At 41.8% G+C, this 72,089-nt stretch overlaps 3 pseudogenes; all 3 read right to left on the bottom strand.

Annotated features, from left to right (window-relative positions):
* Positions 1–7,669: 7,669 nt before the first annotated feature.
* Positions 7,670–8,429, bottom strand: LOC123459436 (annotated as a pseudogene).
* A 32,136-nt stretch (positions 8,430–40,565) lies between these two features.
* On the bottom strand, positions 40,566–41,768 carry LOC101597667 (annotated as a pseudogene).
* Positions 41,769–48,793: 7,025 nt separating this feature from the next.
* LOC101606441 lies at positions 48,794–49,730 on the bottom strand (annotated as a pseudogene).
* Positions 49,731–72,089: the final 22,359 nt, after the last annotated feature.

Raw genomic sequence — 72,089 nt, 5'->3', positions numbered from 1 at the left:
ATTTTTTTGTTTATTTTTATCTATTTGAGAGCAACAGACAGAGAGAGAAAGAGGTAGACAGAGAGAGAGAATGGGTGCACCAGGGTCTCCAGCCACTACAGACGCAGCATGCGCCCCCTTGTGCATCTGGCTAACATGGATCCTGGGGAATCGAGCCTCAAACTGGGGTCCTTAGGCTTCATAGGCAAGCACTTAACCACTAAGCCATTTCTCCAGCCCTTGTATTACAATCTTAATTTCTGTTTATATTTATTTATTTATTTGAGAGTGACACAGAGAGAAAGAGACAGAGAGAGGGGAGAGAGAGAGAGAGAATGGGCGCCAATGTAAACGAACTCCACATGCGAGTGCCCCTTGTACATCTGGCTAACGTGGGTTCTGGGGAATTGAGCCTCGAACCAGGGTCCTTAGGCTTCATAGGCAAGCACTTAACTGCTAAGCCATCTCTCCAGCCCTACAATCTTAATTTCTAATTTTAAGTCTTACATCACACTTTGCACATCAAAGAGTAACGATCTATTTCTGTGAGGAGGTATAGATTATATAATGGCTACAAATAGGTTAAAAATGACACAGAAGAGTTCATGGAGTCCATAGAGGCCTTACTGGAGGCAGAGCCAGAGCAAGCTGATAACATATTATGGTTTGAGAGTTGGAGAGCTGTCTGGGTAGAGCATAGTCGAGCTGCAGAGTCCCAGGGTTGAGCCTGGCCTGGGGGTTGAGTACAGCTTCAGAATGAGTGCATGACCATGGAAGCCATAGATGTGATGCCCAGAACATTAAGACTACAGGACCATGGATGTGAGGTTGATATCAAGGCCCAGATGGATTAACAGGTGGACAGACAGAGGACAATCAGAATAGGCCATGTCAGCAGTGGAAACTGAGTTGAATTGAAGTCCTGGGACAGTCTAGAGTTCTCTGCATGATGGTTCCTTATGCACATACTGGGTGGTCAGATGGTAGGTCAATGGGTCCATTGCCACTAGAGTCCAGGTGAGGGTGTTAAACAATTTTGTCTTAATTTTTAATTTAATTTAATCTTTTTTTTGCTTAGGATTTTGTCCCTGGATGTGGTGTTCTCTTGTATGGTCTCTTGTTTGTTGATACCTGCTCACAAAGTCCTGGCCAAAGGCCTCTGTCAAGTCCATGTCTACAAAGAAGGATAATGGCTTTCTTCCAGGACCAGGATTGCTTGTTATGCATATCTGTTGACTTTCATCTAAACTTCATGTCTGTACCCTGAAGATACACTTTGGAGGTCACTGGACATTTTATTCATCTTCACAATGGGGGCCACCTGGAACAAATCTTATTTCTCTGCTTTTCACTATTATTTGTTGGTTTAATCAGCCTATTGAGGTCAAAGGACCGATCCTGACAGTTCTTGTAGCCTTGGTTTTGATTAGAACAAAAAACTCATTATGAGAAAACCAGTGCTTGCTGAGGGATCTCTGGCTGGTTCTCAAGAGCCTTCCAAGTGAACAAGCTCAGGGATCACAGGATGTGGACTCTAAGATGCCAGTCAGCACCTTTGGGAGCTGGTAGCTTGTCTTCATGCAAGATTAGGAGTCGTGAGGACAATAGGCAGAAAGCCTGCCTTAGTCATTTCAGGGTGGCTAATAGACCTTTCACGTTGGAGCCTGACTCCTAATCCACTGAGTCAATAACTCTTGTCACAAATATTTGTGGGCTACCTCTTGCCCTTCTTCCTCTCCAGGTGACCGGACCCTGTATGTCTTCCAGGGATGTTCTGATGCGCGAGATTTGCCCTGTCCTTCTTAGACCAATCTGTTGCTGTGATGAACGTTCAAACCAGACACAGTTTATGGAAGGAAGGGGTTTATTTCAAGTTTCCAGATTTGGAGGGAAGTTCCAAGAATGGTAGAAGAAGCTGCTTTCATACATGCCAGCAAAAAGAAACAACCAGCCAGCAAACGCCAAAAGCAGCGAGCACAAAAATCTGGCAGCAAGCAGGACTCCAGAGCTCAAACTGCTCCCTGACACCTCTGGGCTAGAATTTGGATCTGCCTCCAGGGACACCTCCTCCAGCCAAGTGGCTGGAAATCCGAGTTACAAGTTTAACTTTAATACCTGAGTCAGTACGGGACATACATTCAAACTACCACACCATCTTACCTTTCTGTTTTTTTTTTTTTAAACAAAACAAAAAACCAAAACTTTTTTTTTTTTTTTTTTTTTGAAGTAGGGTTTCATTCAAGCTCAGGCTCATCTAGAACTTACTCTAGTCCCAGGCTAACCTCAAATTCATGGTGCTCCTCTTACATCTGTCTCCTAAGTGCTAGGATTAAAGGCATGCACCGTCATATCAGACTTCATAAAATATTTTTATTTATTTGCATGGAGGGAAGGAGGGAGGGGGGAAGGAGAGAGAAGGAAGGAGGAAGAATGGGCCTCTTGTTGGTGCAAACGAATGCCAGAGGCATGTGCCACTTTGTGCATTAGTCTTTTTTTTCTACTCCCCCTCCTCCTCCTTTTGCAGCAGTCTTTATGTGGGTGCTAGAGAATTAAACCCTAGGCCAGCAGGTTTTGTAACCAAGTGCCTTTAACCACTGAGCAATCTTCCCAGCATCATTTTACCTTTCCAGTTCCTAGAAATTAGGGCATGTGTCAGGTCATTGCTTTGACCTGAAAAAAAAAATTAAGAGAAAAAGCATTTATTTCAGCACGTAGTTTCATAGGTTTTCTCTGCCATGGCAGGGAAGGCATGGCAGAACCAGAGCTGCTCAACTCACGGCAGTACAGCTAAATTGTACGAGGAGGACCCAGGGCAGGCTACAGCTCATAGGGACACATCCCCAGGAAACTAATTTCTCCAACTGGAACAGGGAAATTGGAGCTCTGGGTGCTTCCTGGAACTCCAAGTCCTGAGTTCATATCTTCAAACTAGCCAAGGAATTGGCAATTCCAAATTCAAGAGAATTATTTGTTTTTTGGGTTTTTGAGGTAGGGTTTCACTCTAGCTCAGGCTGACCTGGAATTTACTATGTAATCTCAGGGTGGCTTCAAACTCATAGCGATCCTCCTACCTCTGCCTCCCAAGTGCTGGGATTAAAGGCATGTGCCACCACGCCTGGCAAGAGAATGAGTTTTAAAATACCACATCTTATTCATATTTTACAAAGGAGTGAAGAAAGTAGAAGGCTGGGAGGTAAGGGGAAACAAAGTGGGGAGAAGTACACCACGTGGAGCCCAAAAGCCCATGTGGGCCATGTGTAGCTCAGGAGTCTATGTGACCACATATGGATCTGGGGAACAAAGCATGGAAGAAAAAGAGAAAAGAAAAAAAAAAGAGAGAGAGAAAAGAAAGTTCAAGAAGCTCCTGCCATGTGGGAGCTGGGGGAGATGAAGAACCCATGTGGAGAGTAAGGGCTAGGGGCCCCTCCAGGCTGGGCCTGCACTGGGCCAGCCCAGGCCCAGCACAGGGAAAAACTCACCCACAGCTAGATGTTCCCAAGTGATCAGAGAGCCTGCCTGCCCCCCCCCCCCAACCCCTTGCAAAGGCATTTATGACCTTAGGGAGGTGGGCTGTCTTTTGGCCCAGGTGAAGCCAGCTGGTTGGTTAGGGTTAGGGGCTATCTCAGGAAGAGATTAGTTCTGGCACCAAGTTCCAGGGGCGCACTTGACCAACTACAATGTTTAAGTCCTATGAAAGACCTCCCTCCCAGAAAGGGTCCTGACTGTGGAAAAACAGTTCTATGGAGCTAGGCAAAAGATAAGAAGTCAGATGATCTTGGATTTCTGGCAGGTGCAAACTTCCCTGCCCCTTTTCCCTTCAGGGGTCCAGTCACCCTAACTATAACCCCCCACAACCAGGCTTCATCTTCCATGATTCTACCATCTCTCACTGTCTATTTATTTTTGTTACTTTTTTGTTTTGTTTTTCAAAGTAGGATCTCACTCTAGCCCAGGCTGACCTAGAATTCACTATGTTGTTTCAGAGTGGCCTTGAATTCATGGCAATCCTCCTACCTCTGCCTCCCAAGTGCTGGGATTAAAGGCATGCGCCACCACTCCCAGCTGAAATTTTTATGTTTTATAGCAGTAGATAACATGCTCAACCTAGAAATTGTAGACAGTACTGGCAAGAGTAAACATTGCCAGTGAACTCATCCTACCCTGTGGAGACACAGCTTGTTTAAATTTTCAGGTGTCTCTTTCAAGTCTCCAGAAGCATGTGTGCCATGAGTTGTATGCATTTAGATATAAATATTTATATACTTACATATATTAAAATTACATCTTTTTTTGTAATGCTGGCAATTAAATTTAGGCCTTGGATCATGCAAGCACACATTTTATTACTGAACCACATCCTAGGCCCTATCACCTGCTTTTTCTTTTTTTCTCTTTTTGGGTTTTCAAGGTTGGGTCTTGCTCTATCCCAGGCTGACTTGGAATTGGCCTCGAACTCACAGTGATCCACCAATCTCTGCCTCTCGAGTGCTGGGATTAAAGGCGTGTGCCACCATGCCTGGCTTCTTTTTCTTTTCTTATCTTTTTTTTTTTTTTTTTTGGTTTTATGAGGTAGGGTCGCACTCTGGCCCAGGCTGACCTGGAATTCACTATGCAGTTTCAGGGTGGCCTTGAACTCACAGTGATCCACCAATCTCTGCCTCCCGAGTGCTGGGATTAAAGGTGTGTGCCACCACGCCTAGCTTCTTTTTGTTTTTTAAAAATTATTTTTATTTAGTTAATTAATTTATTTGAGGGAGAGAGAGAGAAAAGAGAATAGAAGTGGAAAAGAAGCAGATAGAGAGAGGGAGAGAATGGGTGGGGAATTGAACCTGGGTCCTTAGGCTGCTCAGGCAAGCACTTTAAGTGCTAAACCATCTCTCTAGCCCTCACCTGTTTTTCCATAATATGTCATAGTTATATTTTCATCTATACATATATATAACCTTGTTCTATTGGGTGCTTTGTAATGAACTCTATGCCCTATAAAATATTTTAAAATTTTCATGTGGTTTTAGATTTAGATTATTTTCAATTTTTAAAAATAATGTTTATTGGCTATTGACTTTAATACATTTCCTACATTAAAGGGAAGAAATAATTTTTCAAATTTGTTAGTAAGAGAAAGACCTCAAAAACTGAATGATGTGTAACAGCATTTCCAGTGTTTTGGACATGAAAATAACATAAGAGTGTGGAAGAAATATATTTATTTTTTTGTTGTTTGTTTTATCAAGGAAGGGTCTCACTCTAGCTCAGGCTGACCTGGAATTCACTATGTAGTCTCAGGGTGGCCTTGAACTCACAGCAATCCTCTTACCTCTGCTTCCTGAGTGCTGGGATTAAAGGAGTGCACCACCATGCCTAGATTTATTTCTTATCCTTGTAATTAGTGGGCATCTTTTGGATAAAGCCATTATTATTTTCATAAAAACTACATATACAAACCTATCTTCAGTTCTTATAGAAAGTAAAATATAAAAGCACAAAGAAAATAAACATGGCTTCTGGGGCTGGAGAGATGGTTTAGTGGTTAAGGTGCTGCCCTGCAAAGCCTAAGGATCTAGGTTCTATTCTGCAGTACCCATGTAAGCCAGATGCACAAGGTGACACATGTGTCTGGAGTTTGTTTGTAGTGGCCAGAGGCCCTGATGAACCTATTTTCTCTCTCTCTTTCTACCTATATCTCTTTTTCTTTCTTATAAATAAATATAATAAATAAATATTTTTTAGATGGCTTCCAATAGCATCAAAAAGAAGTATGGCAAAATCATAGTATCAGATAAGACCTAAGAAGCTGTCCCCTGTCCCCATCCAGTCCCCACCCAGCTTCTGGATCTGCAGATGCTGACTCACCAACCACTTCAAAAACCACAGGCTATGTTTTTTTAAAGCTCTCAAATTATCCCTTTAGTTGCCTGTCTCCTGATGCTCTTTCATTTTTTTTTTTTTTTTTTGCAAAATAGTTTTTATTGTAAAAACAGTCAAGAGAGGTTGACAAAGCAGTGTTCTGTGAGAACATTTTCCTTGGATCCTGAATTTACTAGGCGCCTGTGTACCAGCGAGTTTCCATTAGCACTTCTCTCACTTTACGGTCCTTTCAGCTATGTTGACTATACGTATAGATTGCCTATAAGCCAAAGAAAAAAAAAAGTGCACCTGATATAAAACCAAACAAAACAAAGAACAGAATGAGACAAAACTCCAAGCCCTAGTTTTGTTGTGCTTTTCTCTCACATTCCCTTCAGGGGGTCATAAATATTTCAGACACTTTCACACTTGAACAGTAATTCAACCAATATCTGATAAGAAAAATTCTCAGTCCACACATTATCAATAAACCTCTTAGGACATTTAGAATGTTATCCAGACTTAGAGTATTTTTAACTTTAGAACTCAAAACTTGTAGACTGGTGACTTAGTTACTGCAGCAGACAAGTAAGTGGTGAGACAGTGCAAACACATCCGGGTGTATGCAGTAAACATACCGTCAACCTCATGCCTGCCCCCAACAGCAGAGGAGAAACAACCACTTCTCAAAAACAATCTAGACTAGGCCAACTCAAACTTCACAATTTAGAAATACCAACGGCTACTCTATTTCCATACATTGTTAAATGATTTCAGAAACAGATTAAGCATACAATTGACTTACAAAAATAGAAATTGTTTGGGGCTTTACAAAACTTTATAAAATATAACACCTTTTGTAAATTCAAGGTCATTTCACAATGCAATAGACAATACTTCCACAGATATGCCATCAAGTAAAACTTAGGAGTGGCCTGCCTTACACACATTTCTTTTTCCAAATCTTCAAGCCTTAGGAGATATATGTTCCACTGTGGGATTTTTTTTAATAAAGACTCTTATTTCCAAAGGTTTTATAAGAAGACTTTTTCATTCTAAAATAATGTGAAAGCAGATGAATCTGCATCTAAAAAAAATGTCTTACTGAAAGTCAAAGCTAATGCAATATGCCATTTCTAAACTAGTGATAAATGTCAAACCAAACTCTTCAAAATGGCAACCTGTTAATTTAAACATGTATATGACCATTGTGATCTGGTACCTGTAAGATATAAAAATATAACCAGAACTATTTTAGGAAAAGTATGTATTCATACAGAATGAAGACACCTCTAAATTTAGTTCTTTGAATTACACTCATTAATAAAGATTCATTTTATCACCAAGAGCACCGATGTCTTTAAATCAACCAAAAACTGAGAGGGTCTGGGCTTGTTTCATATAACAGTGTCATTACAATAAGGCACCACTTGGTATTTCCAAACCATAGTCACTGGTGTCTTAACCATTACACAGAATGGCAGAAATATGCTACTATTAACTAGTTACATTATACTCTTGTTCCCATTCTGTGCTTATATTTTTTCCACGTAACAGGGAAAAAATGTACAAGATCTGTTAAATAAACATCTCTCCCCAATTTACAAGAAAATAATCTAGAAATAAACAAGAAACCAAAACATTATCCCAACAACAATGTATCTCTGTCGGAGCCCAGGAAGGAGCAGAAGGCCGGGGGCCTACTTTCTATCTGAGATAGAGGCACATAGGTTCAAAGTTTCTCAGGCAAATTCGCGGTTAGAGTAACTGAGAGCAAAGAGTTTGACATTTCCGCCACAGCTGATTTCTCAAATAGCCCAATTAAATATTTCAAAACGTGTTCTTAATCGCTGCTGTCGTCGTCGTCGTCGTCATCATCATCATCAGATACCTCGTTTAAAGGAGACTTCAGTGACTGACTATAAGAGTCTGATCTAGTGGGCTGGCACGTGGCCATGTCCCCGGTGGAAAGCAAGTCACATAGCAGAAGTCACAAATCCGCACGGGCTTAGAAGACTGGCTTGGAAGAAGAAATCTCTTTTCAGAGCAGGGCCCACAAACAACAAAACCACATTTTCGGCAATGGTGACGACGATTAACAGGTGTAAATTTTGCTTTCTGACAGCGCATACACACAGTGGCTTCAGAGTCAGGAACCCAGACAGCAGCATGCTCATTACTGGGTGTCTTCCCACTTTTGGAGAGTAAATCAGTAACACATTTATTTATGTGATTCATCCATTCTGACTTCTCGGTGGCGGTGGCAGTATACACTGCGAATGATTTAGTTGGCGTCTTGATAAGCCACCCATTCCTTAATTCTCCTTCATCTTTGATGGAATCAATGGTAACATTCTCTAAGGGGATTATATGTTGTTTGTTGTACTTTTTCTTTTGGATGACAATGTTGCCATATACAAGAATGTCATTAAATAAGAAAAACTGCCTTGCCTTAGGCTTCTTTATGCACAACTTAGTCAATACTCCTTCTCCAATTAGCACCCGCCCAGGTATAGTGAGGGGGTTGACCAGCTGCTCCAAAGCAATTTTCAACTATACTTATGCGTCTGGTATTTGCTTCACTGTGCCAAACGATCCACCATCTTTTGGTAATAGCCTTACCCGGCCGGGCGCAGGCGGCGGCGGCGGACGCGCCGAAGGTCCGACCCTTCCTGGGCGCGGGCTCGGGGCGCGGACTCTGCGCGCCCTCCTCCCCCCGCCCCGACACACACCCCGGCCCAGCCTCGCAGGGAGTGCGCGGTCCCACGCCGCCCGCACGATCCAGACGCGGCGGGAGGGCGGGAGGACGGCTCCGCTCGCAGGTGACTCCCCGCCCCTCCGGCAGAACCCCACAACGACCTCCAAAAACAGACCAATAATGATTCATAAATAAGTGTGACCAGTGCATCATGGACTATAAAACATTTTTCTGCACCAATTTTAAAGCAATGCTCCACGTTTGTCCCCTACTGGTTCATGAAGAAACAGGTATGGAAAGATTAGGTGATTTGCCTAGGCTCACAGCTGAATGGGGTGGAAGCTTCTTCTAATTGCCAGGCCAGGATTCAGTTCATGTGAACTCATGGCAAACAAATCTCTACAAGTGATAGGGCTACAGTCATTCTGTATGTGAGCCTGGGGCAGACCACACCAGATTTGTACAACCAGAGAAAAGCAGCTAGGCAAACCTTTGGATCCCAACAGGAAACTGTATTGGCTCTTGAAAGACAAGTCACAATACACCAAGTGGTCAAATGAAGGAATATGACCTGGGCTAACTGACCAGAGTATCACAGTTTGAACACCATCTTCCAAGGAGAAACAAGCATGGTTAAGTCTCAAAAGCTTCCTTAGTGACTACACTGCCAAAGTGGTATGGAAGACAGCTGTATTCCAAAGAGCTCTGAGAGCACGAGGATCAAAATGAAGAAAGAGATCTTTGGTCTAATCAGCAAGATTCTCCAGTCAACAGTGTGCATCCACAGAGGATTAGCTACTCCTGCAGGCATCTCCTTTCAGGCCACAGTCTATCTCAGTGGCCCCTAGCATCTGTCCACCTCCTTCACAGGTGTCTGTCTCTTCACATGTAAAACTTTACCTTTGTCTCGATGAATCTCTGTAAACTAATATATTTAGTCTTGAAATTTTAAAGGTCATGGTTTAACCCATTCTGGTAAGTCTGGTCCATGTAAATTTCTAGAAGACATCTCTTCCTCTTCAGTGTGCACTTTGGGAGAGATGAGCTTTATTCTGGCGGATTTTATTTCACTTTTTCTTGTAACAATGAAACAAGCTCCAAGAGTCAGATTTCTATTTGCTATCTCTCAATATGCATGTCTGCAGTGAGCTCTTCCCTCTGTACCAGACAGTGATGTTTTAGTACTTTCTGAATGGAGTAGAAAAATCCAAAGTCACACTCAACACTGTGCCTCATAAGCAGGACTCTGGCCAGTAGCCCATTGGTACAATGGCAGATGGTGGGTATTTGCAAGAGTGTGATATTTTTAAAATATTTTATTTATTTATTTATTTTATTTGAGAAAGAGGGGGGGGGGCGGGGAGAGAGAGAAAGAATGGGCACTCCAAGGCCTCTAGCCACTGCAAACGAACTCCAGACGCATGCGCCACCTTGTGCATCTGGCTTAGGTGGGTCCAAGGGAATTGAACCGAGGTCCTTTGGCTTTGCAGGGAAACGCCATAACCCCTAAGCCATCTCTCCAGCCCATGATTCTTTTAATTTAAATTTTATATTATTTGTGTGTATATGCATGTTCATGTGTGCATTCATGTATATGAATGTATGAGTTCAGGCACATGTGTGCCCTAGTGCCTGTGTGGAGGTCAGAGGACAATTTCAGATGGATCCTTGCCTGTTGTAGTTACCTTCTCATTGCTGGGACAAAACACCCAACCCAAAGCAGGTGATGGGAGGAACGAGTATTTTGGCTTACAGTCTTGAGGGGAAACTTCGTGATACCAGGGAAAAGATTTTAGAGGAAAGGCTAGACAAGACATCACTTCCTGCCATAGCAGTTGGGATATAGTGCAAGAGCAGGAGCTGGACTCTGGCAAGAGGAAAGCCGAGTTAGAACACCCCAAAGACTGCCCCCAGTAATATGTCTCCTCCAGCAAGGTTACCTCCCAAATTGTCACCAGTCGGGGACCAAATGTTCAAAGCACATGAATTTGTGGGGACATTTGACTCTACCACTATATCTGTATACCTCATTTAAGGCAGATTTTTTTTGCTCTGGATTCTCTCCTTGCTGTTCAGTGCTGTGCTTGCCACGAGCTTCCAAAACATTCTCCTGTTTCTGCCTCCCTTCTCATTGTAACAGTTGACACGTTGGCCTGGCTGGCCAGCCATGCAGCTTGCAGGATCCACTGCTGGTTAAGACATTGATGACTTTTTCCCCCCAGCAGGCTGCACAGCACTTTCAAGCACTATGCCAGTCATACTTTAAGCATTTTAGTGACATCTACCTGGATATTCACATTGATGACAGCATCAATGTCCTGGGATTACAGAAACCCAGCATGACTCACGGTTTTGGACGTGTGTTCTAGAGCAGTGAGCACTTTATCCATTGAGCCATCTCCCCAGCCCCAGGAGTGTGATTCTTAGAGCAATATCAGGAACTCTCTCTAGAGTAGGTCAAAATGTTCCTGAATTTTTTTTCTTTAGATTAACATTAAATTATGTCACATTTTAGTTGCAATTAGTTTCCAAAAACCTTATTTGACAACCTCCATACATATACAAAATGTACCCTGATCATGACACCCTCCTACCACCTGCCTTTTTCTCTCATTTTATATCCTTCTTCCACTGGACCCCTTCTTTTTTCCAACTAGTCCTACTTCTATTTTGATGTCATCTTTTTTTTTTTTTTAAATCATATCATGCATGCCTTGTGTAGGTAGTGGCAGCCACTGTGAATCATGAAGGCCATGTTGTGTTTGGAAGACAGCACTGCACAGCATCCTTTGGCTCTTTCATCCTTTTTGTCACCTCTTCTCTAATGCTCTCTGAGCCTTGAAAGATGTGGTAGAGATGTCTCACTTAGTGCTGAATACTCCACTTTCACTTTTTCTCAGCACACTGATGAATTTTGAGCCTCTCCAATAGTCACCATCATCTGCAAAGAGAAGCCTCTTTAACCAAAAGTGAGAGAAGCATTAAAATATGGTCATAAATATAAACATTTATAGGATAATTTGGTGGGCACAGTAAATCCATTTAGCAAAATAACAGTAATACCTTCCCACCAGGACTTATAACCTGCCCAGCTATAGGCTTTTTTTTTTTTTGTTGTTGTTGCTGGAATTTTGAGGTAGGGTTTCACTCTAGCCCAGGCTGACCTGGAATTCACTATGTAGTCTCAGGGTGGCCTTGAACTCATGGTGATCTTCCTACTTCTGCCTCCCAAGTGCTGGGATTAAAGGCGTGCACCCCCACGCCCTGCACCTTTGTTTTTATTCTTTAGCAAGTTATACATCCTGCACATACCTATCTGGCACTTGTGTATATCTCTATACATCCATAATTTTTAAGCTTCGTGTCAAACATAGCCTGGGGTCTCCAGTAGCTTACCTTGGGTAGGACAGATACTTGTTCGTTCACAGTGGATTTATTAGTCAGGGAGGATCCATTTCCCATTTTCTGTTTGCATAGCCCTACTTGTATCACTTTGTTTTCTTACTCTTGGGTGAACTGAAGTTTTAGGGTTGTTTGGAGGATAATAGGGATCAGGATGAGTCATTTCATCGTTTTGTCTCTAGAAGAGCTTCCTTTGCAGCTGTCAGCAAGCCTGTTCCCTATAGCAACTATGGAATTTCCTCTCTGCTAGCCATTTATATAAACTACTACTATTTGTGCTGAGAGCAGGAGTATTAATTTTCCATGTATTAAAATTTCCTCTTGTTGTTTATAAAACCCCTTTCTTTCCAAATCGTTCCAGCAGTATCCACAACTCCATATGCATATTTGGAGTCAGTGTGAATGGCACACTCATGTTTCCCTAGGAGTGGTAAGTTGTGGTTAAGGGCATATAGTTCACAAATTTGGAATTACCAGTTGTTAGCCAATTTACCCCTTGCATACGGATTGTCTGTTTTCATCAATTATGGCATAGCCATTATGTCTTTTCCACTCAATCACACAAGATGACAGGTCCACCAACAGCCTGATCCCATCATATATTAGGGCCTCTCATAGGTTTGCTCTGACCTTGCTCTGCTACTCTATTAAAGTTAGGCTATCATGTTCTAATGTCTCTTGGTTTTCTTCTCTACTCCATTAAAAATCTTACTGGATTTTGGTATACATCTGAAGTCAGGACCAAAAAATCCCTCTTTGTAATAGTATTGCTTTATATTTCAGGAGCACCCCACATCAAGCTTGAAATACCTTAAATCAGAAGGCTTAATATCATCAAGGCCAAAGATGAGAAACTGATATCCAATAAAAGTAATAGCTAATGCAACAGATACCCTGTTTCCCCAAACAATAGTTTGATGCTTGCCAGGTTCTGTCTTGTGGGGACTTGCATGTCCAGAGACAGTTATCTCAAGTCAACAAGCACCTCTTCCCTGAACCAAGTCTTTTTTTTTTTTTTTTTCGAGGTAGGGTCTCACTGTAGCCCAGGCTGACCTGGAATTCACTATGGAGTCTCAGGGTGGCCTTGAACTCATGGCAATCCTCCCACCTCTGCCTCCCCAGTGCTGGGATTAAAGGCATGAGCCACCATGCCCGGCTCTGAACCAAGTCTTAATGAAGTATCCCTAGCCCTGTGCAGTTGGGGGAAGTCTGGTGGGCCCATCCAATGTCATTGTTGGATGAACCCTATTTCTAGGAACAGTTGCCTCAGTTCCCTTAAAGACAAAATACAACTATCTAAGGGATCTACTATTCCCTACTTCCAAATCTTACACTGTAACCCTGTCATGATAAACATAAACAACCCTGTTTATAACTAAAGAGCCAAAATTCACACCTAGGGTATATGGTACAGAAGCTGATCAGATCTCCATGGAAAGGCCCTTCAAGGGCGATTGTCCCTAAGGTTGGTAATTAATTCTACTCTACCCTCCATTGAGATTACCCCAACCCCAAATTTAGAATGCCATCAGAAGGATCCAATAAACAACCCTAAGAAGGTAAAAATAATACATATAAAAGACATTACACAAACTTTAGAATTAAAAGCTACCCATGGAGAACTGAATGCTTGGGTATAATTGTTAAATTTATAGGACATATGCTTAAAAAAGAGTAGTTGTGATGAGTGGTTTTCAAGCGACATCATTCACCACTACATGGGATATTTGGAAGCATCTGGAAATGGTTTTGGTGTCTCTGGCTTGATGTGGTGGGAGTAGCAGCTATAAGGCATGGGTCATTTGGTGGAGAGTCATAAGAGCATAGTTGGGGAGTCAGTACTTAATTATGAGTAATGGTGAAGTATTTCAAGGAATACCTTTAAAAAATTGCCAAGGAATTATAAAAAGTCAACTTTAAGGGCATGAAAGTTGAATTGGAGCCAACAGAGTAAATAAATGTAGTAACATCTAAGAACATGGAGATCATAAAATGGATAACCAGAAATTGATAGGATATGCCTCAAAAGGTCAAGAGCACTAACTAATTAGTGTCTAAAACACTCCACTGTTAAAGCCCTTGCCATAGCATCACCCTCCAAACTCAGTAACATCTAGATAAGGACCCTTGCAGGGGTGGTCAGAAAGCACATGGGACACTTCAGAAGAATGCGCACAGTCAAAGGTCAGTCTGCACAGCCATGCATGTGTTCTTTCTCTTCTTCCTCCCCACCATGCCATGAGAATCTGGTAACCGATGTTGAGACACCAAACCCTGTAGGCATATCAGCAATGGGGAATGGAGTGGAGTGTTTTTGCTTGGTTCCTGATTCCCAGGAAGCAGTTGTACATGTGACTATTGATTCAATATATATTAGAATCCACTGAGATTTCTCTAATGGAATCACACAGTCTAGTCAAAGGCACCATGGTATGGAGCTTAAGTTCTGTCTGACCGACCGAATCTAGATACTAGTAGTATAGAAGTTGCGTTGTATCTTTGCCTTAGACAGCCACTCTCAGGAATAAGTGTCTTTATTCTGCCACTTTAATCAGATATAGAAGCTACTGGGCTGGGACCTAATGTTAAGCAGCTCATCACTTTTATTATGTGTACTTAAAATAAGAGGAGAAATAAACTTTTTGTTTTATATCAAACCTCAAGTAGCAAAAAATGTAAGAATGGGAGAAGTCTGCTTGGAACCAGCTGCTTATTCATAGAGAATTCCTCAAGCCTGGTTGCAGGGGACAAAGCTTTGCAACATTAGATGGTGACTGAAAACTGAGCTGAGGGCAGAATAGCGATCACCTGTGTGACCCAGCACAAAGTGAAAATGTAGGGCCTTTTTAAAAAAAGTTTTAAAGAAGTTTGGGCTGGAGAGATGGCTTAGTGGTTAAGATGCTTGTTGGCAAAGCCAAAGGATCCAGATTTGTTTCCCCAATACCCATGTAAAGCCAGATGCACAAGTTGGTGCGTGCATCTGGAGTTCATGAGTTCATTTGCAGTGGCTAAAGGCCCTGCATGCTCATTATTTCTCTCTCTCTTTTTTGTTTTCTTCAAGGTAGGCTCTTGCTCTAGCCTGGGCTAACCTGGAATTCACTATGTCGTCTCAGAGTGGCCTTGAACTCATGGCAATCCTCCTACCTCTGCCTCCCGAGTGCTGGGATTTAAGGTGTGCACCACCACACCGGACTAATCTCTTTCTTAAATAAATAAATGAATAAAAGATTTTTTAAAAATTTATTTATTTATTTATTTGAGAGCGACAGACACAGAGAGAAAGACAGATAGAGGGAGAGAGAGAGAATGGGTGCGCCAGGACTCCCAGCCTCTGCAAATGAACTCCAGACGCGTGTGCCCCCTTGTGCATCTGGCTAACGTGGGACCTGGGGAACCGAGCCTCGAACCGGGGTCCTTAGGCTTCACAGGCAAGCGCTTAACCGCTAAGCCATCTCTCCAGCCCAGAATAAAAGATTTTTAAAAATTTAAGAAATTCAAGATATTGACAATAAAGCAATAAATAAACCCCTTTTGTGAGTGGAGTTTGTGACTGCTTTGGGTTTGGTCATCTATTTTATTAGGTAACATTAGGCTTAAAACACACATCAAAATGAAGACTTTATCATCCTGAAGCCTTCTGAAATAAGACTTTTATCATGTATGCTTTGTAAGAAGGGATTTCTATCTCCTCCTCCAATTAAAAAATAATAAGTATTATTATTTTGAGGCAATGTCTCACTCTAGCCCAGGCTGACCTGAAATTCACTATGTAGTTTCAGGCTGGCGTTGAACTCACAACAATCCTCCTACCCTAGCCTCCCAAGTGATGAGATTATAGGTATGTGCCACCAGGCTGGGTGACTGAGAATTATTTCTCCATATTTATTAAAGAGAAAGAGACAAAGAGAGAGAAACACATATGGGTGCACAGGGGCCTCTTCCCCCTACAACTGAACTCTAGATCCATGCAGCACTTTGTGCATCTGGTTTTACATAGGTCCTAGGGAATTGAACAGGGGCCAGGAGGCTTTGCAAGCAAGTGTCTTTAACCACTGAGCAATCTCCCCAGACCCTAATTTTTTTTTGGATTTTGCATTCATTCATATATTTATTTATAAGAAGAGAGAAAGAAGAAAGACAGACAGAAAGGGAGAGAGAGAAAGAGAGATGGGCCACTGCAAACAAACTTCAGAGGCGTTGTCATTTTGTGAATCTGGCTTTACATGGGTACTGGGGAATCAAACCTAGGTTGTTAGGCTTTGTAGGCAAATGTATCAACTGCTGATCCATCTCCCCAGTGCAGATTCTGGATTTTTTTAAATTTAATTTTTATTAACATTTTCCATGATTATAAAAAAATCCCATGGTAATACCCTCCCTTCCCCCACACTTTCCCCTTTGACATTCCATTCTCCATCATATTACCTACCCATCTCAATCATTGTACTTACATATATACAACACCAGCCTATTAAGTACCCTCCTCCCTTCCTTTCTCTTCCCTTTATATCTCCTTTTAAACTTACTGGCCTCTGCTACTAAGTATTTTCCTTCTCACGCAGAAGCCCAATCATCTGTAGCTAGGATCCACATATGAGGGAGAACATGTGGCGCTTGGCTTTCTGGGCCTGGGTTACCTCACTTAGTATAATCCTTTCCAGATCCATCCATTTTTCTGCAAATTTCGTAACTTCATTTTTCTTTACTGCTGAGTAGAACTCTGTTGCCTAATTTTTTCAGTATGGAAAGTTTCCAACATACATGGAAGTAGAGGGTACATTAATGTGCCTTTCATAGAGCATCAGCAATCATGCATAACAGACCAAGCTTAGTTACTCTGTTCCTTCCCACTGCTCCAGCCTCCACTGTAAGTCATTCTGAAGCAAACTTGAGTGGTAGATTTGTTTTTGAAAGATTTTGTTTTAGTTGAAAACATCATGATTATAATCTTGTACGATATATGTATTTCCATTTTATTATGAGTTATCACAAACACACAGAGAGGAGGGTGGTGAGATTAGAGGGACAGAAACCATGTTGCAGAGTAGAGGACCAGTGCTTCTGTGGCATTCTAGGAAGCACGTCAGGATGCAGCTTGCTGAGCAGAGTAGTGTCCTTCTGCATGGAAGTTCATGGCACAGTGTGTAGCCCCTTTCCAGGATCATGAGCCACCTGAACTCACCATCCCTTTGAGACCCACTGCTATGCATCTCCCATTTCATTTTGTTTTATTGTTAGACAGAGAGAGAGAGAGATAGAGAGAGAGAGAAAGAGGAAGAAAGAATTAGCATGCCAGGGCCTCAGCCACTGAAATCAAACTCCACATGCTTGTGCCACCTAGTGAGCATGTGCAACCTTGCACTTGCCTCACCTTTGTGCAACTGGCTTACATGGGATCTGGGGAGTTGAACATGGGTCCGTAGGCTTCGCAGGCAAGTATCTTAACCGCTAAGCCATTTCTCCACTCTGCAATCTCCCATTTCAAACTTAGGAATGAAGCCAGAAAGTTCTTGGCCCTCTGGGTAGGAAAGTATAGGTGAGCAGAGCCTGTGAGGCAGGTAAGATCTGGGCTCCCCTAGGCTATCTGTTTAGTCACTGGCCTCTGCTCTCACGAGGCTGCCCTTTCTAGCCTGAGTGAATATATATATATATATATCACACTGTCGTGCTGGTATTTGGTCCTGGCTGCTGTGCCCTGCCCTTTGCTGGTCTCTGTTCCTGGCTTCCTACTACAATGGGAAAGCACTTCTCACTGTTCTTGCTGTGTCTCACCTTGCTGGTGGGCTTCCCCCAAGGTAAGCCCCTGGTAGATGGAACTGGCTGATCCGCTGGTGGCTCTGGATTGTTGGGCCTTGGGGAGGAGAGGAGCAGGGACGGAGCCTTTAGAGGTGCAGTTCATCTCAACATCCCCTTTCTCTGCTTGCTTCTGTTGCACTTCAGTCATCTCTTCTTCCACCTCTTCCTCCTGGTCCTGATCCTGTCCTCCTCCTCCCCTCCCCCATCTCCTCTCTTCCCCTTCCGTGTCCTCTGCCTCATGTCTAATCCCCAACATTCTCAATTCTCCCAGCTTTATGTGGACAGCTGTAAGTTTGGGTATGGAAGGTTCTTGATGAGTTGCAGATAATGTAAGGACAGAGGGGGGTTGTCCAGGTGGGCATGGTGTGCTCTGGCACTGTGCATCAGTGCCTTGGTCTTCATCCTCACAGCCCTGTCTATTCCCAGGGTTTGTGCCAATGGTGTTTCTCCTCTCCCCTCTTGAGGTTGCCATGTCCAAGGGGCACAGTTCTCCCTTCAGCAGTCAGCTCAGCATGTAGTCAGCCTCTTCCCTGGCCCTTGTTTCTTTTCCTTCATCAGGGTCACACTCCATTCTGATGCTTGAGGCTGGGCCACAGTGAGCCTCTTTCAATTGTTTTTGTCTTTCTAGCTTTGACAATGGACATGTATGTGTCCAATATGCTCCTGTCAACTGGAACAGGGTTTTTAAGAAAGAGGAACAGTCTTGTAAGGCTAAAAGTGGCCAGCAGTGTGTCTTGCGGATCCTCTCTGTGGGTAAGGACTAGGAGATCTCAGGGCGATCCTGCCTGGCTTTGAGGGATGCAGCCCTCCCTCTAGTCATGTGGTCAGAAGCAGAGAGTGTGGAAGGATTTTTTTTTCCTATAGGAAAAGTCTCCTCTGCTTTTGGCACTGTCTGTCACTGATTCCTGGCTAGACCATATAGCAATTTCATTCTCATTGCTAAGACCAAGTACCCAACCTAAAGCAGCTATGGCAAGAAAGGGTTTATTTCAGCCTTACATTTTCATCATGACAGAGGAAGCTGCCTCACTTTGTCATACATTCAAAGGGAAGAGAGGGAGAGAGGAGAGAGAGAGAATGTGTGCCAGGGCACGGTAGCTCTGAACACACAGTAGGCTAGACTCAAGATCCACCTCCAGGGACATGCATCATGCAGCATGGCTCACCTGCTGGGGAGTAAGTAGGAAGCTGAAACATAGACACTTGAAGTTATGGGGACAGTTACATTCAAGCCAATCACAAACCACTGGACCTATTATGAGAAGAAAAATAAAGCTTGCTGAGGGAATCTCAGGTGGTCTTCAAGGCCTTCTAGGTGAGCATATCAGAGATGACAGGACTCACACTCTGAAATTCTACTCAGCACTTCTGTGAACTGCAGGTTTGCCTTTGGTGAAGGTTAGGGTCTATGGGGACGATGGCCCAGGGAGGCCACCTTAGTCATGTGGGGGCCTGACTCCTCATTTACCTAGCTACTTCTTTCCACAGATTTATGATTTGCCTCTTGTCATTTTCCTCTCAGGTGGCAGGATAAAGTTTGGGTCCCAGAAGTGTGCAGACAAGTGCAAGCCCAGGTCTGTTATTCATTGAAAATGGAACTGGATTTTAAATACTGCAGTGACAAATCTTTCTGTAACAGGTTTCAGAAACTTGACCCTTTCTTACCCTGTTCTCTTTTATTTTTTTTTAAATTATTTATTTATTTATTTGAGAGCAACAGACACAGAGAGAAAGACAGGTAGAGGGAAAGAGAGAGAATGGGCGCGCCAGGGCTTCCAGCCTCTGCAAACGAACTCCAGACGCGTGCGCCCCCTTGTGCATCTGGCTAACGTGGGACCTGGGGAACTGAGCCTCGAACCGGGGTCCTTAGGCTTCACAGGCAAGCGCTTAACCGCTACGCCATCTCTCCAGCACCCCTGTTCTCTTTTAGATGAGCTCTTAGCCCTACCCTATGCTTTTGTAGCTTTAAAATGCTTTCCTCAGCAAGTGCTGCCTCAGCATCGGTTGTTGATACAAAGGATAATTGTATTTGAGAGATGCTGTTTGCCTGGACCACTTTAGGTGTTCCCCTTTTCTCAGATTCTGGTTTCTTTCCTTAATCCTTCCATCATTGATTGGTATATATCACATATCATATTCTCCCCACTCCTTTCTTATTTTTCCCTATAAATGATTCCTAACTGATAAACACAGCAATTATTACACACTCAATCCCCACCCATTTAGTGTAGTGGTGCCTTTTATGTGAAGCTGGCCAGCAAACAACAGCTCCACCATCTTGTCATCTTTCCTTTCTTTATTATTTATTTATTTGCAAGGAGAGAGAAAGAGAGAGAGAGAGAGGGAGGGAGGGAGGGAGGGGGGAAGGGAGAGAGGGAGGGAAAAAAGAGTGAGAGAATGGGCATTCCAGGCCCTCTTGCTACTGCAAAGAAACTCCAGACACATGTGCCACTTTGTGCATCTGGCTTTATATGAGTACTGGGGAATTGAACCCAGGCTGTCAGAATTTGCAGTCAGGTACCACCTCTGAGCCATCTCACCAGACCTTCTTTTTAATTCATAGTATCTAGGGCATATGTCATGTCATTGATGTAACTTCAGAAAAACAACTCAATGGATGAAGGATTTATTTAGTTCATGGTTTCATAGGTATCCTCTATCATGGCACAGAGGCCATGGTGGAACAGAGCTGTTCAGCTTGTGGCATCTGGGAAGCATAGCTGGGCTGTAATAAGAAGTGAGAAGACACTGGGTGTGGTAGCACATGCCTTTAATCCCAGCACTCAGGAAGTAGAGGTAGGAGGATCACCCTGTGTTTGAGGCCACCTGGAGATTACATTGTAAATTCCAGGTCAGCCTGGGCTAGAGTGAGACCCTACCTTGAAAAAAACCAAAGTGAAGAGAAGATGTAGCTTGCCAAGGACATATCCCCAGGCAGGCTCCTCCTACAGTTCTACCACCTCTCCTAGTCCATTCATAATTTGTGTCCATTATTGGGTAGGTCAGAGATTATCACATATTCTTTTTTTTCTAAAATATTTTACTTTTATTCATTTATTTGAGAGACAGATAGATGGAGAGAGAGAAAGAATGGGCACCAGGGCCTCCAGCCACTGCAAACAAATTCCAAATGCATGCACCATCTTGTGCATCTGGATTTATATGGGTCCTGGGGAATTGAACCAAGGTCCTTTGGCTTTGCAGGCAAGTGCCTTAACCACTAAGCCATCTCTCCAGCCCAGAGATTATCTCATATTCTACCAGTTTTTGGAAAGGCCCTCACAGACATACCCAGAAATGTGCCCGATGAATCTCTCTAGCATCTTTAACCAGGTCAAGTGAGCAATCAAGATTAATGAACCTAGGGATCAAGGCACTCCTTCACCACCCCCTCCATTTCTCTTTTGTATACATACCCACAGTCCTTTGTCAGTGGGTTGGAAACATTCTACTCTTTAGCTTTATTCCTAGAAAATCCTAGTTTATGAAGTTGGTGTTTGGAATTTTTATGTTTTTAAAAATAATTTTGTTTATTTATTTGTTTGAGAGTGACAGCCAGAGAGAGAGAGACAAAGAGGCAGAGAAAGAATGGGCACACCAGGGCCTCCAGCTACTACAGACAAACTCCAGATGCATGTGCCACCTTGTGCATCTGGCTTACGGGGGTCCTGGGAAATTGAACCTTGAACTGGATCCATAAGGCTTCATAGGCAAGCACTTAACCACTAAGCCATCTCTCCAGCCCTGGAATTTTTATGTTTGTAGCCACAGATTGCATGCTCAACCTAGAAATTGTATATAATACTGGCAAACATTGCAGTGGCTGAGGTAAACATTACCAGTGAATCTATTCTACCCTATAGAGACACAGCTTGTCTAAATATTCAAGTGTATCTTTCCAGCTTCTAAAAGCATAAGCAGGTCATGTTGTATTTTTTTTTTTGTTTGTTTGCTTTTCAAGGGGGGGTTTCACTCTAGTCCAGGCTGACCTGGAATTCACTATGTAATCTCAGGGTGGCCTCAAACTCATGGCAATCCTCTGTGACCTGGCGCTTGCCTCACCTTTGTGTGTCTGGCTTATGTGGGATCTGGAGAGTTGAACATGGGTCCTTAGGCTTCTCAGGCAAGTGCCTTAAGCACTGAACCATCTCTCCAACCCTATACTGGGTGTTTTATCATGCATTGTATGCCTTATAAAACTTAACTTTTTGTATGGTCATTTAGCTTATTGTTAAAATCAGCTTATTTTTAAAATCAGAGGATTACACTATGTTTAACATTTAGTAAAATTTGTGCATTTCTAGATTGAGTACTTCCTGGGCTTTGGCAAAGATAGACCATCTCCTAACCACAAAAATCAAGGTCTGACTTGGGCTTTGACATTATGCCTGAGCCCACTGCTCCCTTGGAGCACATCCACCTTCTCTGTTTCCTTTCCTCCCAAATAAAATCTTACATCATCAACTATTTGTGTATGGTTTTTCAATTCTTTCATAAACTCACCAAGAGCCTGGCATCCTATCTGCTTGTACAGCCCAATTAGTAACATAGTTGGCAAGTCAATGCAAGAGGATTCAAGAAACCCAAGTCCAAAAGGAATCACAACAAGGTTTCTGGAAACCGCCCCCCCCCACCACCAAAAGGGACCCAGAGATCTCAGTAACAGCACAGGACCAACCAGGGCAGCTGCCTGACCAGCTCAGTGAGAATGCCTCCTTGTAAGTAGTAGGAGAAACCACCTCCCTAATTTTTTGATGCTCCCATTCCAGCAGGAAGTAGTAACCAGAGATGACTCTATATCTCTGAGGGAATATATGATGAAGATTAGGCTTGGGACATTTGCAGCTACCAAGGCAACTCAGGTTGGAAGAATATATCTTCCTTTCCCATTATGGCATCTCCAGCTCCTCTCCACCTATGAATAATCTGTGGTTAGGTTCTTCTTGTAGAGAGAGAGACAAACAAGTCTAGCCTGAGTCATTATTTAGGACAATGTGAGGTCCAGTGTGTCTTTGCAGTGATCTGTGAGTGAAAACCCTGTTATTATCTCATGTGAGTAGTATGGATTGTACATATGCTTACAACAATGGGATGTATAATATGCACATGTGCACAGCATTCAAAATTGTCTATCAATCCAACTGTCAGTCAGGGTAAGGATGCAGGCAATTCCCACCCAAAGTATGCTTATAAGAAAGAACTCTCAAAAGAACCAGGGGCTCTGGATCCATCTTGCTTGAGCCTGCTGCTTGTATGCAGTATATTTGCCATTTCTGCTTCTTTCTCTTCCAAATAAAGCCTTTATATGTCAACAGCTAAAGAAACAACATAGAATTGGAATACTTGCATTATCACCAAAATTTCCAATGAGCCCTGTGAAATCATGCCTCTCACCTCATTGTCAGACCCTAGAGACCACTATGTTTTCCATACTATCGACAGCCTTTTGGTCTTTTAAATTTTATTTTTATTCTTTGGTGATTGAGATTAAACCCACAACTTTGCACTTGCTGGGCAAGCACTTTGCTACTGAGCCAAATCCCCAACTCCCTCAGATAGGATTTAATTTGTTTGTGGTATAAGGGATCCAATCCAGGGCCTTGTGAGGCAAGCACTCTTCCCCTGAGCTATATTCCAAGCCTTTGGGTCTTCTTTATTTCACTTAGGCCAATGCTATTTAGTTCTTATTGTTGTACATATTGTGTATTCTTTTTTGTTGCTAATGTATTCCATTGTGTGAGTAGCAGCTAGAAACAATTTATCCATTTGTTGTTTGATGGATATTTAGATTGTTTTCAAGTTTTCTGTGATTATAAAACAACTATTTATTTATTTACTTGAGAGATAGAGAGAGAATGGACATGCCAGGGTCTCTAGCCACTGCAAATGAACTTCAGCCACATGTGCCACTATATGCATCTGGCTTATGTGGGTTCTGGAGAATTGAACCTGGGTCCTTAGGCTTTGGAGGCAAGCTTCTTAACCACTAAACCATCTCCCTAGCCCCAGTCCATTTCTTCCAAATTCAACCCTGTTCAAATACTCAGGGCACAGGCAGAATGCAGCTAGCTTCTCACACAAGCTGACTCTAGCTTAGTCTTGGCAAACCTTTCTTTCTCACCATAAGCCAAGCCTCACAGTCCACAGTTCTTTCTGCTTTTATGTCTGAAAGAGAAATGAAAACTCTCACCAGAATGGTCCACCAAGCTCTGCTTAGAGCACTACAAGGTGGTTCTTAGGCCAAAGCTTCAAATCCTCCCATATTCTTCCCACAAATCAGTTTCAAAAGGTCAAAAGGCACACAGCCAGCCTTGTATCAGTAACAACCATACTCTACTGGTGCCAATTTTCTGTTGTACTTACCTTCTTGTTGTTGGAACAAAACATCCAACCATAAGCAGCTGATGGGAGGAAGGAGTTTATTTTGGCTTATGGTCTCATGAGGAAGCTCCATCATAGCAGAGAAAGGAGGATAGAGCAGAGGTTTAACATCACAGCTCAGGACATCAGGTGGACAACAGCACCAAGAGAGAGCTGAACTCTGGAAAGGAAGGAGCTGGACTATAACATCCCAAAGCCTACCCCAATACCTCTTCCAGCAAGTCTCCACCTCCCAGATTCCACCAGCTGGAGACCAAGCATTGAAAGCACACGAGTTTATGGGGGGCATCTGATTCAAATTGTCACATATCCTTTAACCAAACTGATTATTACTTTGGCCAAAAATAATTTTACACAGCTAGTTATTTTGATTCATAAGAAAGTGTCTATCAAATGATAGCATATGATACTATTTAACATAGTACACATCATCATATAACTAGCTAAAGATGTAAAACTTGTCTCTTATAAAATATATTACCACTGGGTGTGGTGGCACATGCCTTTAATCTGAGCACTAGGAGGGTAGAGGTAGGAGGATTGCCATGAGTTCAAGGCTAGCCTGAGACTACATAGTGAATTCCAGGTCAGGCTAGGCTGGGGTGTGACCCTATCTCAAAAAACAAAACAAAACAAAAGATATATGACAAACATTTTCAGAATGAGTATGTCACTTATATTGATTAAAACATAAAAAATAAAAAAAGTGACAGTGTGCCGGGTGTGGTGGCGCACGCCTTTAATCCCAGCACTAGGGAGGCAGAGGTAGGAGGATTGCCGTGAGTTTGAGGTCACCCTGAGACTCCATAGTGAATTCCAGGTCAGCCTGGGCCAGAGTGAGACCCTACCTCGGAAAACAAAACAAAACAAAACAAAACAAAACAAAACAAACAAAACAAAACAAAACAAAACAAAGCAAAGCAAAGCAAAACAAAACAAACAAAAAAAGGTGAGAGTGGGCCTTGTTAACCAAGTCAAACCTATGGCTTGTGTTTTATTTTATTTAATTTATATTTATTTATTTGACAGAGAGAGTGAGAGAATGGGTGTGCCAGGGCCTCCAGCCACTGAAAATGAACTCCAGATACATGTGTCCCCTTGTGCATCTGGCTAACATGGGTCCTGGGGAATAAAACCTGGATCCTTTGTCTTTGCAGGCACATATCTTAACTGCTAAGCCATCCCTCTGGCCCTGGTGTTTTGATTCAGGTGTCCCCCATAAACTTAGATATTCTGAATACTAGTCTCCCCGGCTGATGGCAATTAGAAATTAAAGCATCTTGGAGGCAGTGTATTGCTGGGGGCAGGCTTATGGGCATTATAGTCAGTTTCCCCTTGCCAGTGTTTGGCACACTCTCCTGTTCCTGTTGTCTACCTTTTGTTGGCCAAGGGATGATGTCCACCCTCTGCTTATGCCATCGTTTCCCATGCCATCCTGAAGCTTCCCCTAGAGTCTGTAAGGCAAAATAAACCTTTTTTTTTTTTTTCTCCTAAAGCTGCTCTTGGTTGGGTGATTTCTGCCAGCAATGTGAACCTGACTGCAACAGCTTGGAAAGTCTTAAACCCCAGAGGGAAGCTCCCACTGTTCTCTGGCTAAAAGGAGAGGTTATACTTGTCAAAAACATCTTCTGTTTATATTTATTCCCTTTGATTCCTGCTGCTCTCACTCTTGGTTATAGAATCTGCTTTTTACAAATGGCAATAAATCCTGGGGAGACCCAAGACATATAGAATAAGGAAAGTATAGCACAAGATGAGTCATTTCTATCACAGCTCTGAAGTCTAGTAAACATCACAAAGGAAGTGGCTGGTTAAATATGAGTGCTGGTCTCACTGATAACCTGAGAACCTCCTTCAGGGAGATGGTGATAGATACCAGTAAAACTCAAAACTCATGAAAGCAAACAATCAGAGGCTGCTCAGGGTTTGATACTAAAGAAGATTTGTAACATGACCTCCAAGGCTCAGGAAACATTGCAGAAGAGGCAGAAAGAATGTGACAGTCACAGGGTGGGGAGGAGTATTCTGAGTATTCTGACATTCCTTCCCCACAGACTGACTGGTGCATTCATGACCATATAGTGAATACTGATCACCCCACCCAGAAGGGCCCTCATTGGAATAGGGCTGGGGAAGAGGAAACAAAAAAGCATAACATGATGAGACTATGACCAATATACACTATGTTCATGCAATAAAATTCTCAATTAAAAACATCTACTTTACAAAAACTTCCCAGTTTGATTTTCCATTCAAAATATGACTCAATGGGCTGGAGAGATGGTTTATTGGTTAAGGTGATTATCTGAAAAACGTAATTCATGTGAGTTCAGTTCCCTAGTACCCATATAAAACCAGATGCGCAAGATGGTGCATGCATCTGGAGTTTGTTTGCAGTGGCTAGAGGCCCTGGCATGTCCCTTCTATCTTGATTTCTGTCTCTCTCTGCTTGCAAAGAAATAAAAAAAATATGGCCCATTTCCAAATTAAATGCTATGTCAACAGGCATACTTTATTTCTAAATTAAGATTACTTTAAAAAGAAAACCAAACCAAAAATGTGAAAAATAAAAGGGATAAAATCAGGCTAATCGAGATGTAATCTCAGATGTTATCTACAAGAGATGACTTACAGCTATAGGAAGTCAGCCAGGGGCTGGGCAGAGGGCTCAGCTGTTAAAGGTGCTTGCTTATAAGGACTGCCAGCCTGGGTTCAATACCCAAGCCATCTAAAAGTGGTGCAAGTGTCTTGTGTTTGTTTGGTGTTATTTTGTAGTGGCAAGAAGCCCTGATACACCCATGTGTGCAGACACCCACACACAAGTAAACTAAGAAAAAAACAACTTTAAAACCTCTTTAAAAAAAAAAAAAAGTCAAGCATAAAGCCAGGTGTGATGGCACAGGCCTTTAATCCCAGCACTTGGGAGGCAGAGGTAGGAGGATCACCCTGAGTTCGAGGCCAGCCTGAGACTACATAGTGAATTCCAGGTCAGCCTGGGCTAGAGTGAGACCCTACCTTGAAAACAAAACTAAACAAAACAAAACAAAAGTCAAGCATAGTCACCCACATGACATCCTTAGAGTTATCATGTCAGGAGCTCCAAGGATACCTGGTACAAGGTGGTTGTCAGGTGTTGATGAGGTATGTTTAGGCTGGTATTGCTCAGCTCTGGACTGTGCTCTCCCTGCTATTTTCTTCATCATTAGAAGACATCTCATATATGGTATGATGTTTCTTACAGGCTGGATGCAAATGCTCTGACCTCATTCATGTATTAACTTTTCTAACCACAGTTATATGAAACTTTCTGTTACCTATTAGTTTTTTTTTTTAACTTTGGGTGTCATTTTTTAAAGTATTATTTATTTATTTATTTATTTGACAGAGGAAGAGGGAGGGGGAGAGAAAGAATGGGCGTGCCAGGGCCTCTAACTACTGCAAAAGAACTCGAGACACTTATGACACCTTGTGCATCTGGCTAATGTGGGTCTTGGGGAATCAAATCTGGATCTTTTGGCTTTGCAGGCAAAAGCCTTAACTGCTAAACCATCCCTCCATCCCTATTAGTTTTATTTTTGTAGTCCGTCATTTACTCATTTAGGGGCAACCAAAGCCTTGACCTCTGGTGAAATATCTCTACGTATTTCTGACAGAAAGAGTGTCTCCTCAGGCCCTTCTGCTCTGGTTGGACCTCTCTGCCCCTTCTGTGGGTCCTAGTCTGTTCACTGGGCATCACAACCTCTTTCTGGGGATCACGATTCCCCTCAAGTTCCTGACCCCTTAAGAACCCAAGTTGTGGGCTGGAGAGATGGCTTAGTGGTTGAAAGTGCATGCCTGTGAAGCCTAAGGACCGGAGTTTGATTCTCCAGGTCCCATGTAAGCCAGATGCACATGGCGGCTCATGTTTCTGGAGTTCGTTTGCAGTGGCTGGAAGCCCTGGTACACCCATTCTCTGTCTCTCTCTCCCTCAAATAAATAAATAAATCTTAAAGAAAAAAAAAAAAAAAAGAACCCAAGTTGTATGTAGCTATCCAGGGCAAGGCTTGGAAGAATCTCCTTTTTTCCCCAGGTCTGTTTTGTCTCCATTAGAGAGTTCCCTGGTGGGTCTGGTGTGTCCCGCTATCTTACAGCCCCTGGTGAAACAGTGACCTCTGCTTTCTTAAGTAGACTTGGGTGTTTGTGCAGACAGGATTCAGACTCCTTCACATGGTAACTAAGGCCTACTTACTAGGTGAAGGTCTTGCACGTCAAGGCTGATTTTCCTTCTCTCAGTTCTGCAGTGAGACAGACTTCCAGCATATCTGCCTGCCAATCCGTTCGGGAACTCTGAGTGGTATTTATATCCCAGTGTCCAGTAGGCATTTGATGACTGTAAGCTAACATCTCATTTTCTTTGTCTTTCCTTTCCTTTTGCTTTTATGGTGCTGAGAAATTGACCTCAGCACCTTACACATCCTATAAAAGTTCCCTACCACCTAGCTAATTCTCCAGCCCATGGCAGTTTCTCTGTGAAAACTCAGTCCATCTTTCTGTTTCCTCCTCATTTCTTTTCCTACTTACCTTTAACTCTTCCTCTCTGTTATGTCTCTCTTCTTTTCTTTTCAGTTAAACTCTAAAGCTAGACACACACAATAATTCTCAGAGATAATTTTGTCAGTTAAAATATGCCTTTGATGTTTGATGCATGTGAATTTTATTGAGATCAGAAAAACAGGAAGCAGAATTGTGTAAGAGCAAGGGAATGAGACCATGTAGGTCCATCTGCTAGCAGAGAAGGGATTCACAAAAAGAACCGTGTCAATTCAAAGAATCCATGGCAGGAGAACAACCCAGGTCCCTGACGGTATTTACCTCACCACACACCTACTGCAAATCAGAACCCCATTCTGTTAGGGAGCTGAAGTCCATAGTCAAACTCAGTGCAGAAGTCTTCATTTTGTATCTGGTATTTGCAATGATGGGCATCTTGTGAAAGCCAAGGGGACCACAGCTTTTCTGATACTCCAAATAGCAACATCTTCATTTTCTAGTATTTCTAGAGATTGACAAAGCCAGTTTACATTCCGGTGTGTCATAGAATTTTATAAATCTTACCTTAAGTACCTCTTCCTGTCCTAAGAAAAAGGTCCTCCAAGGCTCATGTATTTGCTACTCTCCTTCCATGGGTCTGTTACCCTGAGTTTTGATACTATCCATAATTCTTGGTCAGTGGTTTAACCAGACACAGGCCTTAGCTTCTGGAAGAACTATAATGTCTACAGACACACTTTTGTTCTAGCAGACTCTCAGTTTCAGCCCACTGAGCAGGAGAGATGAAAGGATTTACATGGTACATGTATGTATTTAGCATGAACTGGAGACCCAGAGGGCCATAGCCTTTGTGTGACTGTGGCCCATGCTGAAGTGTACATTTAAAAAAATTGTTTTTATTTATTTTTAAAATATTCAGCTATGTGAGAGAGAGAAAGAGGAGAAAAAAGAAGATAGAGACAGAGAAAGAGGGAGACAGAGAGAAAGAATGGGCATGTCAGGGCCTCCAGCTGCTGCAGATGAATTCTAGATGCATGCACCACCTTGTGCATTGGGGTTTAGATGGGTACTGAGGGATTGAACCTGGATCCTCTGGTTTTGCAAGAAAGTGTCTTAACCACTAAATAATCTCTCCAGCCCCCTATATGGATTTTTTATTAGGGATAGACAAAGAGCAGGGGTCAGAGGAGAAAGTGGTCTAAGATCATTCTCTAAGGCCAGAAAAGGTATAGAGTACCAGCCAATAAACTTTGGCAGGGCAGAATGTTGTTTCACTGAGGTCAGTAAATATCCTCTATCTTTTCATTTCATTTCATTTTATTTACAAGAGAGAGAGAGAAAGAGAGAGAGAGAGAGAGATCGACAGGGAGAGAATGGGTGAACCAGGGCCTCTAACCACTGCAAATGAACTCCAGATGCATGCCTTGTGCATCTGGCTTGAGTGGGTCCTGGGGAATTAAACCTGGGTCCTTTGGCTTTGAAGGCAAACGCCTTACCTGCTAAGCAATCCCCCCTCTATCTTTTTTTCTATAATCTCAGACATCTGGATGGCAGGCTGGTTTTCCAGCACTGTGTGCTATGTTGAGAAGCTGCTTCCCAGCCTAGTGTCTGTTGTCACGTAGGCCATCTGCTTGGCTTCTCAGGAATCTCCTACAGCGACCACACCTCCTCCTTACCATGACTACCTTCATTCATGAACTCCAGTCTCACATATGACTTACTCCTTTTCATATGTCAGCAAGTATTGTGATAAAATCTGCATTCTGTGGCCCTGACTCTTGGGGAGGGACCAGGATAAGGTGATAAGGGTGATATTTGTCCCCAAGTCTCATGGCATTTCTCATGTCTAGATTCATGGCACTTATTTCTGGCCAGGATGCCCTAGGCCTGACGTGTCCTATCACAGAGTTGTTTTCAGAGGTGTAGGATGTCCATGTGCTCCCCTGATACAACCCCTGAGATCATGCAAGCACTTTCATCTCATCCAGTCTCACCTTACCTTTGTGATCTAAGAATGATTCTTTCTGAGTCCATCTTTGCTGTTATTTACCTAAAATTATGGGATTTCCCAACACCAGCATTACCTCTAATTTCAGAAATTGGTGTGAAGCATTACCATAAATGAGAACTGGTCTCTCCTCAATTGTATTCTGTTTGCCATCAACTTATTATCAGTGTAGACTCTGAATTCATATTTCTAAAGGTTTTATAATTCATTGTCAGCATTACATCTTTTGGTATCAATTTATCTCACACATGGCTTGTAGCAGCTCCTTCTAGTTACCCCTGGGGTACAGATGACATGCCTCCTGATTTTTTTTATGAGCCCTTCTTTACATTCTGGCATAAGAAGATATCCTAAGTTTACCTTGTGCCCCACATGTCCCAATTCCTTATTTTGGTTTGTATTAACTTTTTGTTGACAATCCCTGTACATATGGACAATATACTATGATCATAAACCCTTCCCACCACTATCCATTTTCTCCCTCCTGAATCTGAATCCCCCCTCCACAGAATCCCTTTTTCTTTCCAACTAGTCTCTCTTCTATTTTTGTTTTTTGATGTAGGGTCTTGCTCTAGCCCAGGTTGACCTGGAATTCACTGTGTAGTGTCAGGGTGGCCTCCAATTCAAAGTGATCCTCCTCCCTCTACCTCCCAAGTGCTGGGATTAAAGACATGTGCTACCACATCTGGCTGTTCTCTTTTCGATTTTTTTGGGTAATTTTTTAAGAGAGACAGACAGAGACAGAGAGAGAGAGAGAGAGAGAGAGAGAGAGAGAGAGAGAGAGAGAGAGGGAGAGAGAGAGAGAGAGAAAGAATTGGCACACCAGGGTTTCTAGCCAATGCAACTGAACTCCAAATGCATGTGCCACCTTGTGTGCATTTGCAACTTTGTGCGCTTGCATCACCTTGTGTGTCTGACTTACATGGGACCTGGAGAGTTGAACATGGGTCCTTAGGCTTCACAGGCAAGTACCTTAACCACTAAGCAATCTCTCCAGACTCTCTCTTCTATTTTGATGTTACCATTTTTTATCTTCTTAGTATGCAGCTCTTGTGTAGGTAGCATCAGCCACTGTGAGATCATGAATATCAAGGCTACTTTGTGTCTGAAAGACAGCATTATTTATTCATTTGAGAGAGAGAGAAAGAGAGAGAACAAGCATGCCAGGGCTTCTAGCCAGTACAAACAAACTGCAGACACATGTGCCACCTTGTGCATCTGGCTTACATGGGTCCTGGGGAATTGAACTTGGGTCTTTAGGATTCATAGGTAAGTTCATTAACTGTTAAGCTATCTGTCCAGCCCTGGAAGACAGCATTTTAAGCAGTAATTCCTTTCCTTTGATTCTTACATTCTTTCTGTCACCTTTTCCACAATGGATCTGAGTCTTGGAGGGTGTGATAGAGATGTTTCAGTTAATGCTGAACACTCCACTGTTACTTCTCAGCACATTGGTGAGTTTTGAGTCACCCCAGTGGTGTCTGCCATCTGAAAAGAGAAGCTTCTTTGACCAAACGTGAGAGTAGCATTAGTATATGGGCATAAGCATAAGTGTTCAGAGGGCAGGTTGGTGAGCATAAAATATCCATTTAGCCAGAAACAGTAATTATTACTTGCTTAGGGCTCATGACTTCCCCAGCCATAGGTTTTAGTATCAGGCATGTATTCCCTCCCATGGAATAGGCCTTCAGTCTAATCAGAGAATAGTTGGTTTTCCCATAACAGACATCCCACCATTGTAGCACTGGTTTATTTGGCTTGGCTGTCTAGCCATAAAGTTTGCAGGGTCTGCGGCTGGTTAAGACCATTGATGGCTTTTCTCCCCAACAGGCTGCATTGCATAGCTCTTTCAAGTGTCTTGAAATCTTGTCCATATGTGGTAGGCTTCCAGCTCAGCTCCAGCTCCATTTCTCCGTGTCTTTCAGCCCAAGCATGTGGTGTTTTCAGCAATCAGATTTTAACATCTAGGGTTTTTTTTTTTTTTTACAATTATTTTTTCATTTTATTTTTGTTTTACTTTTGTAGTATTTATTGACAACGTCCATAATTTTAACATCTAGTTTTGGTGAGCAACCAAGAGTCTTGGCAACAGCTTGTAATGCTTTAGGGGCATTGAGGGCCTCCCTAACCAACAACTTACTGGAAGGTGTCCTACTCATGGTACCAAAATTTTCTTATAATGCTCTCTGGCTTCTGGACACATCACTGTGTACTACCACAGATCTCTCTCTCTCTCTCTCATTCTTATGTATTTAAAACATATATATTATTACTTAGTGAAGAAGTAGATTTCAATATGACTTGCTTATAACATCTCTAAATTTGATTCACTCTCCTATCACACCCTCCTGTTATCCATCCTCTTCTCTGGTCCTACACAGACCATTTCACCCCAAGTATTCTGCACCTCTACTAACATATCTACTGGGTCTTCTCCTTAAATTCTCTCTTCTCTTACATCTTTCATGACCCCTTTTTTAAAAAAATATTTATATTTATTTATTTGAGAGAAAGAGGGAGGGAGGGAGGGACAGAGAGAGAAAGAGAGATTGAGAGAGAGAGAGAGAGAGAGAGAGAGAGAGAGAGAGAGAGAGAGAGAGGGAGAAAATGGGCATGCCAGAGCCTCCAGCCACTGCAAATGAACTCCAGACACATGTGCCACTTGTGCATCTGGCTTACATGGGTCCTGGAGAATCAAACCTGAATCCTTGGCTTTGCAGGCAAATGCCTTAACTGCTAAGCCATCCTGCTAGCCCTCATAATCCCTTTTTAACTTCATGACCTCTACTACTGGTTTACTCCAACTCACATACAAATTTAAACATTTGAGGCTAGGATCCATCTATGAGAGAGAACATAGGGCATTTGACTTTCTGAGCCTCAATTACTTCACATAGTATAATCTTTTCCAGATCCATTCATTTCCCTGCAAATTTCATAATTTAATTTTTCTTAACAGTTGAATAAAACTCAATTGTGTAAATATGCCATATCTTAATTATCAATTAATTCATTGGCTAATAGGCTCTACACTGATTCCACTTCCTAGCTATTATGAATAGATCCATAAACATAAATGAGGAAGTATCTCTATTGTGATATGTAGAGTCTTTAGGGCATATGCCAAGGATTGGTATGGCTGGATCATAAATCTATTTTTTAGCAGCCTCATGAAATCCATACTGATTTCCACAACTCCTGTACTAGTTTCCAATCCTACAATAATGGAGAAGGGTTCCTCTTTCCCCACACCCTCACAGGCATTTATTGTCTTTTGATTTCATGATAACAGTCACTCTGACAGGAGATGAAAACTCAAAGTAGTTTTAACTTGAATTTACAATATGGCTAAGGATATAGAGCATGTTTTTAGATGTTTATGGGACATTTGTATTTCTTCATTTAAAAATTATTTATTTATTTTTAAGCAGAGAGGAAGAAAGAGATAGAAATAGAAAGAAAGAAAGAGAATAAATATGGGTGTGTCAGGGCCTCTTACCACTCCAAATGAGCTCCAGATTCATATGCCACTTTATGCATCTGGTTTTATGTTGTCCTGGGAAATCAAACCTGGGCTTTCAGGATTTGAAAACAAGCACTTTTAACTGCTAAGCCATCTCTCCAGCCCTATATTTTGTCTTTTGAGAACTCTATTCAGTTGTATAGCCCATTTTGTGATTGAGTTGTTTGATTTCTTATTTAGATTTTTTAAAAAAATTATTTGTTTATTTGCAAGGAGAGAGAGAGAGAAGAGAGAGACATTCTCAGAGAGAATGGGCATGTCAGGGCCTCTAGCCACTGCAAATGAACTCCAGATGCATGTGCCCCTTGTGTATTTGGCTTATATAGGTCCTAGGGAATTGAACCTGAGTCCTTTGGCTTCACAGACAAATGCCTTAACTACTAAGTCATTTCTCTAGCCCTATTATTTAGTTTTTTGAGGATATTAATCCTCTGTCAGATGTATAGCTGGCAAAGTTTTCTCTCTCTCTCTCTTTTTTTTTTTTTTTGGTGGTTTTTCAAGGCAGGGTCTCACTCTAGCCCAGGCTGACCTGGAATTCACTATGGAGTCTCAGGGTGGCCTTGAACTCACGGTGATCCTCCTACCTCTGCCTCCCAAGTGCTGGGATTAAAGGCGTGTGCCACCACGCCTGGCTTTTCTCTCATTTTGTATGTTGCCTCATTGCTCGATTCAGTGTCCTGTGCTGTACAATAAATTTCTTGAGTTCCCGATAGTTGATTAGTGATTTTATTTCCTGAGTGATTGGGGTTCTATTCAGAAAGTTCTTGCCCATTTCTATATGTTGAAGTATTTCCATTGCTTTTTCCCTTTAGCAGTTTCAGAATTGATCCATTTGGACTTGATCTTTGTGTATGGAGAGATAAAGATCTATTTTAATACTTCTACATATAGATATCCAGTTTCCCAACACCAAAAGGTTGTTTTGCCATCAGTGAATATTTTTGTGAAATGTCAGATGGCTGCAGTTACCTGGGTTTACATCTAGGCCCTCTATTCTGTTGCATTGATCTACATGTCTTGTACCAGTACCATGCTGTTTCTGCTATTATGGCTCTGTAATATGTCTTAAAATCAGGTATGATGGCACCTCCAGTCTTATTTTTGTTACGCAAAATTACTTAGGCTATTTGAGGATTTTTTGTGCTTTCCAGTGAATTTTAGATTTTTTTTTTTTTATTTCAGTGGAGAATGCCATTTGAATTTTTTTTTTTTTGAGGTAGGGTCTCATTCTAGCTCAGGATGACCTGGAATTCACTATGTATCTTCAGGGTAGCCTTGAACTCATGGCAATCCTACTTCTGCCTCCCGAGTGTTGGGATTAAAGGCATGTGCCACCATGCCTGGCCCATTTAATTTTTAAAAAAATATTTTATTTATTGGGCTGGAGAGATAGCTTAGTGTTAAGTGCTTGCCTATGAAGCCTAAGAACCCTAGTTCGAGGCTTGATTCCCCAGGACCCACGTTAGCCAGATGCACAAGGAGGAGCACCCATCTGAAGTTCATTTGCAGTGGCTGGAGGCCCTTGCGCGCCCATTCTCTCTCTCTCTCTCTTTGCCTCTTTCTCTCTGTCTGTTGCTCTAAAATAAATAAAATAACAACAAAAAAATTAAAAAAATATTTTATTTATTTATGAGAGAGAGAGAATGGGCATGCCAGGGATTCCAGCCACTGCAAGTGAACTCCAGATACATGGGCCACTACTTGCATCTGGCTCATGGGCTACTAGAATTGAACCTGGGTCCTTACTTTTCACAGGCAAGTACCTTAATCAGTAATCTACCTCTCCAGACCTTGCCATTTGAATTTTGGTGGTGATTGTGTTAAATCTGTAGATTGCTTTTGGTAAGATAGACATCTTCATATTGATTCTTCTAATCCTAGAACATGGATGTCTTTCCATTTTCTAGTGTCTTCTTCAATTTCTCTCTTGAGTGTTTAAAGTTTTCATTTGCAGAGATCCTCAATTTCTTGAATAGATTTATTCCAATGTGTTTTTTGAGGTGATTGTGAATGGGAGTATTTCCCCGATTTCATATCCTCAGCACATTTGTTATTGGTGTATAGGAAGGATACTAATTTCTGTGTGTTAATTTTGTATCCAAGCACTTTACTAAAAGCATTTATCAGCTAACAACTTTCTGGTACAGTCTTTAGGGTCTCTTATATATAGAATCATATCTTCTGCAAATAATTATAAGTTGAGTTCTTCCTTTCCTATTTGTATCCTTTTTATTTGTGTCTTTTGTCTTCTTATTGCTATGGCTAAGACTTCCAGTACTATAATAAATAGAAGTGGGGGCAGTGGACACCCTTGACTTCTTCCTAATTTTAGTAAAAATGCTTCAACTGTTTCCCCAATAAGTAAATGTTGGCTATAGGTTTGTCATATATAGCTTTTAACATGTTGAGATATGTTCCTAGCTTCTTAGGGTTTTTGAAAACATTTCCCCAGTTTGCTTGGGACTATTTTTTAAAATATTTTTTGTTTATTTTTATTTATTTGAGAGTGACAGAGAGAGAGAGGGAGAGAAAGAGACAGAGAGAGAATGGGCATGCCAGGACTTCCAGCCACTGCAAATGAACTCCAGATGCGTGTGCCCCCTTGTGCATCTGGCTAACGTGGGTCCTGGGGAATCGAGCCTCGAACCAGGGTCCTTAGGCTTCACAGGCAAGCGCTTAACAGCTAAGCCATCTCTCCAGCCCTGCTTGGGACTTTTATTATGAATGAATGTTAGCTTTTATAAATGCCCATTCTTCACCTATTGAGATGATCATGTGACTTTTGTCCTCAAGTCCATGTATATTGTGTATTACATTTTTTTCATTTGTGTATGTCGAACCATCCCTGCATCTCTGGAATAAAATCCACTTGATGAAGGTGAATGATCTTTTTGATGTATTCCTACATTATGTTTGTCTATTTCACAAGGGAGATTGGCCTATAGTTCCCCAACCCCCCCTTTTTTTGGTCGTTATCTGGTTTTGGTATCAAAGTAATGCTGGCTTTATGAAAGGAGTTTGGTATTGTTTCTTCCTTTTCTATTTTGTGGAATAGATTGAGAAGCATTGGTGTTAGTACTTGTGTGAAGGTTTGATAAAATTCACTAGTGAATCCATCTGGGCATGAACTATTTTTAGTTGGGAAACTTTCTTTTCTTTCTTTCTTCTTTTTTTTTAGTTGGGAAACTTTTTATAACTGCTTTGACCTCATTGCTTGTTTTAGGTCTGTTTGAATGGTTTATCTCATCTTTGTTTAATTTACTGTAGATGTCTAGAAATTCATCCATTTGTTTTAACTTTTTTATTTATTGGAGTATGGTAGTTTGAATAAATGCCCCCCCCCATAGATTTAGGAGTTTATTAAAACTTATAGAATTTCCAGCTACCTGGCTGGAGGAAATTTCACTGGGAGGATTTTAGGGTCTAGCCCTAAGGTGTGGTGGTGGATTTGAAATTCCAATCTAAAGATGTGCAAAGTGCCTGAGTTCTGTCTGGAGTTACTGCAGTGTGCTGTGTGGTGTGGCTTTTGGGTTTTGGCTTGTGGCTTTTTCTCTCCTTCATGGTCTTTTTAGAGCGGGCCAACTTCTTCTGCCATAATGGAACTTCCCCTGGATCTGTAAGCTTCAATAAATATCTGTTCCTTCATAACTGTGCTTGGTTTTGAAGTTCATCTCAGTGGCCTGAGTCCAGATGCATGTTCCACCTTGTGCATCTGGCTTACGTGGGTCCTGGGGAATCAAATCTGGGTCCTTTGGCTTCACAGGCAAGCACCTTAACTGCTAAGCTATCTCTCCAGCCCTAGGTTTCTTTTTTTTCATGTTATTTAACCCAGATGCTTCTCTTTATATTTTGCTGAAAAAAAAAATCTGTCAACTGAAGGGAGTGTGCTATTGAAGTCATTGACTACTATTGCTCTTAAGGTTATCTGCAACTTTACATCTAGTAGTGTTTGCTTTGTGAAATTGGGTGCACTCATGTTCAGTGAACGTATATTTAGGCAATCTTAGACATCCTGATGCCTACAGGTATTATAGGATAATGCATTCTGTCCAGCAACTGTTTCCCTACCTGGTATTACAATGTAATGTCCTCTTGTTGGATTGTTCCCCTAATCAGTAAAAAGTACCATTTTTTTTTTTTAACAGTAACACTGCTAAGTTTTATTAGGTCCCTTATTATTATTATTTTTTGCCTTAGAAAGAATGTATAGCTCTTCTTGCAATTTTTTTGCAAAAAGAGGAAAACAAAGTGTTCCCTTTCAATTGAGTCATGACAAACATCTATCTACCTTTACTTCTCTTAGCGAGCTTGGAGACAGCCAAAGGCTATGGAACAAACAGAGGGTCCTTCTGGACAAAGTAATCCCTTGAGAATGCTGGAAGCAACACTAGGTCTAGCTCTTGTCTATCTACTGGTTCAGCCACGGCATGGACAGGGTACCATGGCCCTGTTCCTTCTGTTCCTCTCTCCCTCCCTCTTCTACAACAAAGTCTTTTGGTATAAAGGGGGTGGTAGAAAAACCATTACTTTGTCTCTTTGGGGCACCTCTCTCGCCTCTTGCATGTCTTGCTTTGGATACTACAACCTGTCTGTTTCCATTTCACATCGAAAATCCTTTCCACTGACTTCCATCACCTCACTACTTCCTCTTGACCTTCCCACTTGCCCTCCTTCCAACAAGATCCAATGTCTTCTGTAGTTTGCGTGCTTCTAGATCAAAAGGGTCTTATCTAAGATTCCCAACAATGAGCCCTCACCCCTGTGGAAAGTAGAAGTTTCCTTTCAGAGACCTGAACTTTTAATATCTTTCCAAACAAGAGATTAAATTCATAGACTATAAATAATGTCAGTTCAGCTGAGGACTTCATTGGCTATGCAGACAAACTGCATGCCAGGTGAACAGAACATTCTCTCAGTCCTTAAAAGCTAGTAATAAAAAATAAGAAAAAAAAAAAAAGGTTTTGGTTACATAAGAGTACATATCATGTCTTTTTATGCCAAGTTATCAAACAGTGTAAGGATGACATACTTAGAAACCAGCTTTGCTGAATTCAGAGGCCCAAGTCTCCACCCTGTACCCTGGTGGCATTTTTTTTTTTTAACATGTCAGTCAGGGACCGGCTTCATCCTTCAGTTCCATACACAGGATTATTTTAAACACTTAACATCTTGAAAGTAAAATTGGCAGGTCTTCAGAAGTTAAGACACAACAGCTCACTGTGTGTGCCATCAGAGAGCAACCCAGTTGCCCTGATGTTTTCAAAAACACCTGCCTGCCCGTTGTCAAAAGCTACATTACAGGGTTCAATGAAATACACACTAACAGGGCTGGAGAGATGGTTTAGCGGTTAAGCGCTTGCCTGTGAAGCCTAAGGACCCCGGTTCAAGGCTCGGTTCCCCAGGTCCCACGTTAGCCAGATGCACAAGGGGGCGCACGCGTCTGGAGTTCGTTTGCAGAGGCTGGAAGCCCTGGCACGCCCATTCTCTCTCTCTCCCTCTATCTGTCTTTCTCTCTGTGTCTGTCACTCTCAAATAAATAAATAAAAAAAAATTAAAAAAAAAAAAGAAATACACACTAACAGCTAAGTTTCATTTTTGAACATGTCTAAGTCGCAATTTGTAAAACAGTTTTGTTTAATAATAGTCATACTGGTACTAAATTGGTTTCTTTCCCAAGATCTTGAGTGAAAGAATGGAGGCACAGGCTACCCACACCCTCCGGCTGGAAGGACTAAGTTGTCTGTCTAAACTATGCAGTAAAATGGGGACTAACAGCAGGAGGACTCCGCGTGCCTTTGGAAACACAGACTAAACAAGCCATCAGGGCCATCGTGGGTTCAAAACTACATTGTATCCATACAGCAGTTACTACCTGTACAATGATCTTTTCAAAGCTTAAGTTAAATAGGTTTTAAAGCATTTGCTACTATTGTCACCAATACAGTTTTCAAACTGTAATTCAGGTATCAATCACTTTGTGCACATTTCCTGGGCCAAGCTGCCTGTCAGAATTCATTGCCTGTGGACAACTCTTCGAATTTACAATCAATCGATGCATAAATTTCAACCAACACCCATAAAGCTTAGCTATGGGGCAGCAAAGATTTAAAAAAATAATAATAAATTTTATTCTGTATAACCTATCCTGCAGACACAAGTCTCTGTTACCTATCACAACAATGCAGGCTTTCAAAAAATGGAAGTGGAGTATTTATTTATATTTAACTGACGTTCATGTCAATCAAAAGCAGGCAATGATTAACTGGCCACGTGGGAAGGCGAGAGTGTGACTACGGAGGCAGAGGGCGGCCTGTGTGCAGAGCTGCTCTGCTCCGTCCAGTCCTCCACGGGCCCTGGAAATGTCGGCTGCCTCCAAAAGCCAATGAGCGATTACAGCCAGGTTAGAAAGGCTCACTTTTGTTCAGGGCAGACTCCACAGCATTGAAGAGGGGGATCAGATCTTCAGATTCCAGAGTCCCTAGGTCCACATTTGTTCCCGGACGACAGTCAAGGAAATCGGGGAAGTGGGTCTGCTGGGGGTTGATGTTCATGGGTGCCTGACCTGTGCTCTCTCCTGTGTCCATCTCGTCCACGTTGCTTAGGAAGTCCTCTGGAGTTGTGGGGACACTGCAGCAGCCTAAGCCCAGGCCGCTGTCTGTACTCCGCTCCCTTGAATGATAGGGGCTTCCACTGAGAAAGGGTCTGAGCTGTTACTGGTGATGGACCTTATGTCTGGGGTGACGGCGGGCGGGTTGACAGGAGCAGCTTGAACCGAGGCCATGTTGTTAGCTTCCATGGGGAGCTGTCTGCAGAGAGCCGCCTCCGGCCTCATGAGCTCCTCTTGGCGCATCCTGATCCTTTCTCTCTCCATCTGAATCCTCTGGAGCCACAGCTTCTTCTTCTGCTGCTGCTGGGTGGTCAGCGGTGGGCATGCTCAGGAGCCCTGTGGGCGGTTTTTGAGGCAGGTGGTTCTGTGGGCTCAGGGGACTGGGCACCACTTGCTGCTGGTGTTGGTGATTCAGCACCAGGTTTGCCTGCGGCACTGCCATGGACCTCTGGGGCACCGGGGCGGAAGTGAAGGCAGGGTGGAGGCCCACGTGATTCAGGGGCTGAGTCATCACCTTCCGAGGGTCTTGCCACGTGGTGACTTTTTCTATGTGATTGAGGCAGTACCTCTGGCCAGTGGCTGTGAAGGTCATCTCCCAGCCGGGGAGCAGCGGCAGCTCGTCCGTCTCGTCGTAGGACTGCTGGCGGAGGTGCGCGGGGGGTGGAGGGGCGTGCTCCTGCGCGGGGCGCCCCGCGGTGCCCGCGCCCGTGCCCAGCTGCAGGGACGCGGGCGACGAGTGTGAGCGGACGTGCTGGGCACCGCGGGCCAGCCGGGGTCCCGGGTGACCTCCAGATGAGTAGGTGCTGGACTGGCGTGAGTGCGAGCCGGAATCGAACTCCTTGAAGAAGGACTCGGGCAAGATCTTCCGCCACGAGCTGGGCTTGGGGTTCATGACCGAGTTGAACAGGGCTTCGAGGTCCGTGTCCAGGTCCTGCGTGATGTGGATGACTTGCTGCCCGGGCGGCGACAGCGGAAGGGGGGCCGAGGACGGATTCATCTTCTCAAAAGTAACATTCTTTATCGCTTCTAACTAATGTTGATTTGAAATCTTTCCTGTTAGATATTAGAACAGAACACTTGTTTCCTAGGCCCATTTGCTTAAAATATCATTTCCCATTCTTTCACCCTAGGATAATGTCTGTCCTTTATGGAAAGGCCTATTGGAGGCAACAAACAGAAGGACCTTGCCTTTTTACACAGTCTGCAAATCTATCTTTTAATATTTTATGTATCTATTTATTAGAGAGAATCAGACAGAATGGGCATGCCAGGGCCCCTAGCCACTACAAGTGAACTCCAGACACATACACACCTTATGTATCTGGCTTTACATGGGTACTGGGGAACTGAACCTAGGTCCTTTGGCTTTACTGGCAAGTGCCTTAACCACTAAGCCATCTCTTCAGTCTGTCCGTCTTTTGATTAGGACATTGAGACCATTGATATTAACAGTTATCATTGAATGGTATTTATTCTTGTCATTCTTCTTAATTTTGTAGCATTTTCTGTATAATTGAAGAAGAAAGAAGGTTAAAGGAATATGTAACTACTAAACCTGTTCTATAGAAAATATTTGAAGGGATCCTTCAGACTTAAGACAAAGAAAAGCACATATGTAAGACAACAAGAACGAATAAACCATGCTAAAACAATAGTTAATTCAAGAGAGTATCAGAAGTGGCAAGGCGCTGGAGTTGAATCTGCTGTAGGTTCACTATCATGCTTCAGCATGGTGGGGTCAGGTTCTCTGGTGGACTTTGTGAAGAAGCTTCAAGGAAGGATAGGGGAGTACTTAAGGGGAGCATATAGGAGATATGTAAATAGTGGTGGAGACTACTGGGAGTAAAATGGTTTATACAGAGTCAGGGAGGGGATGAAGGAAAGGAGAAAGTGGGAGGATTAATCAAAATCAAAGATGTTATAAATAAACCATATGATATCTTACTTGTTTGCTAGCTAATAATATACATGATTAAAAAAGAAAGGTTGCAGTAGCAGAGGCCAGTAAGTTAAAAAGGAGATATAAAGGGAAGAGAAAGGAAGGGAGGAGGGTACTTAATAGGTTGGTATTGTATATATGTAAGTAGAATGATTGAGATGGGGAGAGGATATGATGGAGAATGGAATTTCAAAGGGGAAAGTGAGGGGGGAGGGTATTACCATGGGATATTTTTTATAATCATGGAAAATGTTAATAAAAATTGAGGAAAAAAAAGAGTTTGGGCAGAAGTACCCTTTGGGGCAAATAATGCTGTGCCAGAATCCATAGATTGTTTTTTACAAGAAAATTGCAGTGCTAGTAGTGAGACACTATTGCAGTTACCTTCTCCTTGCTGGGATAAACAACCTGACCAGAAGCAGCTTATGGGAGGAAAAGGTTTATTTCAGGCTTACAGATTCCAGGTCAGCTTCATCATGGCAGAAGAAGCTGGCTCACTTCATCAATATCCACAGTAGAGAGAGAATGCAGCTAGCACTAGCAAGCGCGAGCTGACTCTAAACAAACATAGAAGGGCTGTACTCAATCCCAGCGTATGCCCTCAGTGACACACTTCCTCCAGCAAGGCTCTAACGCCTAAAGACTTCCACTAAGTAGAAAGCTCAAAGAGCTCACAGCACCTAAGGCTATGGGGACATTACATTCAAACTACCACAGATACCTTCCAGCAAGTTGTTGGGCAGGGAGGACCTGGAAGCCTCCCAAACATGATAAGCTATTGCCAAGGCTCTTAGTTGCACACTAAAACTAGATAGTAAGATCCTATTGCTGATAACTCCACATGGTTGGCTACATGTCACTGAGAAATCAGTCTGGATGGGGGCTCCTAAGTGAAAAAATATATTTCCTTACCCTTAAACACTGTATCATGCCATTTTCCTTTTTCCGTTGTCTTCAGGAGTGTAGGCTTGGCCAGAGCCTGTCAATTGCAAACTGAAAATAAAGCTTTCAACAAGAAGCTAAAAAGCAATTAGTGTAATTTGTTGGATGGCTGAAGTCCAGAGCCATAGCCCAGAGGCCTTCAGATCTCACTGGGGAGCTTCCTAAGCCAGAGATCCTTAGTTGCTCATTAGGGCATAGGCAACCACACAAGTATCACGGAACAAGGAGGCTGTACCATAGCCAGGAATCCAAAGTGTTTAACTGGAAATTTGCTTAAGGCACTGGGGTAAAAATATTTACCAGGAAAAATGTGATACAACAGTTTAAAAAAAATGAAGCTGGGTGTGGTGGTGCTTGCCTTTAATCACAACACTTGGGAGGCTGAGGTAGGAGGATCACTGTGAGTTCAAGGCCAGCCTGAGACTACATAGTAAATTCCAGGTCAGGCTACAGTAAACCCCTACCTCAAAGAATCAAAAATAAATAAACAAATAAAAAAATAAGAGAGGGGGAGGGAGGGAGGGAGGGAGGGAGGGAGGGAGGGAGGGAGGGAGGGAGGGAAAGAGAGGGAGGTGAGTTTTCAGAAAGAATCATGGGAGTCCTTTCATAACTGTTGAGAGAAGTTACTTGGTCTTATCTATGCCAGTGGTCATTGGGTTTTCAGCTCTAATTGTTTGTATAAAACATCACAAGTTCACTGGATTAGGTTCCCAGCAGCCAGTGTCCATTGATGGAAAGTTATGAATTTTTTATTTTATTTTTGTCATCTTATTTATTCTTATATTTTTTGGATGTTTTTATTTGAGAGAGAGAGAGAATTGGCATACCAGGACCTCAGCCACTGAAATCAAACTCCAGATGCTTGTGCCACCTAGTGGGCATGTGCGACCTTGTGCTTGCCTCACCTTTGTGCGTCTGGCTTATGTGCGACTGGAGAGTTGAACATGAGTCCTTAGGCTTTACAGACAAGTGCCTTAACTGCTAAACCATCTCTCCAGCCCTAAATTATTATTATTATTATTATTATTATTATTATTATTATTTTGTTTCTTGAGGTAGGGTCTCACTCTAGCTCACACTGACCTGGAATTCACTATTTAGTTTCAGGGTGGCCTTGAACTCATGGTGCTCCTCCTCTCTCTGCCTCCCAAGTGCTGGGATTAAAGGTGCATGCCACCATACTCGGCTAAATTATTATTTTTGTATGAGCATAGTTTGGGGTTATTTACTGAAGCATAGGTACTTACCCAGTGGTTACATCAGAATGACTTTCTCTTCCTCAAGAACTATTAATTGCCAGTAGTTCCTAAAGAACTGCTGGTATTTCCTAAATACTTTCCTATCCATGAAGGAGTATTGATGACCCACATTTATGCATGTATTGTGCTGGTAATACAAGCTTTTGTAAATTGATGAATAAATTGGCCATGCCAACTCCAGAAGACACTTTTCCATAGTGTTTTTCCTATGCTATAGGTTTTTTGTTTGTTTGTTTGTTTTGTTTTTTTTTGAGGTAGGGTTTAGCTCTAGTCCAGGCTGACCTGGATTTCACTATGTAATCTCAGGGTGGCCTTGAACTCAAGGCGATCCTCCTACCTCTGCCTCCCATTGCTGGGATTAAAGGCGTGTGCCACCTGGCCTATTCTATATATTTTTTTCTTTCTTTTCTTTTCTTTTTTTGGTTTTATGAGATAGGGTCTCACCGTAGCCCAGGTTGACCTGAAACTTAATATGTAATCTCAGGGTGGCCTCAAACTCACAGCGATCCTCCTACCTCTACCTCCTGAGTGCTGGGATTAAAGGCGTGTGCCATCATGCCTGGCTCTATGCTATAATTTTAACATCCTTTCGGTAGCTTCTTGCACATTGTTCTCTGAGCCTTGGAGAGGGTGTCATAGCTGTTCCCTTTAGGGCTAGTATTTGCAGTCATTTATTTTCAGTACTTTGACCAGTTATGTGTCTCTGAATTATCCCTGGTCATTGCAAAAATGCTTTTGACCAAGACTAGTAGCTCTAGTCTATCTATATGTATGGACATAATTATAAGCTTATGCATTTCACTTATATAGAAGTTTGAAGGCACTTAAAATATTTATCTATGAGAGAGAGAGATAGAGAGAGAGAAAGAGAAGGAATGAGAATGGGTAGCCTCTTGCTGCTGCAGACTAACTCCTAATTCATTACTGCTTTGTGCATCTGGCTTTATTTGGGTCCTGGGGAATTGAACTTGAGCCTTCAGGCTTTGCATGTAAGTACCTTTAGTCACTGACTCATGTCTCCAGCCCTTTGAAGGCTTTTTTTTAAACAACATATTCATTCAACAGTTTCCACTTGGCATATTTGTCCAGGCTTACAGTATGTGGTGGTTTGAATTAAGCATTCCCCCATAAAGGCATGTGTTCTGAGTGCTTGGTTTCCAGCTGGTGAGAGTTTGGGAGGTGGAGCCTTTCTAGAGGAGGTATGTTTCTGGGGTTGAACCTTGAGGTTTATTTCCCCCTACCTTGTATGTGTCAGTTAAGCTTATTCTTCTGCCACTCTTATTGCCTGCAGTTCAGAGGAAATGTCTAGCCTCTGCTCATGCCATGCTATCTCCTGTCATCATGGAGCTTCTGTAAGCAAAAATAAGAAACTTTTCTCTCATTAGCAGCTTTTGGTTGGATGTTTTGTCCAAGCAATGTGAAGGTAGCTGCAACACAGTGCCAGGTAAGATTCTCTCCTGTGGGACAGGCCTTCAATTCATTCAAAATGACAGACCAATGAGACTCTGATCAAAAGAATTTCTGAACTGGAAGCAAACCTTCAAAACACCAACAATTGCATCAATGAAATTGAGTAGAATTGTCTCTTAGAGCATTCAGCTTTTGACAGTAGGCTTAACTTGATTGAAGAAAACGTTAGACCCCTCAAAAGAGATATGAATGAATTGAAGGTGAGTGAAGACATGGAATATGAGTGAAGAAATGGAAGATCTGAATAACTGATTGATTAAGCTTAATGAAGACTTGATCAAATGTAAGAATGCATTCCAGGAAGCATCAATAAAATCAGAAACCAAAATCGTACCTCAAGAAAGAGATGGACATGATGAAAAACAAGACAACAGAATACAACAATCAAATAAAGCTTATAAAAACCTCTATAGAGCCCCTCACTAACAGAGTTACTCAAGTGGAAGACAGAACCTCTGACCTGGAAGACAAGACAAAATAAATTGATGGGAAGGTCAAAAGCTTTACTGAGTTCAAAAATCAAGCGAACAGAATATGAGGGAACTGTGCAAATACCCTAAAATGAACAAACATCTGGATTGTGAATATACCAGAAGGAGAGGAAATCCAGGCCAGAGGCATAGAGAACATATTCAACAAAATCATTCAAGAAAATTTTTCCAATGTGTCAAAAGAGAGGCCCATCCAGATACAAGAAGCCCACAGAACACTAAATAGTCAGGACCAAAGAAAAAACTCTCCAAGGCACATTGTAGTTAAAACTCTTAACAATGAAAATAGAGACAGTGCTAAAAGCAGCAAGAGAGAAACAACTCACTACATACAAAGGCAAGTCCATTAGAATTATGTTGTATTTTTCAATAGAAACCCTGAAAGCCAGATGGGCCTGGAATGGAGCACTTCAAAGTCTAAAAAAACTGTGGCTTCCAACCCAAGCTACTCTACCCAGAGAAAGTATCCCTCTTAATAAAGGTGAAAGACTTTCCGTGAACAAAGTCAAGTATATGATTATATGAACACAAAGCCAAACCCACAAAGAATACTTCAGGGAATACTCCACACAGAATAGTCAAACAACTAATCTCAAGAGCCAACAAGAAGAAAATTACAATAACCAAAAATAGACCAGGCTCAGAAAAGCACAAAACACAAGGAAAAAAACCCCATAAAGCACCTCATCATGTCAGGGATTAATTAGAACCTCACAGTAATAACCTTAAATATTAATGGTCTTAACTCATCCATCAAAAGACAAGTTATCAGGGCAGATACAAAAAGGGACCCTTCTATCTGCTGTCTAAGAAACCCACCTTACCACTAAAGATAGACACCTCCTCAGGGTAAAAGGATTGTGGTGGCTTGATTCAGGTGTCCCCCATAAACTTAGGTGTTCTGAATGCTAGGTTCCCAGCTGATGAAGATTTGGGAATTAACACCTCCTGGAGGTAGTGTATTGTTGGGATTGGGCTTATGGGTATTCTACCCAGTGTCCTCTTGCCAGTGTTTGGCACACTCTCCTTTTGCTATGTTCCACCTTATATTGGCTAGAGGGTGATGTCCACTCTCTGCTCATGCCACCCTTTCACCCTGCCATCATGGAGCTTCCCCCTCGAACCTGTAAGCCTAATAAACCTCTTTTTCCCACAAGCTGCTCTTGGTTGGGTGATTTCTACCAGCAATGCAAACCTGACTGCAACAAGGATGGAAAATGATATTCCAAGAAAATGGAAATAGAAAAATATCAGGTGTTGCTATATTAATATCTTATAAAATAGACTTCAAACCAAAAGTAATCAAAAAGGACATAGAAGGACACTTCTTACTCATCAAGGGAATGAGAACATCACAATCTATTCACCAAACACAGGGGCACAACAGTTTATCAAACAAAACCTACTTAACAACAAAACAGAAATAAGCATCAACACCATTATAGTTGGAGACTTTAATATTCCACTGTCATCAATAGACAGATAATCTAAGCAGAAATTCAACAGGGAAATAATATAGCTCAACAACACCATAGATCAACTAGATATGATGGACATCTACAGAACTTTCCACCCCAACTCTACAGAATACACATTTTTCTCAGCAGACCATGGAACCATCCGCAAAATATACCATATATTAGGCCATTAAGTCTGAGTCCATAAATTCAGGAAAAGTGAAGTAACTTCCTGAATCATCATATCACAATGCTTTAAAGCTAGAAATCAGTAAGAAAAGACTCATCAAGAACTCCACCAGCTCCTGGAGACTAAACAACACACTTTTATTTATTTTTTAGCATAATAATTATATTTACTAATTAAATATTGTTTTCCAAAATCAACTTGAAAACATCCAGCATGCTTGTTTTGATACAACACATTCAGGAACAATATACATGTTATATGCACCTCAACTACATTACAAGTTATCATAGCCATCATCATCATTATCATCATCATCATCTTCACATTTTCTTTTCAATGCATTTGATGATTCATCGGTAGTATTTTGTGATATCGTGTTAGCAGTAATAAGAATGTTTGTGGACCCAATTAATGGTGGGTTAGTCAGAACATGCTGAACTGCTGATGCTGCAGGAATGGATGCCTGTACAGCAGGGGACGGGGAAGCAGGCACTTGTACTGCAAACCTTTGCTGTGTGAGGTATGTCAGAGTCCCTACTTTAGTTGAAACAGACATGGTTTGTGGATTCGGTATGCCTAGTGTGGGAGTACTTGGTCTACTAGAAATTGAACCAGCACCTAACCATGGAACTGCTATTCTTGCAGAAGTAGATGCTTGTTTTTTGTAAAGACTGAAGCCTGTAGTTTGGAGCTGTTAAGCAGTATCGATCAGGTGGCAATCTGAATATGGCTTGATCAGTGGCAAGGGAGTTTGACTTCTTTGCCTTGCAATATCTAATAGGAAATCTCTCAGGGGAGGAGACGTGAAAGACTGGACAGCGCGACACTGGATTGCCACTCACACATCACCAGCATCCACAGTAGCATTACTTGAATAAATTTTAGCATCATCTAGAATTGTGGTCACATATTGGAAAGCTAACTCCAGAATTTGATTTACAACTCTTTTTTTTCTTTTTCTTTTTTTGAGGCAGGGTCTCACTCTAGCTCAGGCTGACCTGGAATTCATTATGTATTTTCAGGGTGGCCTCAAACTCATGGTGGTCTACCTCTACCTCCCGAGTGCTGGGATTAAAGGCATGCACCATCATGCCCAGCTGATTTATAACTCTTGGCTCTTATTCTGAAATCCCCACATCCTTCACTATTTGTGCCATCATCTGTGCATCTTTTGCCATGCTCTTGGGAGAAGCCATCTTGCCAGACGCCATAATATCTGGTGATCAGATTTCATGAGCTAAATCACCCACATTCATATATTTCAGTCCTGATCTTGATGCAAGTCCTTTGCTCAGTGTGGTCTTTCCAACCCCTGGAGTACCTGTAAGAGAAGCCACAGAACAGTATTGTTCATGAAATATTACTAGACTTCATCCACCTTCTTTCCTAGGCTTATTTTTAAAATATTTTATTTATTTGCAAGGGGAGAGAGAGAGAGATAGGGAGAGAGGGAGAGAGAGAAGGAGAAAGGGAGGGAGGAAGGGAGGAAGGGAGGGAGGGAGGGGGGGAGGGAGGGAGAATGGGCATTCTAGGGCTTCTACCCACTGCAAATGAACTCTGGATACATGTGCCACTTTGTGCATCTATCTGGCTTACATGAGGTGGGTACTGGGGAATTAAACCCATCTGGATACATGTGCCACTTTGTGCATCTATCTGGCTTACATGAGGTGGGTACTGGAGAATTAAACCCAGGTTGTTAGATGTGTAGGCAAATGCCCTAACCAGTGACCATCTCTCCAATCTTCGTCCTAGGGTTCTTAACAACTGGTAGGAAAAATTTCCCAATTAGCAATCCTACTTGAATATTCACTATGATCTAATCAAAACTTCCCGGAGATGTGGGAATCAGAATTCTGTGTCTGATTCTCCTTGAGTAGGGCTCAAGCAATTTTGATACCAATTCTGACTGATATCAACATGGAACTGTCCTGAATAAAGTTACTCATCTAAAGTCAACTATCACAATTTATTGATTTAATAAAAAGATTAGAAATCAGCCCAGGCATGGTGGCACACATCTTTAATCCAAGCATTCAAGAAGCAGAAGGATAATTGCCATGAATTTGAAGCCAGCTGGAGACTACATAGTGAATTCCAGGTCAACCTGGGTTAGAGCAAGACTTTACTTCAAAGAAATCAAACAAACAAATAGAAATCATTCATAGAAAAAAATGTAAGCAATCTGAAATACAGCCTCATCACTGCTATTGATCTCCAATGTGATATTCTTCTCTAGAGCAAACCAATATAATCCAGTTTTTTTTACTTATCTTTCCAAAGAAGTTTTACATGTTTATGTTTAAGCATACATGCAGATACATGCATGTGTGTATTTGTGTGTGTTCACACATACAACATATATACCCTTTGGATAAATGAAAACATTGTATAACATTCTTTGTCTTCTTCTTTTAACATCTAATACTAATTATAAGATAATCATATACATCATTTTCAGTTGTTCAGTTTTAATGCCATTAAATAAAGAATAAATCAAGTCTCCAGAAGCAGAATATTAATATTTGCAGTATTCTTACACCAGAAAAGAACATAAAAACTATCAGATGCCTTCTTTAACATTAAAAATGAAAGAAAGAAAAAAGCCTTCACAATAGTCAATGAATAGATATAGTCAACTGTTCACACCTCTCCACAAATGTCCCAACTCATTTATGTGAGCCTCCTTTGGGAAATATTCCTTAGATGTGAAAGCAAAATAAATAAATAAAGACCTAGGAAGGCATAAGGAATCATGAGATCCATCATTACAGATCTTAAGACTAGACACTGTCTTCTAGCACCTTGCTATGAATCCCAAACCTAGGCTGGGGTATAGATGCTCCCATCTTTAATTCCAGCATCTGAGAGGCTGAGGCAGATGGATTGCCAGCTTGGTACATATATATAAAGTTCAGGCCAGACTGGGCTTCATGAGACCATGTCTCAAACAACAAAAGCCCCTCAAGCCTAACCCTGCCAAGAACCAATAGCCCATTTTCCAGGCAAAATATCAGATTTACAAAGATGAAACAGCTTGCTGGGCCTCTGCTGTGGCCTCTCTCTGTCTCATGTAGGTGCGTCAGGACAATGGAATCCTCAACAATGCCACGCTGGCCCACAAGGGAACACCCAAGCTGTCCCCACTCAGGCACTCAGAGGCCTCCCAGTCCTCCCCTGCCAAGGACCCTAGCTGGTGAGCAGGATGGTGGGAAGCTGCATAGTTTGTGCCTACATGGCCTGCAGTGCCTCTGCCAACAACACACTTTTAAACAATGTGTTGTGGAAGAAATCAAAAAAGAAAATTTTAAATTCCTAGAATTGAATGATAATGAAAACACAACCTACTAAAACTTATGGGGCATAATGAAGGCAGTCCTAAGGGGAAAATTCATAGTGTTAAATGCCTTCATAAGGAAGACAGAGAGATCTCAACTAATAGCCTGATTGTCCACCTAAAGGTAGTGGAAAAAACAAGAAGAATCCAACTCTAAGAGCTCCAGACAGAAAGAAATAACCAAGATCAGAGCAGAAATTAATAAATTGGAAACTAAGAAGACAATTTAAAAAATCAATGTAACGAAGAGCTGGTTCCTTGAAAAAAATAAACAAGACTGATAATCCCCTGGCTAATTTGATCAAGAAAAACAAACAAACAACAACGACAACAGCAGCAGCAACAACAAATGAGAAGTCTCAAATTAACAAAATCAGAAATGAAAAAGGAGAAGTCACAACAGACACAAATGAAATTGGAAGAATTATCAGGGCATAGAATCAAAACCTCTACTCCACAAAACTGGATAATCTGGAAGAAATGGATGAATTCCTAGACACATACCACCTACCAAAACTAAACTCAGAGCAGATTAAACTCTAAAATAAACCTGTCACATCCATGGGGATTGAAATCAAAAATCAAAATCAAAAACCTCCCCCCAAAGAAAAGTCCAGGACCGGATGGCTTCTCAGCTGAATTCTATCAAACCTTCACTGAAGGACTGAAACAAATTTTTCTGAAATTGTTTTGCATAACCAGAGACCAAGGAATCATCCCCAACTCCTTTTATGAAACTAATATCATGCTAATACCAAAATAAGACAGAGATTCAACAAGAAAAGAAAGGTAAGGGCCTATATCCCTGATGAGCTTACATGCAAAGATCCTGGACAAAATCCTCACAAACTGAATTCAGCAATCCATCAAAAGCATTATCCACTTTGATCAAGTAGGCTTCATCCCAAGGATGCAAGGATGGTTTAACATGTGGAAATTGGTTAATGTAATACAACATATAATTAAACTTAACCATGAGAACCACATAAACATCTTTATTGATGTAGAGAAAGCCTTTTACAAAATACACCACTCCATGATCAAAACACTGGAAAGAATAGCATTGAGGGTTTATATCCCAATACAGTAAAGACTATATATAAAGGACCCAAAGCCCAAATAAGACTTAATGGGGAAAGATTCAAGGAGTTCCCATTCAGATTGGGAACAAGACAGAGGTGCCCACTCTCACCACTGCTCTTCAACATAGTACTAGAAGTCCTAGTCCAAGCAATGAGACAGGAGAAAGAAATAAAAGGGATTCAAATTGGAAAGGAAGAAGGAAGAAGTCAAGTTAGCCCTATTTGCAGATGACATGATCCTATACCAATAAGTGACCTGAAAGTCTCTATCCCTCTGTAAAGGTGATTAATTCCTTCAGTAAAGTGGTGGGATACAAAATCAATGCACAAAAGTCAATATCCTTTCTATATGCAAAGGACAAATATATAGAGAAAGAAGTCAGTGTGGCTGCTCCATTCTCAATAGCAACAAAAAATGAAATACTATTGAATAACACTAACCAAGGACATGAAAGACCTATATAATGAAAACATTAAAAAAAAATAACAAGAGAGAAACTGAGGAATAATTGAGAAGATGGAAAGGCCTCCCATGCTCCTGGATAGGTAGAATTAATATTGTGAAAACAGCAATTCTACCAAAAGCAATATACAGATTTAATGCAATATCAATAAAAATACCAGCATTATTCTTCACAGAGATTGAAAAATTGATCTCTAAATTCATATGGAATAGCATCAGGCCTTGGATATCCAAACATCTCCTCAGCAAAAAGATAATGATAATAAAAAGCAACAACAACAAAAAACAAAAACAAAAAACACTTCTGGAGGTATCATCATACCAGATCTAAAGCTATATTACAAAGCCTTAGTAACAAAACCAGTATGTTACTGACATAAGAACAGAAACAGACCAATAGAACAGAATTGAAGACTCAGACCTTTAGCCAAGTAACTATACCTACTTGATCTTTGACAAAAGAGCCAATAATGTAGACTGGCAAAAACATAGCATCTTCAATAAATAATGTTGGACAAATTGGATGACCATGTGTTTGAAAATGAAACTAGACCCACTCATCTCTCCATACACAAAATTCAAATCCAGATGGATTAAAGACCTCAATATAAGACCTGAAACTCTTCTTCCTCTGAAAGAAAATTTAAGAGGCACTCTCCATGATATAGGAGTGGGGAAAGACTTCCTAAACAAAACCCCAGTAGCCCAGGAAATTAAATAATCACTCAACCAATGGGATCTGAAGAAGCTAAAAAGCTTTTTCATGGGCAAACACACCATAAGCAGAACCAATAGATTACCCACTGAATGGGAGAACATTTTTACCAGCTATACCACTGAAAGAAGCCTAATATAAAGAATCTATAAAAAATTCAAAAACTAAATAATAAAAAATCAAACAACCCATTCCAAAAATGGGACAGAGAACTGAATATGGAGTTCTCAGAGGAAGAATTACAAATGGCTAACACACTTAAGAAAATGTTCAACATCCCTAGCCATTAGGGAAATGCAAGATAAAGCAACCATGAGATTTCCACCTTACTCCAGTCAGGATGGCAACCATTGAAAAATCTCACAACAGGGCCTGGAGGGATAGCTTAGCAATTAAAGCATTTGCCTGCAAAGCCAAAGGACCCAGGTTCATTTCCCCAGGACCCACGTTAGCCAGATGCACAAGGGGCACATGCATCTGGAGTTTGTTTGCAGTGGCTGGAGGCCCTGGCACTCCCAGTCTCTCTCTCTCTCCCCCTCTTTCTCTGTCAAATTAAATACAAAAAAAATCTAACAACAACAAATGTTCATGAGGATGTGGGTAAAGAGGAACCCTCATCTATTGTTGGGGGGAATGTAAACTTATACAACCATTATGGAAATCAATTTGGAGATTATTGAAAAGGATGAACATAGAGCTACCAACAGATCCAGTTATTCCCTGTGGTGGCTTGATTCAAGTGTCCCCCATAAACGTATGTGTTCTGAATGCTAGGTTACCAGCTGATGGAGATTTGGAAATTGGCACCACCTGGAAGTAGTGTATTGTTGGGGGGGGCTTATGGGTATTATAGCCAGTGTCTCCTTGTCAGTGTTTGGCACACTCTCCTCTTGCTATTTTCCACCTTATGTTGGCCAGAGGGTAATGTCCATCCTCTTCTCATGCCAACATTTCCCCCTGCCATCTTGGAGCTTCCCCTTCAGTCTGTAAGCTGAAATAAACCCTTTTTTTTTTCTCCAAAGCAGATCTTGGTCAGATGATTCCTGCCAGCAATGTGAATCTGACTGCAACATTCCATTACTGGACATTTATCCTAAATTCTCCATGCATCAGTGCAGAGACATTTGCTTAACCGTGTTTATAGCTACTCAATTAATTGTAGCTAAAAACTGGAATCAACCCAGATGTCCATTATTGGATGAATGGATAAAAAATGTGTGGTACTTTTATGCAATGAAGTCAACTCAGCACTAAGGAAAAACGATAACAGTGAAATTTGTAGAAAAATGGATAGACTTGGAACAGAGCATACTCAGCACACTCACACAATCACAGAAAGACTAACACCACATAGAGTCACTTATCTGTGGTTCCTGATCTGTACCTGCTCAAGTTGCTGTCATACCTGATAGACAACTCAAGGCACAGACACTAGGGATGGAAGGGTTTGGGGGGAGGAGAGGGGAAAGGGAATGGGGGAACACAAATGCAAAATTAAATCCCAAATGAGTTGATGCCATAGAAACCTTTATCCTTGGAGATAGCCTAAAAGGTATAACTGTCAAAAGGAGTAAGGGGGGAGCACTTGAAAAGTAGGGCTCTGGTGAGGGTGGGATGAAGCCTAAGCTTAAAAGTTTTTTTTCTGTCTCTGCCTATAACTCCCAGTACCAGAGATTGGTTGCTACCCACATTGAGCTGTTGACTGGAGAGACCTACAAGGTCCCTATTGCTGAAGATAACATATGCTGCTGACACAGAGCACAGAGAGATCTGGCTGGAATTCAGAAGAAAGCCAGTCCCCAGACAGCCTGTCTAGTGCTGGAATGTGCTACATGAGCCGCTGGGGGAAGATGACCAACAATGGTCTGAGCAACAAGAGGTCTAAGCTACTCAGAAGAAAACTCCCTGACAGGATACACATGCCAGTGCAATAGTGGTACACAACCTCAGTGAGTAACCAATAGCTTTCTGATTGGCTAAGAGATCCACTCAGTGTAAAGGAACACATATCTGGAATTGGGAACCAGATCAGAATCCTATGGAGACAAAGAGTATGTTCTCCAGTGTCAAGCTCTCACTAGTCTTTGGCTAAAAGAGGGGTTATGTACATCGTATTCTCCTTAAATTAATAATTCTTATCTCATTTAAGCTATACTGACTTCATTCTCCATTGGGAGAGTCTGTTCTTCTTTTTCAGAAGGTAATAAGACCAGAGGAGATAAACTACCCCTCACACTTCAGCCAAGCCACAGTTGAATCCACAGGGGAATAGGGAGATAAGCAAAAGTGCTGATTCCATGCTGTTCCTGATAATCAGTGCCAGGGTGTAGGAGACAGACCCTGAGGATACTCAACACCTACCAAAGTATAGATCCAGAGGGTCCTAAGAGCTCATCACTGAAGTAGACTTAAAACTCACCCATCACGGCTCTAAATGGCTCTACTATGCATTAGTATAGTCACTATGAAATCAATACAGAGCTTCCTCAAGAACTGACCATAGAACTAACCTATGATATCCCTCCTTGGTTATGCCCCAGATAGTCTAAGACAGAGTACAACAGATAGCTGTACATCCTTGTTTACTACAGCTTTAGTCCCAATAATTAGGCTATGGAATCAGTGTCGCTGTCCATCAACAGAAGAATGGGTAAGAACACGTTAGTATACCAAAGGGAGTTCTATTCAGCCACTGGGGAATCAAACCCAGGTCCTTAGGCTTTGCAGGAGAATGCCTTAACTGTTGAGCAATCTCTCCAGCCCTAAGCTCTTGATTTTGATTTTCTGGACAGTATCTTGCTTTGTGGCCTGCCTTCACCTTCCAAGTGCTTGGATTTCAGGTGTTTACCACTGTGCCCTGAATATTAAAAAAATTTTTTTTGTTTATTTACTTATTTGAGAGCTACAGACAGAGAAATAGGCAGATAGAGAGAGAAAGAGAGAGAGAGGGAGAGAATGGGAGCACCAGGGCCTTCAGCCCTTGCAAACGAACTCCAGACACGTGTGCCCCCTGTGCATCTGGCTAACGTAGGTTCCTGGGGAATTGAGCCTCGATCCAGGGTCCTTAGGCTTCACAGGCAAGCACATAACTGCTAAGCCATCTCTCCAGCCCACATTTTTTTTTAAAGCATCATTTGAGGTGGATTCAGATCACGGTTTTTCAAATGAGACCATCCCCTCTGCAGGGCATATTTGGAAAAATCTGGAAATAGTTTGGAAATCACTGCTTTTGGATGGTGCTGATGTAGATCAAGGCTGGGTGTACCAGGAACAAGGGAAGGGTCATTTGTGGAGAGTTATGAAGTATAGCTGGTCCCTCCATATTTAATTAGGAGGATCGGTGAAGCATTTTGAGGAGGGCTTTAAAAGGATTGCAATGGAATAATACAAAGTGAAATACAAGAATGTGAAAGTTGAGTTGAATCCAAGGGAGAAAATAAGTGTACTGACTTTTGAGAAGATGGGCACCATAAAAGGGATGAGGCAGAATTCACAGAGTATGCTTCAAAAGGTTAGGAGGACTGAGCGTTGTGGCACATGCCTTTAATCCCAGCACTCAGGAGGCAGAGGTAGGAGGATCACTGAGTTTGAGGACATCCTGAGATTACATAGTAAATTCCAGATCAGCCTGAGCTAGAGTGAAACCCTACCTCGAAAAAACAAAACAACAACAACAAAAAAAGTCAGGAGGACTAAAATTAACACCCCATGATTAATACCTGTGTGATAAGATAACATCACCCTCCAAACTCAGTGACATGTAGATAAGGATCCTTGCAATGAAGTCCCTCTTAGGCATTTGCAGAAGTGGTCAGAAAGCAGATGGGACATTCAGAAGAATGCTCACAGTCAAGGTCTATCTGTCTACAAGTCATACATGTTGTAACATCCTTCCCTTCCTCCTCCCCACCATGCCTTGAGCATCTGGTAACCATTGTTGAGACATCAAACTCTGTTAGCATATCAGCATAGGGAATTGAATGAAATATTTCTGTCCATTTTCTGATTGCCAGGAGGCAGTTGTAAAAGTGACTGTTGGTTCAATATGTGACAGAATCCATTGCAATTTCTTTAATGGAATCACACGTCCTGACAAAGGCACCATGATATGGAGTTTCAATTCTGCCTGATTGACCAGGTCTAGATGTTAGTCATGTAGAAATTGTGTTGCATATCTTTGCCTCAGACAGCCACTCTCAGGAATAAGTGTCTTTATTCTGCCACTTTAATCAGATATAGAAGCTACTGTGCTGGGACCTAATGTTAAGCAGCTCATCACTTTTATCATGTGTACTTTAAGAGGAGAAATAACCTTTTTGTTTTATACCAAACCTCAGGGAACAAAAATGTAAGAATGGGAGAAGTTTGTTTGGCACCAGCTGCCTATTCATAGAGAATTCCTCAAACCTGGTTGCAGGGGCCAAAGCTTTGCAACATTAGATGGTGACTGAAAACTGAGCTGTGTGCAGAGTAGAGATCACCTGTGTGACCCAGCACAAAGGGAATATGCAGGGCCTGTGTTTAAAAGTCTTAAAAAATTTCGAGATGGTGACAGTTGAGCAATAAAAAAGCCCCCTTAAAGCCAGGTGTGGTGGAGCACACCTTTAATCCCAGCACGAGGCACAGATAGAAGGATCACCATGAGTTCAAGGCCACCCTGAGATACGTAGTGAATTCCAGTTTAGCCTGGACTAGAGTGAAACCCTATCTCAGAAGAAAAAGCCCCTTTAGAACGTGGAACCTGTGACTGCCCTGGGTCTGAACACTTACATAATTTATAGCAACAAAGCTGATATGATGCCTACACACACACAAACATACACCCAGCAGATAACATCTTTATCTCTGGAGCCATCTGAAATACAGCGCTGATCATCTATGGCTTTCAATCTAATTTTTGCCTCCTACCCTCCTAATTTCAGTATGGAATGTTTCGAACATGTATGGAAACCAAGCACCAGGTGTGGTGGTGCATGCCTTTAATCCCAGGACTTGGGAAGCAGAGGTAGGTGGATTGTTTGAGTTTCAGACCACCCTGAGACTACATAGTATATTTCAGATCAGACTGGGCTAGAGTAAGACCCTACCTCAAAACAAAAACAAAAACAAAACAAAACAAATCCAAAAAACAAAAACAAAAACAACAAACAAAGAAAACCAAAAAGCCAAGCCCATTTTTGTGCATTTGACAGAGCATCAACCATCATGGGTAATAGAGCAAACTTCATCTCTGTTCCTTCTCATTGCTCCAGCTTCCAATATAAGTCATCTCAAGCAAACTTGAATGGCATTTTTTTTTTAAAAAATAAAAGTTAATCTTACATTCCTTCTCCCCGGACCCATTTTCCCCAAAGATTCTCCTCAGTGGAGCTATTGGTATTCAGTGTGAGGTAATTAAAACCAAAGTCAATCTGTGTGTGTGTGTGGGGGGGAGGGGCGGGTTGTGCTTCAGGAAATTTCTACTCTTGGCGGTTCTTTCCATCTTCCTGTGGCATCTTCTGCAATGTTCCCTGAGCCTTGGTGCGTTTGTTAGCAGTCTGGTTGAATTCTGAATTCTCTGTAGCTTCCGGGGTTTTGTTTTGATGTGTTTTGCTTAGCCATGGTGTCTATCCCCATTTCCTTGGAGCTGGTTGTCACGGTAGCAGTGGGAGCAATACTTATGTCACTGTTTCTTCTTCAACTTCCCCTTGGGCCCCGGTAGTTGTGGTGTAGGTGGCCTGTCTCCTAGAATGTAGTCAGGTATATTTGTCATACTTAAAGATCTTGGATCTCCCCATTATTCTCTGCTTTTTGCAAGATGGAACAGATTCTTCAATGAAGAGTGAGAGCAGCTTTGGTTTAGGGGGATATACATGCTGATTTGAGAGACTTCATCATGTGTATGGAATGGCAGTTTTTTTTGTAACTAATTTATTTTAGCTGAAAACATCAGGAATCCCTATCTATCTATCTATCTATCTATCTATCTATCTATCTATCTATCTATCTATCATCTATCTATCATCTATCTATCTATCTATCTATCTATCTATCTATCTATCTATCTGTCTGTCTAATCTATCTATTGCCATTTTATTATGAGTGATCCTAGAGACACAAAGAGGAGGGTGGTAGGAACAGAGGGACAGAAACAGTGTTGCAGAGTAGAGTACCAGCTTCTGTGGCATTTCAGGGTACATGTCAAAATGTAGGATGCTGAGTGAAGTACATCTGCGTGGAAGCTCATGGCACATGGCACCGTGTGCAGCCCCCCTCCAGGCTCATGAGCCACCTGAACTCACTATCCCTTTGAGACCCACAGCCATGAATCTTTCATTTAAAAGCTGGAAAAAAATCTATGGGGATGAAGCCAGAAAGATCTTGGTCCTCTGGGTAGAGAAGTAGAATTGACCAGAACCAGTGTGGTATGTAGGCTCTGGGTTCCCTCAGGCTGTTTAGTCACTGGCCTCTGCTCCCACGGGGTTGCCCTTTCCAGCCTGAGTGTATATAAAGGTGTCTTACTGGTGCTGGGTCTAGGCAGTTCTGTTCTCTCCTCCGCTGATCTCTATTACTGGACTACCAAGACAATGGGAAAGCACCTCTTGCCTTTGCTACTGTGTCTCTCCTTGATGGTTAGCTTCCTTCAAGGTGAGCCCCTGGGGGATGGCAGGACTTGGTTCTGAGCCAGCTAGTCTACTGGTAGCTTCAGATGGTTGGGCCTTGGGGAGGAGAGCAGCAGGAGTTAGACTCTGACTTTGCCTTTAGAAGTCATCATCCACAACCCACAACCTCCTTTAGTCTCACATCTTCTCTCATTCTGTTTTGTTTTTTCGAGGTATGGTTTCACTTCAGCCCAGGCTGACCTGGAATTCACTCTGTAGTCTCAGGGTGGCCTTGAACTCAGGGTGATCCTCCTACCTCCGCCTGTCGAGTGCTGGGATTAAAAGTGTGTGCCACTATGCCTGGCTTCATTCTGTTTATTACAATCCAGTCATCTCCCCTTACTTCTCATCCTCCTGTTTTTCTTCCTCCATCTCCTCTTTTCTTCTTCAGTGTCCTAATCCTTGAAGTCTTATCTCAACTCCTCCAGCCTACTGTGTTCTCCAACCTACAGTTCCAAATGTGAGTTGGAAATGGGACACAGGGGCTTCTTGACAAGATGTGGACAAGAAAGTACGAAGGGGAGTCATCCAAGTTGGGATGGTGGGCGCTGGCTCCTCATGCATCAGAGCCTCCATCTTCCTCTGTACAGCCCTGTCCATCCCCTAGATTTGGCCAGAAGATCGTCAGATTTTTATTTTCTCGGGGCACAGGTTTCCCATCAGGGGTGAGCTCTGCAAGTAGCCAGCCCCTTTCCTGGCTTTTGTTACATCATCAGGATCACACTCCATTCTGTACCTATTTTCAATTGTTTTTATCTTTCCAGCATTGAGATGTATTCAGTGTCCTAAATTCAACAGCGAAGGGGTATGTTTAACGAAGCAGACCTCCTGCAGGCTTAAACGTGGAGAGAAATGTGTCTTGAGGGTCCTCTATATAGGTATGTAATGACTAAGAGGTTCCACGGTTGCCCTGCCTGGCCTTGAGGGATGCAGTCCTCCTTATAGCCACGGGGGCAGAAAAGAGAGTGTCGGAGAATATTTTTCCTACAAGAAAAGGCTTCTCTGCTTCTGGTACTGTTAGCAATTGGGTCTTGGTTAGACCAACAAACCTATTATGAGAAAAAAGTTTGCTTAGGGGTCTTTCTGGGTCGTCTCCAAGGATCTTTTCAGGTAAACACACTCAGGAATGACAGGACGTGTGCTGAAATTTGACTCAGCACTTTTGGAAACTTGATATCTCTCTTTGGGCAATAATGGGGGCTGTGAGGGATGATACCCAGAGAGGCACCTTTGTCATCTCAGGATGAGTGACATACTCAGGGAACCCGACTCCTCATCCACTCAGTCACGTATTCTTTTCAAAATCCTATGGATTACAATTTACAATTCTTCTACTGCAGATGAAAAGTTTGAATTTGGGGTCCAGGAGTGTTCTGACGTGTGCCCAGCTGGAATTGCTCATACTCTTACTTCAAGACTGGAGACTAGATGCTGCAGAGACAAAGCTTTCTGTAACAAGTTTTAGAAGTCTGGTGCTCTGTTGCCCTCTTCTACATAGGTGAGCTTTTAGCCCAATCTTGTTCCTTGTAGCCTTAAAATACTGGGGTATCTTTCCTCCCCATGGTCCTAAATCCTGACTCCTGCCTTGTCAGTATCACGTGTAAATATTTCAGCAGCTTGATCAAGGACAGAGAGATGCTGTCTGCTTCTTACCACCCTAGATGCTCCCTGTATCTCAGATGCTGGTTTCTTTCCTTCTTTTCTTCCATCCCTCTATCCTTAACTGGCATGTAGCATACTCTTTCTACTCTCCCCTTCATTCTTTCCCACACATAGACACTCTCATGGGGCACTGGTTCTACCGTATTGAATGTGACAGACCTGACTCTGATCCTCAAGCACCTTCAGTTTAGTAGTGCCTTTTATGCCAGGATGGCCAGGTTAACAACAGCTCCAGCATCTTACCATTTTTCCTTCCTTATTCATAGTACTTAGGGTCTGTGTCAGGTCTTTACTATAACCCCAGAAAAAGAACTTAAGGAAGGAAGGAAGGAAGGAAGGGAGGAATTATTTTAACTCATGGTATCATAGGTTTCCTCACATGGTTGGGTAGGTGTGGCACAATAGACCTGTTCAACTCATGGCATCTAGGAAGAAGTCCTGAGTTTTAAATATATATAATGTTTGAAAGTAGAAAGTTGGGGAAAGGGTCTCTTGCCACTGCCAGCAAGCTGCAAATACATGCACCTCCACCATTGTGCATCTGGCTTTATGTTGGTATTGTGGAATTGAGCCTGGGCCATCAGGATTTGCAAACAAGTGCCCTTAGCTGCTGAGCCATCTCTCCAGATGCAGACCTCAGTTTTAGTAAGAAGTGCCAAGAAAAAAAGCAGCCTGTAAGAACACATCTCCAGGGACATCCTTTTCCCAACTGGGCTCTACCTTCCACAATTCTACCATCTCCCATAGTCTATTCATCATTAAGCCATTAATTATGTCACAACTTCATAATCTAATGATCTCTGGGAGGGTCCTCACTTGCATTCCCAGAGGCTCATTTGATTGATGAATATCTTAAGCATCCTGAATGAGGTCAAGGGGACAACCAAGTTAACAAACCCAGGGCTCAAGGTACTTCTTTCGAACACCCTCCATTTCCCTTTTGTGTACATACTCACAGTCTTTTGTCAGTCTTCTGGAAATATTCCACTGTTTAGTTTTATTCCCAGTCAATCCTAGTTATTAAAGCTAGTGTTATTTGAATTTTTATGTTTTATACCAGTATATTGCATGCCAACTACGAAATTACATACAATATTGGCAAGAGTAGACATTACCAGTGAACCCATCCTAACCTGAAGAGACACAGCCTGTTTAAAATTTCAGGTGTTGGGCTGGAGAGATGGTTTAGCAGTTAAGCGCTTGCCTGTGAAGCCTAAGAACCCCGGTTTGAGGCTCGGTTCCCCAGGTCCCACGTTAGCCAGATGCACAAGGGGGCGCATGCGTCTGGAGTTCGTTTGCAGAGGCTGGAAGCCCTGGCGCGCCCATTCTCTCTCTCTCCCTCTATCTATCTTTCTCTCTGTGTCTGTCGCTCTCAAATAAATAAAAATAAAAATAAAAATAAAAATAAAATTTCAGGTGCATCTTATCAGGCTTTTAAGTGTATATATAGGTTGTCATGGTTTTTGTATGTATTTACATATAAGTATTTATATAATTGCACATATATTTTTATTTTATTTTTTGCAGTGTTGGTGATTGAACCCCATCCCTGGATCATGCAAGCAGACATCATGCCAGTGAACCATGTCCCACACCTATCACTTGCCTTCTATTAGTATATCATAGTTAATCTTTCCATGTATGCATACATATTATTTTTTTTATGGGATGGTCATAGTGCATTTTATGGCATATAAAACTTAAGTACTCTGTATGGTTACTTAGTTTATCTTCAAAATTTTCAATATTACAGATATATAGTATTTCTGACAATGAGTAAAATTTATGCATTGTTGGATTTACTATCTCCTGTGATTTGGCAAACTTATACTATCCTCTAACCAGTGTGACCTAGATATGATTTGGGCATTGGAGCCATCTTGCTTGAGCCCTCTGCTCCCTTGGAGCATATCTACCTGTTTTGTTTCTTTACCTTCTGAATAAAACCTTTGACTCTCAACTGTTTGTGCCTGATTTTTCAATTCATTGATATAGTCACCAAAACCTGGCATCCTAATGTTTGCAGAGCCCAAAAGAAGTTATTCTTTGTCATTGGACTTGTGCATATTAGGAATTGCACATGGCACTGAAGACAACAGAGATAATATATATTCACTTGAAATCTCAATGACAAGCATATTGAGTCTGTTGGTTAGTGCTGGCCCAACCAAAGGACAGATGCTTCAAGAACATTCAGTATGCCTAGCATTTCTTGACCAATACTAGCTTGATCAAGGAGTTCAGAGGTTACATTCTGTAAGTAATTCTTAACCAAGTGTACAATTTACACAGATTGGGTTAAAGCATCTATTGTTATGGTTACTGTAGTGGCAATAATGGAGGCAGATATTAAAATATCAAGAAATCAGCTGGACATGGTGACACATGCCTTTAATCCCAGCACTTGGGAGGCAGGGGTAGGAGGATTGCCATGAGTTCAAGGCCATCCTGAGACTACACAGTGAATTTAAGGTCAGCCTGAGCTGGAGTGAGACCTCACCTCAAAAAACCAAAGGAAAAAAATCAAGAAATCTTTGGGACTGGTTATCTTCTACAGCACTAGTGATTTGTTTAAGAGCAGGGTTTCCCTCCTAGTTCTGAATGAGGTTGACTAGAAGTTAGGCTTCTACTCATTGCTTAAGAATAAAAATGAGTTATATTCAGGGTAGAGATGTTCTGTTGAGTGAGACAAGAAGTTAGCCAAGTGTGGTTAGCAAGGAGGGTTATATTCAGAAAAGCAGTTGAAGAGTGACAGGGAAAAGTGTGCAGATCTGTGATGCACTGTGAATGAACTAAGACACAAGGGTTCATAACCCTGGGGGGCAGTGTTGTATGACTATGGTCCAGTGATGAAGTTTACATGGGTTTTATTTAGGGATAGACAAAGAAAAAGAAGAAATTAACCTGATATACATTAGAGGCATTATGATTAACATAATCAATTTTATATTTTTACCAATAACTTAAAATAGATGAAGCTTAGACAATAGGTCTCACAGTTCATGTTTGACTAGTGGCAGCATTGTTTATATATAACAGATATTAGTGTTCTAACATGGAGTTAGCTTACTGTGACGTAGGACTTATGGATGGAGGCTCCTAATATGGCTTTAGATCAAAGTAGAATAGAAGTTACCTCAGAATATGAGAACCTTGTTCCCTTCTCAAGTATGAAAGTCACAATGATTGATCTTTTTTTTTTTTTTTTTTTTTTTTTTTTGGTATTTCGAGGTAGGGTCTCACTGTAGTTCAGGCTGACCTGGAATTTACTATGTAGTCTCAGGGTGGCCTTGAACTCTTGGCGATCCTCCTACCTCTGCCTCCTGAAGGCTGGGATTAAAGGCATATGCCACCATGCCTGGCTCTAAATTTTTTTTAAATATAAGACTTGAATGATAAACCCAGCAATGATCACTTCACAGAATTAAAGTCAATTAGTTTTTTTTTCTACTCTTTGAACAAAACATAAAATTAACTACTGTTAAAAATATTTCTTTTGAGCTGGGCATGGTGGCACGTGCCTTTAATCCCAGCACCTGGGAGGCAGAGGCAGGAGGATCACTGTGAGTTCGAGACCATCCTAAGACTACATAGTAAATTCCAGGTCAGCTTGGGCTAGAATGAGACCCTACATCGAAAACAAACAAACAAAGAAACAAACAAAAGAATCAGTGTATCTGGCCTGAAAGTTTGGGCTGGAGGGATGGCTTAGTGATTAAGGCATTGTCCTGCAAAAGCTAAAGGACCCAAGTGCAATTCCCCAGGACCCACATAAGCCAGATGCACAAGGTGGTACATGCTTCTCGAGTTCATTTGCAGCTGCTGAGGCCCTGGCATGCCCATTCTCTCTATCTGCCTCTTTCTCTCTCAAATATAAATAAAAATAAAACATAAGCTGGGCATGGTGGTGCATGCCTTTTTAAAAAAATTCTTTTAGGGGCTGGAGAGATGGCTTAGTGATAAGGGTGCTTGCCTGTGAAGCCTAAGGACCCATGTTCGACTCTGTAGATCCTAAATAACCCAGATGCACAAAGGTGAGGCAAGTGCAAGGTTGCACATACCCACTAGGTGGCACAAACATCTGGTGTTTGATTGTAGTGGCTGAGGCCCTGGTGTGCCAATTCTCTCTCTTGGTCTCACTTTCTCTAAAAAAATAACATAAAATATTTCTTTTAGATCTGGAATGATAGCTTAGCAGTTAAGGTGTTTGCCTGCAAAGCCAAAGGTCCCAGGTTCAACTCCCCAGAACCCACATAAGTCAGATGCACAGTGTGGCACATGTGTCTGGAGTTCGTCTGCAGTGGCTGGAGGCCCTGACATGCCTATTCTCACTCTATCTGCCTCTTTCTCTCTCTCCTTCACTCTCTCCCAAATAAATAAATAAATAAATAAATATCAAAAATATTTCTTTTATAGATATGACATTTACTTGTAGCTTTACAAAAGATGAATCAGGAAGTAACAAATAAACTTTGATGTTAAATTTTTGTTTATTCCAGTAAAAATAAGCTTGACATATAGAAGAATATAGTTAACTTGAATAAACGCCTTAAAGCCAGTTTCTGTAACTTTTACCATAAGCAGATCAAGATTAGTGAATTAAATTTTGACTTTGATACATAAAGATTCTAATGCGTTATTAAATAGGGGTTAAACCTAAATGACATGTATGACATTATGTTTTAGTTAATTATTACCTGTTTACATGTTAACTATAAACTTTAGTCTGTTGCAAGCTTTAGACAAATTTGGTTGTTATGTATATATTTTTGTAAGGCTTGCATTTACTTTATAAAAAAAGTGTTTTTTTAAAGTTTTGTTTATTTATTTATTTGAGAGTGACAGACAGAGAGAAAGAGGCAGATAGAGAGAGAGAGAGAGAGAAAATGGGCACTCCAGGGCCTCCGGCCACTGCAAACAAACTCCAGATACATGGGCCACCTTGTGCATCTGGCTCACGTGGGTCATGGGGAATCAAGCCTCAAACAGAGGTCCTTAGGCTTCATAGGTAAGCACTTAACTGCTAAGCCATCTCTGTAGCCCACAAAAGTATTTTTCAAGAAATATTGGAACTTTCCAGGTGTGGTGGTGCATGCCTTTAATCCCAGCACTTGGGAGGCAGAGGTATGAGGATCACCATAAATTCAAGGCCACCCGGAGACTACATAGTGAATTCCAAGTCAGCCTGGATTAGAGTGAAACCCTACCTTGAAAAACCAAAATAAATAAATAAAATAAAATAAAATAAATATAAAAAACAGAAATATTGGAACTTTATGTGACCTAACAGAGAGCCGCCATTTAAGTTTTAAGCTTTAATCACATTTGTTCAGTATTACATAAACTTTTTACACATGTTTTATCATTTATCTCAGTTTAAAATGACAGAGAACTATGGATAAAGTAGTTTCTTTTAGACATCCAAATAAAAACCCTGTATAGCAGATGTCTTACTGTTGTTTTATAGCCAATTAAGCATCTAGTATATAATTATTTTAAATTTTCATCAGCTTACAATTTAGTGTTTAAAACTTTCTTTTTATTATGTTTATGTCACCCAGAAGTTGTCTTTCTTTTTTGGAGAGAATACCCTAAAGAAATGACAACCATTCTTGACTTAGTGTTTGTCCCATGTACATATAAATTTTCTTACCTGTTAGCTTTTGAATATCATCTTTTTCTGTGAAATTTGTAGCATTTATCTAAAACATATTTAAAATTATTTGTATTCGTTTACTGTGCAAAAGACAGAGAAAAGTAGAGAGAGAGAAGAAGAGGAAGAAAGAGGAAGAGGAGGAAGAGGAAGATGAGAAGGAGAAGGAGGGAGAGAATGGATGCACCAGGGCCTCCTGCCACTGCACACATGCACCACTTTGTGCATCTGGTTTTATTTGGGTGCAAGAAAAGTGAACCTGGTTGGCAGACTTTGCAAGCAAGTGTCTTTAACCACTGAGCTCCCTCTGTAGTCCTGAAATATATTTTTTAAATTCATGAAAACAAGTTAATACAATATATAAATGAGCTTGAAAAACCCAGAGCCATGTAAGAATCCTAATGCTTTCTTATTGCCATATCATTAAGTAATCATTTTAATTTTTTTTTTTTACTTTTATTTGAGAGAGAGAGAGAGAAATAGAGAGAATGAGTGCACCAGGGCCTCCAGTCAATGCTAACTAACTCCAGATGCATGCACCACCTTGTGCATCTGGCTTACATGGGACCTGGAGAATTGAACGTCGGTCCTTAGGCTTCATAGGCAAGCTGCTTAACTGTTAAGGCACTAAGGCCATCTCTCCAGCCCTCATCAAGCAATCTTTAAACTAAAATTGGTATCTTTAGCAGCATAGAAAATTCCTATCTTAAGGGCAAAACAGTTTTTAAGACTATTTAAATGGTGTCTTTTTCTTGTGGCTCTGAAAGTCAAAGCTGGTTAGAGGTAAACTTTAGTTGGGGTATCTCAACTCTTCCCAGGTTTGAATGGAATAGCTGTGGCTCACAACTGTTGTAGGTAAATTTGTGATTATGAGGAGTTGGATATTAGCTGATATGCTTAAGTCTGGCACCCATGGAGAGAAAGGTTAAATTTAACCTAGAAGAAAGAATAGTTAAACTGGGCGTGGTGGTGCATGCCTTTAATCCCAGCACTCGGGAGGCAGAGTTAGGAGGATCACTAAGAGTTCAAGGCTACCCTGAGACTACAGAGTGAATTCCAGGTCAGCCGGAACTACAGTGAGATCCTTCCTCAAAAAAAGAAGTTCATTTTATTTATTTATTTATTCTCTGACGTGGACCAGGCAGCAGGGCTACTGGGCTTTGGATTGTCCTGCCCCTCAGGCTAATGATAGCCTTAGGTTCCTCCCAGGTTTGGGCAGTTTTGTGACCATTGCCATTATGGGCATATCATGTGATTGTCACCACAAGGGGAGCTGGAAGCTGGCTCACCAGCTCTAGCCCAGGCTGAACTCATGGTGACCCTCCTACCTTGACAGATTTTATTTTTTTTAAATTTTTATTTATTTATTTGAGAGCAATAGACACAGAGAGAAAGACAGAGAGAGGGAGAGAGAGAGAATGGGCGCGCCAGGGCTTCCAGCCTCTGCAAACGAACTCCAGACACGTGCGCCCCCTTGTGCATCTGGCTAACGTGGGACCTGGGGAACCGAGCCTTGAACCGGGGTCCTTAGGCTTCACAGGCAAGCGCTTAACCGCTAAGCCATCTCTCCAGCCCCAGATTTTTTTTTTTTAAGTTAGGAAAAACACAGTAAAAATTGTAGATCATTGGGAGCCAAAATCTCCAGAATCCTATTGATTCATGGTCAAGCCCACTGCAGCCTAGAAGGGGCATGGTCTCTAAATTAGAACAGCTGCTGCAGCAGCACAGTGAAGTCTCAGTGTGCCTGCTAATGCCCTCTAAACTGTAAACTCAGCAGGGTACTGGCCCAGGGAATTTAACACCAGTGCCAGCTTGTCATTCTGGAAATTTGTCACAGTGGCATTTACCCCTTGCTGCTTGGGAAGTCTGTTTCTGGCTCTGCTGGAGCACTGGCCAGCAAGGATAACAGGTATTTCACACTAGCATGTAGGTTTAGCCGCAGAGCAAGGAGAGTTGTAACAGGAAGAGGCGGGAATGTTGGCTTAGCAGAGGCAGCAGCTATGGTGGCATATGTCAAAGCTTGAAGTGCCACTTAAACAATATTTTTACAAGCAGAGAAAGACTGGTGTGTGTGTGTGTGTGTGTATGTGTGTGTGTGTGTGTGTGTGTGTGTGTGTGTGTGTGTGTGAAATGGCATGCCATTTCCTTTTTATGTCAACTGCTAAAAAAAAAAAAAGAAAGATTCAGAATATTTGCATTATCATCAAAAGTTCCTGTAAGGGCTGGAGAGATGGCTTAGCAGTTAAGCACTTGCCTGTGAAGCCCAAGGACCCATTTTGAGGCTTGATTCTCCAGGACCTATGTAAGCCAGATGCACAAGGTGGTGCATGCATCTGGAGTTTGTTTGCAGTGGCTGGGCCCATTCTCTCTGTCTCTATCTGCCTCTTTCTCTCTCTGTCTGCCTATTATTCTCAAATAAATAAATAAAGACAAACAAAAATAATTTAAAAAAGGAAAAAAAGTTCCTTTAAGGGCTGGAGAGATGGCTTAGTAGTTAAGGCACTTGCCTGTGAAGTCTAAGGACCCCGGTTCAGTTCCCCATGTAAGCTGGATGTACATGGTGAAGCATGCATCTGGAGTTCATTTACATTGGGTAGTGGCCTGGCATGCTCATTCATTCTCTCTGTCTCTCATAAATAAATAAAAAATATTATTTTTAAAAGTTCCTTTGAAGTGCTGGGCGTGGTGGCACACATCTTTAATCCCAGTACTTGGGGGGCAGAGGTAGGAGGATTGCCATGAGTTCAAGGCCACCTGGGCTAGAGTGAGACCTCTCCTCTACAAACCAAAAAAAAAAAAAAAAAAAAAAAAAAAGTTCCCTTAAGCTCTTCCCAATCATGCCTCAGCTCACTGCCAGTTCCTTGAGACTACTACATTTTCTCCATTGTTGGAGTCATACAATAGATGGCCTGTTCAAGATTTTTCTATGCAGTAACTATCTGTGATAATTATCTGGCATAAAGTCACTGAAAGACTTATCTTTGGGTTTTTTTTTTGTTTATTTATATATTTTTTTGCCTTTTCAAGGTACAGTCTCTCTCTAGTTCAGGCTGACCTGGAATTCACTATGTATTCTCAGGGTGGCCTCTAACTTTAGCCAATCCTCCTACCTCTGCCTCCTGAGTGCTGGGATTAAAGGAATGCACCACCATGCCTGGCTTTTGACTAGTTTTTATAGGAAGCACAGAGTTACAACACAGACTTGGTAGTAGGGGAGTTCAGGTAGTCTCTACCAAGTGAAATGTATGGGGGACTAATTTTTTAGTGTTGTTCAAGTGTTAGATGTGAACCCTTTCTTGCCCAATCATGTCTCTTTATTTCTCATCTTCAAGTATTGTTCATATCAGTTAGCAAGCAACACAGCTCGTTTTCTCATTTAGATTATTCTTACTTTTTTAAACAGATTTTGGGGCTGGGGAGATGAATCAATGGTTATAGGCACTTGTTTGCAAAGTCTACTGGCCTTGGTTTGCTTTCCCAGCACCCCCATAAAGTCAGATGCACAAATGGTGCATGCATCTGTAGTTTATTTGCAGCTTCAAGAAGCTCTAGTGCATCCATTCTCTCTCTCTTTGTTTCTCATTCCCTCAAATAAATAAAATAGAAAATTTACAAAACAAGTTTCATGATAATTAATTAATATCCTACCATTTCTTCCATTTAAAGGGTATAGCAATTATTCATATCTAATGTACTTGGGACCTACAAGTCAATGTCTCCCATATCCTTAAGATCTGATGAGAGCAAATAATTTTTCTGTGTAGGATTACTTATGGTTATGTTTCATCCCTGAACTCTTTTCAGCCACATTGATCTCAGCCCACTCAGTCCTGGGCTCAGTCTTCCTGTGTGTTTTCCCTAGCTCGAGCCAGACTGTGTATGGTCTGCAGCCTGTTTATGAATGGCAATGTGTGGAAGCTGAAGCACCTACACCATGGAGGAAGGTGGTGGATGCGGAACCAGAGATCTCTATTTCTTTCACGTACGAGGGAATGCTGCTGAGAACTTCAAGGGAGC

This window comes from Jaculus jaculus, chromosome 3, assembly GCF_020740685.1.
Source record: "Jaculus jaculus isolate mJacJac1 chromosome 3, mJacJac1.mat.Y.cur, whole genome shotgun sequence".
In the NCBI taxonomy this organism is placed as follows: Eukaryota; Metazoa; Chordata; class Mammalia; order Rodentia; family Dipodidae; genus Jaculus; species Jaculus jaculus.
This window is presented reverse-complemented; position numbering and strand designations above follow the sequence as displayed.